The 71,419-nt window shown below is 46.5% G+C and overlaps 2 protein-coding genes across 3 annotated transcripts in view; one reads left to right on the forward strand and one right to left on the reverse strand.

The window, feature by feature from the left end:
- Window positions 1-31,435: 31,435 nt before the first annotated feature.
- Window positions 31,436-56,222, forward strand: CDK1 (cyclin dependent kinase 1). 2 transcript variants are annotated; one of them, XM_070752073.1, is made up of 8 exons: window positions 31,436-31,533; window positions 32,619-32,673; window positions 36,779-36,935; window positions 40,100-40,223; window positions 43,037-43,207; window positions 48,001-48,164; window positions 53,220-53,361; window positions 55,854-56,222. In XM_070752073.1, exons 2-8 carry the CDS (start codon window positions 32,637-32,639, stop codon window positions 55,968-55,970), a joined length of 912 nt encoding a protein of 303 aa, XP_070608174.1. In that variant the 5' UTR covers window positions 31,436-31,533; window positions 32,619-32,636; the 3' UTR covers window positions 55,971-56,222. The 2 variants fall into 2 exon arrangements, with proteins under 2 accessions (XP_070608174.1, XP_070608175.1); XM_070752074.1 differs by lacking the exon at window positions 31,436-31,533 and adding an exon at window positions 31,821-32,153.
- An 11,838-nt stretch (window positions 56,223-68,060) lies between these two features.
- Window positions 68,061-71,419, reverse strand: part of RHOBTB1 (Rho related BTB domain containing 1) — a 62,436-nt gene continuing 59,077 nt past the window's right edge. Inside the window, exon 11 of the mRNA XM_070752075.1 lies at window positions 68,061-71,419. This exon is cut by the window's right edge and continues 4,393 nt beyond it. The gene's annotated coding sequence lies outside the window, so the exon portion shown is untranslated.

Here is a 71,419-nt window from a genome sequence, read left to right on the forward strand (position 1 = left end):
ACACAACAGATACAAACCTAAAGTAAACCGCTCCAAACTCGACTGCAGGAAATACGACTTTAGTAACCGAGTAGTTAATGTGTGGAACGCACTACCGGACTCTGTAGTATCATCACCTAACCCCCAAAACTTTACTCTTAAGACTATCCACTGTTGACCACTCCTGATTCCTAAGAGGTCAGTAAGGGGCGTACATAAGCGCACCAGTGTGCCTTCCATCCCCTGTCCCAATGTTTCTCTCTTACTAGTGTCATGTATGTAAACATTGTTATATCTTTGTGTACTACCAATTCGTACTTGACAGAATAGAATAGAATAGAATAATAAAATAAAATAAATTGTTGTAAATGGACTTAGGATCAAATCAGCAAGGCTTAAATACAGTAGTCCCTCGCTATATCGCGCTTCACCTACTGCGGCTTCACTTCATCGCGGGTTTTCAAGAAATATTAATGAGAAAAATCATTCGCGGATCTTCGCTGGTTCGCGGGTTTCTGAGGAAGTCGATCGGCAGATTTAAACAGCCCGCCGAACTCGATCGGCAGGGTTTTTTTTAAAAAAATAATCTAAAATTGTAAATACTGTATTTAAATACTGTATCTAAAATAAATACTGTGTGGGAAGGGTTTATAAACACTTAAAACAATGAAAACTTACCAAACAATTACAATATAAATACTTAAATAAGTACTATCAGTCGATAAATTCCCCATCGCGGATTTCACCTATCGCGGCCGGGTCTGGAACGTAACACCAGCGATAGGTGAGGGACTACTGTAATAAGACAAGCACATTACAAAATATGCTGGCTATATAATTTGGGAGAGACAGAGTGGTCCAGCATAGTTGGACAAGGTGTAAGGAGATGGGTTCAAGGCCCCCTCAACCACACCGGTCAGTTTCCACCAGATAGGTTCCTTCACACCCAATCTACCTCATAGGTGAGTATGATGGGGAGGAGTGTGTAAGAGCACAACCTGCCTACCCCGCCTGTCGTTCCCGAAGGAAAGCAGGGGTTTCAATGAACCTGGGTGAGGTTTAATTACTCCAACCGCACAGCCACATTTGGGAAGATGCAACAAACATGCCGAGAAATACGTCCCACGTTTCTTAGGCTGCTTCTTCCAAAGGCCATTCCATTGCCTTCCAAGCCCTCCTCCTCAGCCCTGGGATGACTGGGGTCTTTTACCACCACCCTTCCTTGAGAGCTAATAACTCTTCTCGACCCTTCAACATTTTTCCAGGGTGACGCAGTGGTTAGAGTGCAGAATTGCAGGTGACTTCAGCTAACTGCCAGCTGTAGTTGTCTGGGATGTGTGACTGTTTTATATTAAGGGTTTTAACTGTTTTTTAATCATTAGATTTGTACTGAGTTTTGCTGTTGTGAGCCGCTCCTAGTCTCCAGAGAGGGGCGGCATACAAATCTAATAAATAATAATAATAAGAGTGAGTCACTTGTCCAAATTCAAAGTCTCCCAGCATAACTCCGGTGCCCTTTACTGCGGCACCAACCTGGTTTTCTATCCTATTACTTTCAAAGCATGTCACATTCTCCACATTCTCTTAATTCTGATGCAGTTTGCAAGCTTTTCAACAATGGAACACTATCGGGGGCCAATAAGGTCCCACAGAGTTGGCCTTCTCTGGGTCCCGTTGATCAAAATATGTCGTTTGGCGGGCCCCAGGGGATGAACCTTCTCTGTGGCGGCCCCGGCCCTCTGGAATCAACTCCCCCCGGAGATTAGAACGGCCCCCACCCTCCTTGTCTTTCGCAAGTTACTCAAGACCCACCTATATCGCCAGGCATGGGGGAACTAAGACATCTCCCCCAGGCTTTTTATATTTCATGTTTGGTATGTATGTGCTGTATGGTTTTTAATTATTGGGGGTTTTATATATTTTTATTATTAGATTTGCTCCATTGTTATACTGTTTTTATTACTGTTGTGAGCCGCCCCGAGTCTTCGGAGAGGGGCGGCATACAAATCTAATAAATAATAATAATAACAGGAGGAAATAATAATAATAATAATAATAATAATAATAATAATAATAATATCAAATCTCATCACTGGCTCAAGGTTGACTCAGCCTTCCATCCTTCCGAGGTGGCTAAAATGAGGACCCGGATTGTTGGCAGCAGTATGATGGCTCTGTTAAAAAGTGCTATTGCTGACATGTAAGTCGCCCTGAGTCTAAGGAGAAGGTCTAAGGCAGGGGTCCCCAACCACCGGGCCGCGGACCAGTACCGGGCCGCGGGGCATGTTGCACCGGTCCGTGGAGTCAGCAGCTGCCGGCCCTCATGCCGCCACCCCCCTACCTCCAGCGCTTCGCCTCCCGCCGGGCAAGAGGCCTCGGGAGGCAGGTTCTGCCGGCCACAGGACGATGGACGGGACAGAGGGGCGGGAAGGACCAGGAGGCTCAAGCCTCTTTTGGCTTCTGCCGCAGGGCGCTTTTGCGTTTTTGGCTGGGGGGAGGCAGGAGGGCCAGCCTGACCCCCTCTCTCCAGCGCTTAGCTCCCGCTGGGCAAGAGGGCTTGGGAGGCAGGTTCTGCCGGCCACAGGGCGATGGCAGTAAAGAGGGGTGGGGAGGACCAGCACCCCTGTGCTTAATCCCGCCCCCAACCACACCCCTTTCCGCCCCCACCGGGCCATAGAAAAATTGTCTTGCTGAAACTGGTCCCTGGTGGAAAAAATGTTGGGGACCACTGGTCTAAGGAGTTTAAGGAGAAGGGCGGTATAAAAAATTGAAGGAAGGAAGGAAGGAAGGAAGGAAGGAAGGAAGGAAGGAAGGAAGGAAGGAAGGAAGGAAGGAATACTTAAATAAATAAATGAGGACCCAGTTTGTTGAGGGTAACATGCTTACTCTCTGTAAACAGCTTAGAGAGGGCTGTAAAAGCACTATGAAGCGGTGTATAAGTCTAAATGCAATTGGTATTTCCTATTACACGGAGATGTGGAATGTCAAATATCAGATTTCAGCCCAGAGCAACTTTTCTGCCTCCAAGGCTGCTTCCTCAATCCCGCGGGGAAGGGAGGGGGGCGCGCGCTGGAGTTCCCTTAAAGGAAAAACTGGGTCTCCCCTCCAGGTATTTTCCAGCCCTGGGAACCAAGGTTACCTTGACGCACCGGGCGGAGCCGCTTTCCTCCCGGAGAGGCACGCTGAAACAGAAGTTCGCCCTCTTCCGCCCGTGCCAAGCCAGAGCCCGAGAGAGGCGCGGAGGAAGGTAGCTTGTGGAGCACCTGGGGGAAGAAGCGCAGAAGATCGGGGACGGGCGGGGATCCCCCGCTGGCTTGGCCCTGCGACTTCTTCACAGGGGGGGGGGGATCCCCAGAGGATCTCCTCCTTCTCCAGCGTGCCTTTCGCCCTCTGGCCGGCCGTCTGGCTGGGCTCCCGGCCGCCAGCCACGCCGAGTCGTGGCTGCCCGCCGGTTACCGGAGGGCTCTCCGGCTCAAGCTTTCGCCTCGTCCTGCAAGCTGGGCTGCGAGGAGGAAGGGACGATGGGCAGCCCCGGGAAAGCGCCTCCGCCCGGCTTTCCAGGGGCGCAGTGGGCACTGTCGGCCGGGGAGAGCCCAGGCTCGGCCAGCCCTCCTCCCCCCTCCGTAGTTCCCCGGGGCTTCGCCCGCTTAACCGCCGTCGGGACCCGCCGGAAAGACGCCCTCTCGGAGCAAGAGGGGCGCGCGAGGGGCTCCTTTTTCCCGGAGGATTGCGGGGCGCACGGCTCACCTGGTCTGCGCCCGAAGCCATGGCCGCGTGGGAAAGACCCCCGAGGATTGGAGCCGCTGCTACGGACCAACAGGTGGCAGCGGCGACTTCCGAGCGGCCGCGAAGAACCGGCAGAGCCCAGCCGGCTGCCCCGCCCGAAAGCGAGGGGTGTGGCGTGGCGTGGCGTGGCTGGCCCGGCCCGGAAAGTCCTGGCGAGGCCGGCAGCTGGGCGCACGTGGGCAGCCCCTCCGGCCTCGGAAGGAGGGCAGGCCGGGGGAGGGCAACCGGTTGGTCTGGACCAGAGGTGGGCTGCTAGGGTGGAACGGCGACGTGCGCTCGCCCCCCGTGGCTCGGAGTGCTAGCGGAGTCCAGCGCAATTGCGCTACTGCACCTGGGCAGGTAGCGAAATCGCGCGCGGACACGCAGGTGCGTGGGTGGGGTCTTCCAACTTGGCCACTTGAAGATTTGTGGGCTTCACCTTTCGGCGCTTGGTTGGAGAATTCTGAGAGTTGAAGTCCACAAGTCTTCAAGTGGCCGTGGGCGCACCTGCGTGTCCGCGCGCGATTTCGCTACCTGCCCAGGTGCAGTAGCAGAATTGCGCTGGATTCCGCTAGCACTCAGAGCCACGGGAGCGAACGCACGTCACCGTTCCACCTTAGCAGCCCACCTCTGTTGGCACCACGGGGTGTGTGTGTTCCCAATGGAGGCCCTCCTGATGAAAGGGGCGGCGAGGGAAGCCGGTGGACCCCTTGCCCTCCATCGCCCCCTCTCCTGACGGGTCTTAGGCGGACAAAGAACCTTCCTAGAGCTCCGGCCCGTTTTTTACAACCAGTCAGGATTTCCTCGGGTTCAGATGGACCTACCCCCTAAAGTGGGCGACGCGTTTTTGTGGCTCGGGTCTTCAAGGTGGAGCTCGGGTGGGGTCCTCCAACTTGGCCACTTGAAAGACTTGTGGACTTGGCTGGAGAATTCTGAGAGTTGAAGTCCACAAGTCTTCAAGTGGCCAAGTTTGGGGACCCCCTAACTCTACGGGGACGAGGGAGGGTCATGCTTGACTCCGGAGAGGGCGCGACGCCTTTAAAAACGCTGCACCTGCTTTGTTTACGGCACCAAACGCAGGTCGGGTTACCTGCCTAGCTACCAGCGGCAACAAAAGAGCCTCCATTGTGCTGGAGTCCCGCTGTGCCCAGCTGGGCAAATCTAGGCTCCAGAAGCCGAGAATTTGCACCTGGTCTTTCATCGGCCACCTGCACCTGGAATTGGCAATAAAAATGCTTCCCCCATGTATACACGTACTCTCCATTTCTCAGGGCGCCCTCTGATCTGCCCCTTTAAGCAAGAGGGAAGATGGAGCCCCACATCTGCCGGGTTCCCACGTGGGAGGGGCCGCTTTTGCAAAGCAGGGCTTCACTCGTGAAGTCTTGGCCAGCTTCCAAAAGGGAGCCCTTGTTCTTGCTGGTTTATTATTTATTTTATTATTTATTCTTTGTCCAATATACAATACATATGGAAGAGAATAGACATTAAGTTATATATGTGACGATAGAAAGTAAAAAGAGAAGTAGATGGGAGGGAGAGAATATATATGATATAAGAGATAAGGAGAGAATATATATGATATTGGTTGCGCCAATACCCTGTCTGGGAAATCGGGATAAAATTAAAAATCTGCTTCCTGGATGAGAAGAAGAGGCAAACTGGCTGCAGGTCCCACCCCCCACCCCCAGAGGAAAGGGTCACAGCAGCCAAGAAAGAGTGTGTGAGCTCTTCCTGTGCTTTCAGTGCCCAGGTATGCAACAGAGATTCTGGCTGTTTTTGTCTAATCCAGAGGTCTTCCAACTTGGCAACTTTAGGACTTGTGCTGGCTGGAGAATTCTGGGAGTTGGAAGCGCATAAGTCTTAAAAGTTGGTCTAAAATCCCAAAGCAAAGAAGCTGGGATGGAAGGCTTGATAATAATAATAATAATAATAATAATAATAATAATAATAATAATAATAATAATAACAACAACAACAACAACAACAACAACAACCACTACAATAATAATAATAATAATAATAATAATAATAATAATAATAATAATTTATTAGATTTTCATGCCACCCCTCTCCAAAGACTCGAGGCGGCTCACAACAGCAATAAAACAGTACAATGCAAATCTAATAGTTAAAACTATGACTGAAAACCCGCTATCTTAAAAAACAATCAACACTATACAATCACAACCACACATAACTCTTAATGGTCAGAGAAGAGGATACATTAATTGTCCCATGCCGGGGCCACCATAGAAAAGGCTCTTTCCCTAGGTCCCGCCAGACGACGTTGTTTAGTCGACGGGACCCAGAGAAGGCCAACTCTGTGGGACCTAATTGGCCACTGGGATTTTTGCAGCAGAAGGCGGTCCCGAAGGTATACTGGTCCGATGCCATGTAGGGCCTTATAGGTCATCACCAACACTAATAATAATAATAATAATAATAATAATAATAATAATAATAATAATAATAATAATAATAATACAGGGTTGGAAAGGACCTTGGAGGTCTTCTAGTCCAACTCAGGCAAGAAACCCTACACTACTTCAGACAGATGGTTATCCAACATCTTCTTAAAAACTTCCAGTGTTGGAGCATTCACAGCTTCTGGAGACAAGTTGTTCCACTGATTAATTGTTCTAACCGTCAGAAAATTAGTTCTAAGTCCTTGTTCAGCTTCCACCCATTGCTTCTTGTTCTACCCTCAGGTGCTTTGGAGAATAGGTTGACTCCTTCTTCTGAGATATTGGAAGACTGCTATCATGTCTCTCCTGGTCCTTCTATTCATTAAACTCGACATGCCCAGTTCCTGCAACCATTGTTCATGTGTTTTAGCCTCCAGTCCCTTAATCATCTTTGTCGCTCTTCTCTGCACTTTTTCTAGAGTCGCAACATCCTTTTTGCATCGTGGTGACCAAAACTGAATGCAGTATTCCAAGCATGGCCTTATAAAGTGGTATTAACACTTCACGTGATCTTGATTCTATCTCTCTGTTAATGCAGCCTTGAACTGTCTTGGCTTTTTTGGCAGCTGCTGCACACGGCTGGCTCCTATTTAAATGGTTGTCCACTAGGACTCCAAGATCCCTCTCACAGATACTACTGTTGAGCTATGTACCACATATACTATATCTCTGCGTTTCGTTTTTCTTGCCTAAACACAGAACCTGAAGTCCTTCCTTATCCTGCGATTAATCTTCAGCAGCCTCCAAAAGCCCCTTCGGTTTATTTACAAACAAATAAACAGGCCCGCCACAACACAACCCGCCGCTCGAAACAGAATACCCTGCAAGACTAGACTTTCAATCCTGGGCCTAGAAAGCCTAGAACTAAGACGCCTTAAACAAGATCTAAGTATTGCCTACAAGATCATATGCTGCAACGTCCTGCCTGTCGGCGACTACTTCAGCTTCAACCACAACAACACAAGAGCACACAACGGATTTAAACTTAATATTAACCGCTCCAAACTTGACTGTACAAAATATGACTTCAGTAACCGAGTTGTCGAAGCGTGGAACTCATTACCGGACTCCATAGTGTCATCCCCAAACCCCCAATACTTTACCCTTAGATTATCTACGGTTGACCTATCCAGATTCCTAAGAGGTCAGTAAGGGGCGAGTCCAAGTGCACTAGAGTGCCTTCCGTCTCCTGTGCCATTGCTCTCCTATATCTCCTATAGCTTTCTTCTGTTCCTATATCTCTTATTCTATTCTTTCATTGATATATTCTATTACTATATCTTCTTTTCTATTCTTTCATAGATATATTTTACTATGAGTATCTCCTCTATAACCTTCATCATGTATTTTACTATGTATATATACATAGATCTATCCTAGTCTCCCTTAATTTTCAAATTCAGCAAAAAACATGTGATGTATGTATGTATGTATGTATGTATGTATGTATGTATGTATGTATGTATGTATGTATCAAATGTTTTTAGCTGAAATTTTAAAATTAAGGGAGACTAGGATGGTACCATTTCGGCCTTGTTCTGGCCTCATCAGCTAGCCACACCCTTCCTTACTGGAATTCGATCCGGCAGCCTTTGCCTTGTAAGGCAGAGAGTTAGCAGTTGAGCCACCAGACCTTGATCCCTCCAGCTCTCTATTCTATATATATATAGAATATATATACTGTATATATATATATATATATTCGTAGATTTTCACGGGTACAGGTATGACGGTCTTAGTATATTCGGGTTTCTTACCGTGTAGGATTTAGAAATTTCTGGCGACGTTTCAATGAGGTCCCACTCGTCATCTTCAGGCTGGTGCTTCTGTCACCAGTATTTATAGAAGGAAGGCAGCTCAGGTCTCGCTGTGTTCGCCCTAGAACAAGGACAGAAGCACCAGCCTGAAGATGACGAGTGGGACCTCGTCAAAACGTCGCCAGAAATTTCTAAATCCTACAAGGGAAGAAACCCGAATATACCAAGACCGTCCTATATATATATATACCTACTAAAACTCTCATTGTGTATTGGACAAAATAAATAAATAAAATAAATAAATAAACACTATGCCAAGAACTGAGGATTCAGGCAAACGACTTGGAGACTCCTTGGAGCAGGACGCTGCCGGCTGAACCAGGCACGCACGACTTCCTCAGTGTGAGGCAGAATGGAAATGCAGGCCTGAGGGGAAAAGGCTGATGAAAGGCTTTGGCCCAGCCTGTAATTGGCAGCCCGGAAGGACAGATATTTGACTTTGAAAGTGTCCCGGGGGAATTCTCACAGCCTCGCTTGCTAAATGTCCCTCCCACTCACCTGGGGCAGACTGCTGTGGTCAGCAGCTGTCCCACGTCCCCAAGGAGAGATGCTACTGGGTGAAGCCAATGGTCCCCCCCAGCCAGGTACAAGGCCCAGTTCAAGACCCAGCGATGGCACCAGCATTTCTAATATTAGGCTAATCTGCAATTTCGTAAGCTCCTTAAAACCCACCTCTGTGGTCAGGCTTGGGGGAACTGAACTACCCTTTCCCCCTTAGGCCTATACAATTTATGCACGGTATGTTTGTGTGTATGTTTGGTTTTAATAAGGGTTTTTTAATTGTTTTAAACATTTTTTTTATATAACAAGGGTTTTTAGTTCTTTTATTAAATTGGATTGTTACATGTTGTTCTTTATCATTGTTGTTAGCCGCCCCGAGTCTGCGGAGAGGGGCGGCATACAAATCCAATAAATAAATAAATAAATTAGATTTGTTACATGCTGTCTATTACTGTTGTTAGCTGCCCCGAGTCTACGGAGAGGGGCGGCATACAAATCTAATAAATAAATAAATAAATAAATTTGCTTTACTACAGATTGTAGATGTGACGTCCTCACAAGCACACACAAACACACTGCCTGGCCACGAATCCCAGGGTCGTGGTCTCCTCATTACCGGACTCTGTAGTATCATCCCCTAACCCCCAACATTTTACCCTTAAACTATCCACGGTTGACCTATCCAGATTCCTAAGAGGTCAGTAAGGGGCGTACATAAGCGTGCTAGAGTGCCTTCCGTCCCCTGTCCTATAGACTCTCCTATATCTTGTATTTCTTCTCTGCTATATCCTCTAGAACCTTCATTGTGTATTATTGTGTACAGTGTTCCCTCGATTTTCGCGGGGGATGCGTTCCGAGACTGCCCGCGAAAGTCAAATTTCCGCGAAGTAGAGATGCGGAAGTAAAAACACCATTTTTGGCTATGGACAGTATCACAAGCCATCCCTTAACACTTTAAACCCCTAAATTACCATTTCCCATTCCCTTAACAACCATTTACTCACCATTATTACTGGTACTCACCATTGAATAAGACACTTAGCGATCCTGATATTTATAAACATAATTATTTATTAACAATAATTATTTTTTTGTTATTTATTTGCAAAAATTATTAGTTTGGCGATGACGAATGATGTCATCGGGTGGGAAAAACCGTGGTATAGGGGGGGGAAACTGCAAAGTATTTTTTAATTCATATTTTTTGAAAAACCGTGGTATAGGCTATCCGCGAAGTTCGAACCCGCGAAAATCGAGGGAAGACTGTATTGGACAAAACAAATAAATGAATGAGTACTTCTAATCTTGATCTGTTATGTGTTTGACAGATGAGCTTTACAGAACCGAAGTTTATTCCAACGGCACCTGAAGCCAAACCTGCTGGAAAGATACTCCAGCCACAGAGGCAGCTCTTTCCCAACTGCTCTCGGTTTGCGCAAGGGAGAAACCACCCATTGGGCTCTCCCTTCCAAGCCTATCTGCTGCGTCGCCTTTGTAGGTGCCTCTCCCTGTCCTGGGCATGCAAAAACACAGGAACAGGTGGAGGTGGAAGGGCTTCCCTCTTCAGAGAGGTGGATAAAAGGAGCGGGTGGAAGACACGTTGGTTTTTTTCCCCCTTCCGCCTTGTATCTCTCAGGCAGGGGTGTCAAACTTGATTTCATTGAGGGACGCATCAAAGTTGTGGTTGGCCTCGTGGGGCCTGGGAGCAGTGTTCCCTCTAATTTTTTTTTGGGGGGTGGTGGAAAAGTATAGTGTCTGAGCGGCAGTCCTTTCGGGACTGGGCGGCACATAAACAAACAAACAAACAAAAAACCCACCCTGTTTTGCCTCAGAGAATTTCAAAATAAAATACAGTGATCCCCCGATTATCGCGAGGGTTCCGTTCCAAGACCCCTCGCAATAATCGATAACTCGCGATGTAGCGGCACGGAAGTAAAAACACCATCTGCGCATGCGCGCCCCTTTTTCCATGGCCGCACATGCGCAGATGGTGGAGTTTGCGTGTGGGCGGCGGGGAAGACCCCTTCGGCCGCCCAACAGCTGATCTGCTCCACAGCGCGGCGGCAGCGAGGAGCCGAAGATGGGGTTTCCCCGTTGCCCAGGCAACGGGGAAACCCCATCTTCGGCTCCTTGCTGCTACTGCGCTGCCGAGCAGATCAGCTGGTGGGCAGCCGAAGGAACCTTCCCTGGGTGCCGCCCGCCGCTCGAGAGCAAGAGGGGGAGAGATAGAGAAAGAGAGAGAAGGAAAGAAAGAGATGAGAGAGGGAGGAAGAGAGTGTGAGAGAGGAAGAAGCAAGATAGAGAAAGAGAGAGAGAAAGAAAGATGAGAAAGGAAGGGAGTGACGTCATCGGGTGGAAAAATCGCGATATAGCGATTCGCAATGATCGGGATCGCGAAACTCGGGGGATCACTGTACTATACTGTGTGTCTATAACAGTGAGCTCATAATAGGGCAACTCTATCAATATCAAAATGCCACTTAAATAGTTAAGCTAGTTTCAAACTAGATTTTGATTTTCTTTCTCTCTTCCTTACTCCCATTCTTTTTCTTTCTCTTTTCCTTCCTCTCTTTTTTCTATCTGTTTCTCTCTCTTCCTCTCTCTCTCCTTCCCTCTCACTCTTTCCCTCTCGGCTTCTGGGCAGGTTTGGAAAACTCTGAGTTGATGATGATTTTTAAGTGAGCGATTGCTCACTGCTCAGCTTAGAGGGAACTATGGCCTGTGGTTGAAAGTAGCCAGGGCGGGTGTGGCCTGCTCAATGTCATTGTGGAGGCCTGAGCGCTCGGCCAGTGAAAACGGGTTCGCGAGTTCCTTTTTCGGCTGTGATGGCCTCCTGCAACCCCATGCCAGTGAAAATGAAGCAGAAATTAGCAAACTCACCTTAGAATTACGAAATGAGCAAAGGAGAGAAATCTATATTATACGGGAGAAACTGCACGTATGGCTTGAAAAGAGAAAAAGAAAATTATAAGCTTAAAAACTACAAAACTGTAATGAGAGATCTCCTAAAAAGATTGTAATGGAGATTGTATAATTACGATATTAAGAGAAAAGGAAATATATTTATTTAGATACAAGCAACGTGTATATGGATATAAATAACTACAATTATATACTGATGTCAAAGAAGCAAATATTAGTGATAAAAAATTAACAATAAGAAATTAAAGAAATTAAAGAAACAGTAAGAAATTAAAATTAACAATATTGTATTGTTACATAGAAACATAGAAACATAGAAGTCTTTCGGCAGAAAAAGATCTCATGGTCCATCTAGTCTGCCCTTATACTATTTTCTGTATTTTATCTTAGGATGGATACATGTTTATCCCAGGCATGTTTAAATTCAGTTGCTGTGGATTTATCTACCACGTCTGCTGGAAGTTTGTTCCAAGGATCTACTACTCTTTCAGTAAAATAATATTTTCTCACGTTGCTTTTGGTCTTTCCCTCAACTAACTTCAGATTGTGTCCCCTTGTTCTTGTGTTCACTTGCCTATTAAAAACACTTCCCTCCTGGACCTTATTTAACCCTTTAACATATTTAAATGTTTCGATCATGTCCCCCCTTTTCCTTCTGTCCTCCAGACTATACAGATTGAGTTCATGAAGTCTTTCCTGATACGTTTTATGCTTAAGACCTTCCACCATTCTTGTAGCCCGTCTTTGGACCCATTCAATTTTGTCAATATCTTTTTGTAGGTGAAGTCTCCAGAACTGAACACAGTACTCCAAATGTGGTCTCACCAGCGCTCTATATAAGGGGATCACAATCTCCCTCTTCCTGCTTGTTATACCTCTAGCTATGCAGCCAAGCATTCTACTTGCTTTTCCTACCATATACTGATGTCAAAGAAGCAAATACTAGTGATAAGAAATTAACAATGCTAGATATTGTACTGTTTGTTTGTTTGTTTTCCTTTCTCTTTATTATTTTATTTTTTTGCCTTTTGTTATATGTATTTATCTAATTGTTTATGGTTTCAAAACTCCAAATAAAAATTAAAAAAAGAAAAAAAGGAAAAGAGAATTAAGCTCTGCACGCAGCCCTCCCGAGCTCCATTTTCACTCACAGAGAATTGCAGGAGGCCGTGGCAGCTGAAAACAGAGCAGTAATGGGCCATAGCTGGTACAACTGGGATCGCCAATTAGTTAATAAAAATGGCGATGCGTGTGCAGCTGCACACCCCTGATGTGCCCCCGCACAAGAGTTGGCTGCTGCGCATGTGCAGCAAATGAAATATCATGCAAGGATACTGGCACACACAAGATTTTTGTAATTTTTGGACTTTTTTTTTGCTTCTGCGCATGCGCAGCAGCCAAATCTCACGGAGGGGGGGATGTTTGGGGCCCGCAGTTGCGCACATATTTCTGTTTTTACTAACTAATCGGCTATGCCAAAATCTCTTATTATAAAATGGTTTTTTTATTAAATATATACTTAAAAAAAACACAACAAAAACAAGACAATCATATGTATCATATTAAAACAGAGAGAGAAGAAAAGAAAGAAGATATAGTGAAAGTCGCAAGAAAGAAAGAATGAAAGAAAGAAAGAAAAAGGAAGGAAGGAAGGATGGAAAGAAAGAAAAAAATAAAGAAAGAAAGAAAGAAAGAAAGAAAGAAAAAAGGAAAGAAAGAAAGAAAAAAGGAAGGAAAGAAAAAAAGAAAGAAAGAAAAAAGGAAGGAAGGAAAGAAAGAAAGAAAGAAAGAAAAAAGGAAGGAAAGAAAAAAGAAAGAAAGAAAAAAGGAAGGAAGGAAGGAAGGAAAGAAAGAAAGAAAGAAAGAAAGAAAGAAAGAAAGAAAGAAAGAAAGAAAGGGGTTATAGAAAGGAGAGGGGGAGAAGGCAATTCAGCAATATACGACCTCTGATTTAAATGTGTAGTTGGAATAAGTTTCCCTTCGCTTTTATTTGCTCGTAGTGTAGTATTAATTACTGTATTTTTAATCAATATAAGTAATGCTTATCTAATGAGTATGTTCTTGTCTAATTGCCAAAATCTCATGCATGTGAGTGTCTTCACCCAAGATTTCACTTCTGTGTACATGTGCAGAAGCCAAATCTCACACCAGGGGCATGTGCCTGCACCAGACACCTGCCCCTCAGTGCTCAGGAGCCTGTTTTCCCCAGAAGAAGCACCGTGGGCTGGTCCTTCACTGTTTCCAGGGTGGCCCCACGGGCGAGATCTAAGTACCCCCGTGGTCCAAATCTGACTCCCGGGCCTTGAGGTGGCCTTTATTTTTATAGACAAACATACAATACATAATTAATCCATCAGTGCATCAGCTGTGTGCATCTTTTTTGTCTTCTCCACACACTCTAATTATTTCTTCGGAGAGGGGCGGCATACAAATCTAATAAAGTATTATTAATATTATTAGTGGGTCTTCTCCGGGTCCCGTCAACTAAACAATGCAGCTTGGCGGGACCCAGGGGAAGAGCCTTCTCTGTGGCGGCCCCGGCCCTCTGGAACCAACTCCCCCAAACGATTAGAATTGCCCCCACCCTCCTTGCCTTTCGTAAGCTCCTTAAAACCCACCTCTGCCACCAGGCATGGGGGAATTAAGACTTCTTCTCCCCCTAGGCCGTTACAATTGTATGCATGGTATGTTTGTATGTATGTTCGGTTTTATATATTAAGGGGTTTTAATTTGCTTTTAGTATTGGATTATTATTGTATATTGTCTATGATTGCTGTTAGCCACCCCGAGCCTTCGGAGAGGGGCGGCATATAAATCCAATAAACAAACAAATAAATAATAATAATAATAATAATAATAATTATTATTATTATTATTATTATTATTATTATTATTATTATTATCATCATCATTTTCATATCCTAATATTTATCATTTCATTTATTATAACATTTACCCCCTTTTCCCTACAATATTACTCCATACCCATGAAGGTGAACCTATGTCACGTGTACTACAGGTGGCACACAGAGACATATTTGAGGGCGCATGAGGCATTGTCCTATGTCAGCTCCAGCACACATGTGTACACTGGCCAGCTAATTTTCGGCCTTCCAGAGAGCAAGAGAGGCCATTTTTGCCCTCCCCAGGCTTCCTGAAGCCTGGGGAGGACGAAAATGGCACAACAGGCCTACCAGAAATCCGGAGGCTTCAGTGAGGCCTGCACACATGTGCAGGGGAGTGGCAGTGCTGGTGTGTGGGTGTTGTGCATGCATGCACAGGGAGCATTGCATCATGGGTGTGGAGATGCTTTCGTGTGCTACTGCGCGTGGCTTTTTGGTACTGGAGCGCACGGCCTTTTGGTTCCAGAGCAAAAAAAAGGTTCGCCATCACTGCTCTATACAAAGCTCTTCTCCAATTAATCATAAAATTGCCCCCATATCTGAAAATATTTGATTCCTCTTTCTCTTTAAGTATCAAGGTCAATCTATTCATTTCTTCACTATCCAATATTCTCTTAATTATTTCTTCCTCCGTGTTGTGGTTGGCTCTGGGACAGCTCCTGCTCCGAGGACTGTGGATGTTGGTTTGGGAGAATCCTCAAGTTCTCAGAGACTGGTTTTACTGCCAACAGCTTCCGACAGTGAAGATTATGTGTCAAGGGCTGACTCTGGGAGTGAAGCAGGATCGGACGGTGAGGTAGTTGCAGGCAGCCCATTAGCTAATGACCCCGTTAGTGAGTCATCATCATCAGACTCAAATGAAGATAGATTAATAGATGCTCGCAGGCGCAGGTGTATGATGAGAAGGGAACAACTGCACAAGTATTATAGACGATAAGGGAGAACACCTCTGGCTGGGGCAATTAGGCTAATGGGGCTGCTGAGAACGTGCAGCATCACTGAGAACGTGCGTGGGAGTTTATCTGTTTGGAGAAGGATGAGTGTTGTTTGATTTGGACTGTTGCAGGACTTACAAAGACTTTTTGGATATTTCACAGTTAAGTCCATTTTGTGGACTCTTGAAGCGGGTGGCTGTGATGCTTTCACAGCTGCCTTTATCTGCTCTGTGTTGTTTTTGCTTTTAGCAGGATTCCAGGCTTGTGGTTTGTGGGAGAGCACTTTGGCTTTTTAAAGTGTGTGAGTACACTACTTTTGTTTTGATAAACCAACTTTTTGTTTATGTTACAACAGCGTGTGTGTTTGCATTTACCTTTCTGACTTAATTGGGACTCGTAACGTGAAGCCCGGCATAACACTCCATATGGATTTTCTCTGCTTTCTATCTTTGTGCAAATACTATCCTTGCTGCTGTTATCATATGTATACAGGGCCGCTGATAGGGCGGTACTACTGGTAGTGGCATCAGGGGCCCGGCCAAATTGACAAATAAGGGGGGCCCGGATGGTTTTGCCGGCCCCCTGGCGCCTGCAGTAATTTGTGCCCAAAGGGAGCAGCGCCGACGCCAAGCTCCAGCTCCTCGCTCGTGCAGGCAAAGTACCGGCCCTCTCTTGGAGCACGCGGCAAAGGTAGGAGCCCCTTCGGGGTGGCGGCATTGGGGAACGAGGCTTGGGCGGCTAGGGCATTCCCTGTAGCTGTAGGCTGCGCACGTCTTAGCCAGCGCACCCCAAAACGCCCCCCCCAGCCCCGCACACCCTTTTCCAAGGGCGCGCACACTGCGGCCCCCCCCCAGCCCCCCCGCTCCTCTAGCCCCCTCGCGCCCCTGGCTACTCGCCGCTGCCCCCCGCATGCCCGCGGCCCGCCCACCCAGCCGATCCACCTCTCTTTCTCCTCCGCCGGCCAAGGTTTTTCTTGCAGAAAAAAAAAGAAAGAAAACCTTTGCCGGCTTTTTTTTTTCTTAATTTCAATGTTCCGGGCAGGCGGGCAGGGACATTGAAAATCACTTTCGCCAGCGTCCGGAGAACGAGAGAGAGTGAGAGCGACAGAGCAAGATAGAGAGAAAGTGAGAAAGAGAGAGAGAGAGAAAGAGGGGGGAGAGAAAGAGGTAGCAAGAGAGAGAGAACGAGAGAGAGAGAGAGTGAGAGAAAGAAAACAAGAGAGAGAAAGTGAGAAAAAGAGAGAGAGAGCAAGAGGGGGAGAGATAGAGAAAGAGGGGGAAGAGAGAGAAAGAGAAAGAAAGAAAGAAAAAGAGAGAGAAATGAGAGAGGAAGGAAGAGAGTGAGAGAGAGTAAGAAAGCAAGATAGAGAAAGAGGAAGGAAGAGAGAGAGAGTAAGAAAGCAAGATAGAGAAAGAGAAAGAGAGAAAGAAAGAAAGAAAGAGATGAGAGAGGAAGGAAGAGAGTGAGAGAGGGCTGTGTTTGACCTCAGAGGGCCGGGGGAGGGCTTGCCCAGGGTGTGTGGCCATGGTGGGCATGGCACGGGATTTGGGGGCAGTAGTTTTAAAATGGTGGGGGGGGCAGACACTTAGGCTGTATGTGGCCCCAAAATTCCTGATGGTGGCCCTGTATGTATAAACAAACATATATTTTCCTTACTAAATTTCTCTGGTAAGTTATCCAATAGGAACAGTTCCGGTTTTAAATCTATAGGTTGCTGTGTCATTTCTTTTAACCATGTTTTAATTTTCATCCAATAATTTCTTGCTTCTGGGCACCTCCACCACATATAATAATACCATCCAGGCAATGGATGACATTTCCAACATTTTTCAGATTTGTCTTTAAACGTTTTTGTGAGTTTTTCAGGTGACATGTGCCATCTATAAAACACTTTATATTGATTTTCCTTATATGCTGTGGACATGGTTAATTTGTACTTCCTTTCCCATAACTGCTGCCGTTTATCTAACTCAATTGAATGACCAAAATGTTTTGCCCTAGTTATCATTGTTTCTTTTACCCGTTCTTCTGTTAGTTCAAAACTGAGTAGATAATTATATGTTTTCTTAATTATGTGTTTGTCTGTTCCTGGGAGTATCTCATCCAGTTCTGTCATTTCTAAATAAAAAATATATAGCTTTAACATTTTTTTCATATCTTCTTGGTATTTGGGGAAAAGGAATCCTCAATCTGAGTATTGCATTGGCAGTTCTGTGTTAGCAAAAACTTCAGAAGAGAAGGATTTAGGAGTAGTGATTTCTGACAGTCTCAAAATGGGTGAGCAGTGCGGTCGGGCAGTAGGAAAAGCAAGTAGGATGCTTGGCTGCATAGCTAGAGGTATAACAAGCAGGAAGAAGGAGATTGTGATCCCCTTATATAGAGCGCTGGTGAGACCACATTTGGAATACTGTGGTTCAGTTCTGGAGACCTCACCTACAAAAAGATATTGACAAAATTGAACGGGTCCAAAGACGGGCTACAAGAATGGTGGAAGGTCTTGAGCATAAAACGTATCAGGAAAGACTTAATGAACTCAATCTGTATAGTCTGGAGGACAGAAGGAAAAGGGGGGACATGATCGGAACATTTAAATATGTTAAAGGGTTAAATAAGGTCCAGGAGGGAAGTGTTTTTAGTAGGGAAGTGAACACAAGAACAAGGGGACACAATCTGAAGTTAGTTGGGGGAAAGATCAAAAGCAACGTGAGAAAATATTATTTCACTGAAAGAGTAGTAGATCCTTGGAACAAACTTCCAGCAGACGTGGTTGGTAAATCCACAGTAACTGAATTTAAACATGCCTGGGATAAACATATATCCATGGTAAGATGAAATACAGTGGTACCTTGAGATACGAGTTTAATTCGTTCCGGACCTGGGCTCTTAAGTCGAGCAGCTCTTATCTCGAACGACTTTTCCCCATAGGAATTAATGTAAATAATTTTAATTGGTTCCAGCCCTCAAAAAACTCACAAAGTTAGTCTAAATTATGCAGAAAGACATGTTTTTAATGAAGAAATGTACATGTACATATAAATGAATAATGAAGTTTCTTTCACTTAACTTGTAAACTTTCTTAAACTTTTAAATTTACATATGTTCAACTTCTCTGCCACCCAATCCTGTAGGACAGAGGTCCCCAACCCTTTTTGCACCAGGGACCGGCTTTAAGCGATCAAGAGAGGAATGGGTGAATGAATGGACGGAGGGTGGGAAGGAAGGAAGGAAAGAGGGAAGGGACAGAAACAGAGGAAGGAAGCAAGGAAACTTATGAAAGGGGAGAGTAAAAGAGGAATGAGTGAAGGGAGGGAGGGAGGGAAGAAGGTGGGAAGGAGAAAGAAAAGAAGAAATAGAGGAAGGGAAGGTAAAAGAGAGAAAGAAAAAGAGCAAGAAAGAAAGCTGCAAGCACCCCCCCGAGCCCCCCAGGCTGGCTGCAACCTTTTAAAACATGCGCGCCGCTTCGCAGCTGTCTCCTGAAGCCGAACGCGGAAGTTAGCGTTTGGCTTCAGGAGACAGCTCCTTGGCGCTTGTATCTCGAATTTGGGCTTGTAAGTAGAACAAAAATATCTCTCCCCTCCCAGCTCTTATCTCGAGTTGCTCTTAAGTAGAGCAGCTCTTATGTCGGGGTTCCACTGTACAGGAAATAGTATAAGGGCAGACTAGATGGACCATGAGGTCTTTTTCTGTCGTCAGTCTTCTATGTTTCTATGTTTCTATTTGCATAAGAGTATACCAGTCTAAATCAATCCCCTGTTCTTTTATTTTTTGTTTCCCTTTCAGTCTCCCCTTGTCCCTGGGTCTTGGGTTTGACACCCATGCTCTAGGCACTCAAATGTGGAAATTTGCCACATAAGTTCTCTTGGCTCCTAGGTGCTCACTAAGAAAGGATTTTTCAAAATGATAATTGGAGCATTAGCTCCGATGTTAAGGAGTTCTACTCCCCACCTGGAAATAAATCTGTTCCAAATATGCAAAACGCAAGCTTACAAAAACATTTGTCAGACCAATCCTAGAATACAGCTCACCTGTATGGAACCCACATTGCATATCTGACAAAAACACAATTGAGAGAATCCAGAAATATTTCACAAGAAGAGTCCTCCGCTCCTCTTCTCACAACAAAATACCTGACTCCGCCAGACTTGAAATTCTTGGTTTAGACAACTTACAACTCCGTCGTCTCCGTTCCGACTTAATTATAGTTCATAAAATTATATACCAAAATGTCCTTCCTGTTAACGACTACTTCACCTTCAACTGCAACAACACACGAGCACGAAATCTATTTAAACTAAATGTCAACCGCTCCAAACTGGACTGCCAAAAATACAACTTCAGCAACAGAGTAATCAACGCCTGGAATGCACTACCTGATTCTGTGGTTTCTCCTCCTAACCCCAAAACCTTTAACCTTAGACGATCTACAATTGACCTCTCCCCTTTTCTAAGAGGTCTGTAAGGGGCGTGCATAAGCGCACCACTGTGCCTCCCATCCCTATTCTATTGTCTTCTTCTTTTGTTATTTTTTATCATTACTTATCTAATGTTTTATTACCACCCTATAATTGTTTGACTAAATAAATAAATAAATAAAATAAAAAGTAGAGGAGTTTCAGTTTTACTTTCACAGCTACAGAATAGTTGAGGGAGAGAGGGGGAGAGGAGAGGCTGATCGTAACTACTTGTTAATTTTCAAGCCGTTAAGTGTCGATTTATGATTTATGATTTTTCAAGCCGTTAAGTGTCGATTTTTGTAGTGGAGCATGAGTATCCAGGTAATATGTTATAAGTGAAGTCTCTCAAGACATCAGCACCCCAAGGGGAATTGGGAATCTAGGATGAGGGAATCTGCTTTCTTTCTTTCTTTCTTTCTTTCTTTCTTTCTTTCTTTCTTCCTTCCTTCCTTCCTTCCTTCCTTCCTTCTTTCTTTCCTTCCTTCCTTTCTCTTTCTCTTTCTTTCTTTATATATATATATGTAGGCCACCCCTCTCCGGAGACTCGAAGCGGCTCACAACAACAAAACAGTATAAATCCAATGGTTAAAACAATTTAAAACCCTTAATATAAAAAACAATCATACATCTCATACAAACCATACATAAAGCGGAAACGGCCCAGGGGAATCAATTCCCCCATGCCTGGCGACAGAGGTGGGTTTTAAGGAGTTTCCGAAAGGCAAGGAGGGTGAGGGCAATCTTAATCTCCGGGGGGAGTTGATTCCAGAGGGTCGGGGCCACCACAGAGAAGGCTCTTCCTCTGGGTCCCGCCAGCCGACATTGTTTCGTCGACGGGACCCGGAGAAGGCCAACTCTGTGGGACCCAACCGGTCGCTGGGATTCGTGCGGCAGAAGACAGTCCAGGAGATATTCTGGTCCGATGCCATGAAGGTCTTCATAGGTCATAACCAACACTTTGAATTGTGACCGGAAACTGATCAGCAACCAATGCAGACTGCGGAGTGTTGGTGTAACATGGGCATACCTGGGGAAGCCTATGACTGCTCTCTCAGCTGCATTCTGCACGATCTGAAGTTTCCGAACACTCTTCAAAGGTAGCCCCATGTAGAGAGCATCACAGTAGTTGAACCTCGAGGTGATGAGGGCATGAGTGACTGTGAGCAGTGACTCCCGGTCCAGGTAGGGCCGCAACTGATGCACCAGGCGAACCTGGGCAAACGCCCCCCCCCTCGCCACAGCTGAAAGATGGTTCGCTAATTTAAGCTGGCATAACCCCTTCCTTCGTTGGGGGTTATGCTCTCCCAAAACAGATGTTTGTCCATATCCAGGTGACAGCCCACACCCTCATCAACTGAACATGCTGGATTTCACAGCTTTTCTGGTTTCGCCACCCAGCACAAGGACTTTTCTAAGGAAAAAAGCAGGTTCTTTCACTATGTGGGTGGGAGAAAAGACTGAGTCAATAACTTCCTTTCTCATCGCCCTGAAACTTCTGAGAGCTCCTGTGAGCCTCTGTCTTCTGCTAAGCCAACAACATTTTATTTATTTATTTTATTTGTTTGTTTTGCCAAGTATGTATTGGTGGTATACAAAAATATAATACAGTGATACCTCGTCTTACAAACGGCTCGTCATACAAACTTTTCGAGATACAAACCCGGGGTTTAAGATTTTTTTTGCCTCTTCTTACAAACTATTTTCACCTTACAAACCCACCTCTGCCGCTGGGATGACCCGCCTCCGGACTTCTGTTCCCAGCGAAGCACCTGTTTTTGCGCTGCTGGGATTCCCCTGAGGTTCCTCTCCATGGGAAACCTCACCTCCAGACTTCCATGTTTTTGTGATGCTGCAGGGGAATCCCAGCAGGGGAATCCAGCAGTGCAAAGACGAGCGCTTTGCTGGTAATGGAAGTCTGGAGGTGGGGTTTCCCAGCGAAGGGAGCATCAGTGAAATCGCAGCATCGCAAAAAAACAGAGGTCCGGAGGTGGGGATTCGAGGACTTCGGTGTTTTTGCAATGCTGCGATTTCACTGATGCTCCCTTCACTGGGAAACCCCACCTCCAGATTTCTGTTAACAGCGAAGCGCTCGTTTTTGCGATGCTGGCATTCCACTGCTGGGATTCCCCTGCAGCATCGCAAAAACACAGAAGTCCAGAGGTGGGGTTTCCCATGGAGGGGAGCCTCAGGGAATCCCAGCAGTGCAAAAACGGGCACTTCGGCTGGCAAAAGGGGTGAATTTTGGGCTTGCACGCATTAATCACTTTTCCATTAATTCCTATGGGAAACATTGTTTCATCTTACAAACTTTTCACCTTAAGAACCTCGTCCCAGAACCAATTAAGTTTGTAAGACAAGGTATCACTGTATTTATATTATATACTTCCGGGACCATCTTCTGCCGCACGAATCCCAACAACCGATAAGCTCCCACAGAGTTGGCTTTCTCCGGGTCCCGTTGACTTATCAATGTCGTTTGGCGGGACCCAGGGGAAGAGCCTTCTCTGTGGCGGCCCCGACCCTCGACCCTCTGGAACCAACTCCCCCCAGATATCAGAGTTGCCTCCACCCTCCTTGCCTTTCGTAAGCTCCTTAAAACCCACCTCTGTCATCAGGCATGGGGGAATTGAGATATTCCCTTCCCCCTAGGCTTATAAAATTTATGCATGGTATGTCTGTATGTATGATTGGTTTCTTAAATTGGGGTATTTTACATTACTTTTAATATTAGATTTGTTCATATTGTCTTTTTTACTGTTGTTAGCCGCCCCGAATCTACAGAGAGGGGAGGCATACAAATAAAATAAATAAATAAATAAATAAATAAATATACAGGGGGTGGACAAAAAAATGGAAACACCTTGCAGCTCTTCTGTGGAATCCAGATTTGTGAAGCTCCCTTCGAACAGTTTTTGTGGAAACTGGGTTCTGTACGTGTCTATTGAGCTCTGCAGTGATTTTAGGAGCTGTGGTCTTGCGATCCGCTCTAACAGTTCGCTTTAGAGTCTGACAGTCTCTCTCAGACAACTTCAACTTTTGACCAGACCGTCATTACTTTTGAGACATTACCTCTTGAAAAGCCAAACATTCGGGCACTTTCTGTTACACTAGTGCCTGCCATTCGAGCACCAACAATTTGGCCTCTTTGAAAGTCTGGGACGTCTGCCATTTCTAGAAGGTTTATAACCAATTGTTTTCCTCCTCTAAATCTAGGTGCATCTTATTGTCTGAAAAATATGGTATATTTCTGTGATAATTGTGGTGCGTGGTGCGGAAACAATCTTAGCTGTGTGGTAAAGAGCCAGCTAATGTTCAGAAACTTCAGATCGTGCCGAATGCAGCTGCGAGAGCAATCATGGGCTTTCCCAAATATTTCACCAACACTCCGCAGTCTGCATTGGTTGCCGATCAGTTTCCGATCACAATTCAAAGTGTTGGTTATGACCTATAAAGCCCTTCATGGCACTGGACCAGATTATCTCAGGGACCGCCTTCTGCTGCACGAATCCCAGCGACCAGTTAGGTCCCACAGAGTGGGTCTTCTCCGGGTCCCATCAACTAAACAATGTCGCTTGGCGGGACCCAGGGGAAGAGGCTTCTCTGTGGTGGCCCCGGCCCTCTGGAACCAACTCCCCCCAGAGATTAGAATTGTCCCCACCCTCCTTGCCTTTCGTAAGCTCCTTAAAACCCACCTCTGCCATGTCAGGCATGGGGGAATTGAGATCCTCTTTCCCCCTAGGCCTTTAAAATTCCTTATGTCTGTCTGTGTAGTTTTTATATTAATGGGTTTTTAATTGTTTTTAGTATTAGATTACTATTGTACACTGTTTTATTGTTGCTGTTAGCCGCTCCGAGTCTCCGGAGAGGGACGGCATAAAAATCAAATAAATAAGTAAGTAAGTAAGTAAGTAAGTAAGTAAGTAAGTAAGTAAGTAAGTAAGTAAGTAAGTAAGTAAGTAAGTAAGTAAGTAAGTAAGTAAGTAAGTACGTACATACATACATACATACATACATAGATAGATAGATAGATAGATAGATAGATAGATAGATAGATAGATAGATAGATAGATAGATAAATAAATAAATAAATAAATAAATAAATAACCAACCAACACTTTGAATTGCAACCAATGCAGACTGCGGAGTGTTGGTGTAACATGGGCATACCTTGGAAAGCCCATGATTGCTCTCGCAGCTGCATTCTGCACGATCTGAAGTCTACGAACACTCTTCAAAGGTAGCCCCATGTAGAGAGCGTTACAGTAGTCGAACCTCGAGGTGATGAGGGCATGAGTGACTGTGAGCAGTGACACCCAGTCCAGGTAGGGCCGCAACTGGTGCACCAGGTGAACCTGGGCAAATGCCCCCCCTCGCCACAGCTGAAAGATGGTTCGCTAATTTAAGCTGGCATAACCCCTTCCTTCGTTGGGGGTTATGCTCTCCCAAAACAGATGTTTGTCCATATCCAGGTGACAGCCCACATAAATAAATAAATAAATAAATAAACAAACAAACAAACAAACAAACAAACAAATAAATAAATAAATAAAAAATAGAGATCGCACAGAAGTACGGTAATAAAAATGAAAACACATAAGTAGAAAAAGGAATATATAACACACCTTTTTTTTTTTGTACAGTATGTAGCTCACCCAGCCAATTAACTCAACCACAGAATTTCCTTTGGGGTGGGTAGAGCCTGCGTTGACAGAGGCAGGGAGGGGCTGTGTTTCCCAGGGAGGGGGAATCCCTGGGCTCTCCTGCTTTCCCTCCAACATGGCAGGATCCCAAGAAGCATCAGACTCTGGTGTAAATCTGTGCATGAGGTGGGGACCTTTCCAGAAACTAGATCCCAGTTGGGACCTTGAAGCAGGCTGAAAATCAGCCTTGCACGCCAGTGAAATAACAAGGAATGGTACTGGAATGCGCAGAAATGAGCAAACTCACCTTAGAATTACGAAATGAGCAAAGGAAAGAAATATAGTATATTATATGGGAGAAACTGTACACATTGCTCAAAAAGAGAAAAAAATTATAAACTTTAAAAAAAATAAAATTGTGATGACATATTTCATAAAATGATTGCAACGGAGAATGTATAATTGCGATGCTAAGAGAAAAGAAAACATATTTATCTATATATACGCAAACTGTATATTGATATAAAAATTCAAATTATATATTGATATCAAAGAAATGAATATTAGTGATAAGTAATTAATACTCTTGGACAGAGGTGGGCAATTAATTTTGCATGAGAAATTGGGATGGTTTTAGAGGGCTGGACTAATATAATTAACTCAGTTCTACCCAATACTGTATATTATTGGGTAGAACTGAGTTAATTATATTATAATTATAATTATATTATATATTATAAATATATATATATGTCACATGTTTTTGCTGAATTTGCTGAATATATAATATTTATAATATATAATTTATAATATATAATATAGTATATAATCTAGAAAATTTATATATTATATATTATATTATATATTATATATTATATATTATAATTATATTATAATTATAAATTACTTGCCTACCCCTGCTATATAGTATACATATGCTGGTAACATATGCTAAATGAAAAAAGCTGAAATCACTTGATCATTATCACTTCCCTATAATTCCAAATTATGAAATATTATGATCCTAGAAAGTTTTTTATCCAATTTTAAGTTAATAATTCATTCAACCCATATAATGCTACCTGATTATTTCATTTTTTAAAAAAACAACAACTAAAGTTTTCTAGTTTATTTCTACTTCTATTTTTATCTATCCAGGAACTTGTTTGCTTTCCATAAAAGGGGAGAGATTCATATTTAATAGTTTTATATTTCCAGAATAATACCATTTCTCCTTCCTTCCTTCCTTCCTCCATTCATTTCTCTTTCCTTCCTTCCTTCCTTCCCTTCCTCCTTCCTTCCTTCCCTCCATTCATTTCTCCTTCCTTCCTTCCTTCCTTCCTTCCTTCCCTTCCTCCTTCCTTCCTTCCCTCCATTCTCAGTCTTCCAATTCTCTCCCTGCTCCCCAACCTGATTTCCCCCCACTGGGGGTGAGAGAGGCTCCGCCGCGAATTCTCAAAGAAGGTTAAGTCAACTTACGCGAACGGTAGAGATGGCGAGAGCTCCAGTGTAGGCAGCGCCATCAGCCGAGCAACAGGTACAACGCGACTGCCGCTTTTTCGCTTTTTGCTTCTGAGGGCAGGTGGTGAGGCCATCTGACTCCACCACACAGCTTTTGGAAACGCCGCACGGCTTTTGTCTGCGCGTGCATGTGCGCGCACACAGGTTGGACTAACCTCCGCGGGCTGGTCACAGACAGCGAGTGGGCCGCATCTGGCCCCCGGGCCGCATCTTGCCCAGGTCTGCTCTTGGATGTATTTGTGTTGTATTGTATTGTTTTTGCTTTGGTTCTTTTTTTTCCCTTTATCTATTATTTTCTTTTTCCCTTTTGTTGCATGTATTTATCTTATTGTTTTTTTTGTTTTTATGTATGTAAAACTATTGAAATTCCCAAATAAAAATAATAATAAAAGAATTAAAAAATAAATAAATAACAAGGGGGGGGCAGCCAGTGGCAACATCCCAGAATTTGCTTTCAAAGAAGCCTCTTCCACTTTCCATCCCGTATTGTCCACTAAGGTGAAGACAGAGGGGACTAAAGAGGAGGTCCATATCATGGTGTCAGGGTTCCAAATAGCATCCGAAATTAAATCTGAAATCCGAGGCATAGCAGTCACAAAATTCCAATTTATTAGCAGAGCCATGTTGGCACATCTATGAGAAACCTGAAGCTGAAGTCCCAAGGGTTTCTCCACCTAGTTGAGAGTTCAAATCCCTTGTTCCCCCACCCACAAATTCACCACATGGACCAGTTCTCCTCCTGCCAACATGTCTGTTACTCCCATCAGCTTCCGGGCAGGTGACGAAAAAGGATGACCTTGAGAATGGAGAAGGAATTTGTTATGGCTACATCTCTACATTCAGTTACTGTGGATTTAGACTTGGTAGATAAATCCACAGTAACTGAATTTAAACATGCCTGGGATAAACATATATCCATCCTAAGATAAAATGGCATCGGACCAGAATATCTCCGAGACCGCCTTCTGCTGCACGAATCCCAGCGACCGATTAGGTCCCACAGAGTGGGCCTTCTCCGGGTCCCCGTCAACTAAACAAGGTCGGTTGGCGGGCCCCAGGGGAAGAGCCTTCTCTGTGGTAGCCCCGACTCTCTGGAACCAGCTCCCCCCAGAGATTAGAACTGCCCCTACCCTCCTCGCCTTTCGCAAACTGCTTAAAACCCACCTTTGTCGTCAGGCATGGGGGAACTGAGATATCTCCCCCGGGCCTATACAATTTATGTATGGTATGCTTGTGTGTATGTCTGTTTAATAATGGGCTTTTTTTAATATTTTAAATTGTAAATTATTAGATTTGTTATAAACTGTTTTTTATTGTGTTGTGAGCCGCCCTGAGTCTACGGAAAGGGGCGGCATACAAATCTAATAAATAAATAAAATTAAATAAATAAATAAAAATACAGAAAATAGTATAAGGGCAGACTAGATGGACCATGAGGTCTTTTTCTGCTGTCAGTCTTCTATGTTTCTATTTCCCTCATGCAGCAGCCCTTCCCAAATCGCCACAGCACTAATATATTCTACATTATAATATGTAGCAAGTCTCCAAATCTAGTGATATGTAGCAAGTCTCCCAAATCTAGTGATGGCTTCGGCCTAACGGAAGCCTGGAGCCGAGATACTGTATCACGGCCTGCTCTAAACAGTCACACAAGAATGGTGTTTTCGGAGAGAGACAAAAAAAATCATCCCGTTTAGGATTTTGTTTTTAAAAAACAAAAGTCCTCACTACTGTCTTTCTGGTGAAGAGACTTCCCTGCCTCTCACCCATTTTTCTGACGAGGGCCTTGAAAACAAAACCAATAATTCTCCCTCAGCCGAAACATCTTTCCCATAAATTGCCTCTGTGTCTTCTGCCACAGCAAGTGCAATGAGTCCATAATCTCTCCTTTAAAAAACAAAACACAACCTGATTCAGATTCTTCAACAGGCCAGCTTTGCTTAGGCATTGACGTTGTGTAAAAAAACGCCACAAAATATACTTTCTGTTTCCTTTACAGAGGCATCATTACTGGAAAGGAATGTAATATGTGCGTTGGAGACAAATCTACATTGAATCCTGCAGCAGCTGCTATTCAGAACAAAAGTCTCTTGTGAGGCCCATCCTAGCGCAGTGTTTCCCAACCTTGGCAACTTGGAGACATTTGGACTTAACCACCCAGAATTCGCTGGCTGGGGAATTCTGGGAGTTGAAGTCCAGATATCGTCAAGTTGCCAAGGTTGGGAAACACTGTCCTAGAGCAGTGTTTCCCAACCTTTTTTGAGCCGCGGCACATTATTCATGTTTTCAAAATTCTGGGGAACACTGAACGGGGGGGGGGGGCGGGGGGGCTAAAGAAAAGTTTGGACAAAAAAATATCTCTTCCTCCATTTCACTCTATTTCTCCCTCCCTCTTTCTCTCTCTTCCTTCCTTCCCTTCTTTCTCTCCATCCCTTTCTGCCTCTCTTTTTTGCTCTCTTTCTCTCTCCCTCCTTCCCTCCCTCTATGTCTTTCCCTCTCCCTCCTTCCCCCCTTTCTTTCTCTCTCTTGCTTTCTTTCCCTCTCTTTCTCTTGCTTTCTTTCTCTCTCATTCTCTCGCCCCTCCTTTTTCTCTCTCTCTTTCTCTCTCGTTCACCACGCCAGCAACAGAGAGAAAAAGAAAGAGTGAGAGAGAGCCGGAGAGAGAGTGGAGTGCGCAGCAGCCATCAGCCTCCTCGCCCTCCCAGACGTCCCCAGCGCCCGGCCTCGCGCCGCCTCCCGTTAGCCCGGCCGACTTTTCCCTGCTGCCGTTTTCTCTTCATGGCGCAAAGCCACACAGTCCCGGACTCCCGGATCGCTCGCTTTTCCGGCCAGCGCGGCGCTTTCCTGGGCAGATGGCTTTGCTGACCGGAGAAGCGAGCGATCCGGGAGTCCGGGACTGTGTGGCTTTGCGCCATGAAGAGACAACGGCAGCAGGGAAAAGTCGGCCGTTTTCTCTTCATGGCACAAAGCCACACAGTCCCGGACTCCTGGATTGCTCGCCCCAAGGCAGGAGGCGGCGGTGGAGGAGAGGGGGTGGATCGCGCCCCAAGGCTTGAGGCGGCGGCGGAGGAGAGTGGGCGGATCGGGCGGGCAATGGGGCAGGGCGGAGAAGCCAGGGGCGCGTTTGGCCAGAGGCACCGTGGGGAGGCAGGGGCAGCCGCGGCTTCCTTTACTCCTACTGACGCACCTCCCTGCCCCTGCCTCCTTTTTCCCGCCTTCCTTCTTTGGGGCCCAGCAGGAGAACGCCGGATACGGCGGTCCGGCACCGGCAGCGCCCCGCCCAGCTGGAGCTTCCTAGGGGCGCCGTGGCACACCTGACGGTGTCTTGCGGCACACTGGTGTGCCGCGGCACACCGGTTGGGAAACGCTGTCCTAGAGGATTCCTAACGACCAGTAGAAGAGCCATCCTATGTTGGGCTGGGGCCTAATAGGGGAACAAGGTCCAAAGTCTTTAGGCCTCTGAAGAGGAGTCACCACATGGAACATAACCAGTGAAGGGCTACAACATTTTTTGCTACCACACTGTGAGTGTGGCTTATTTTGTGGGTGTGGTTTGCCAGCCATGTGACCAGGTGGGAGTGGCTTGACGATCATGTGACCGGGGATGGTTTAAAGGTCATGTGACTGGCTTAAAGGTGGCCAACTTGACGTCACTCAAGGTTGGGAAACACTGGACTAGAGCATAATAGTGGGGCTCGCCCCCCACGAGTGGGGGAGGGCACAAAGCAATTTCCGGGGAGGGCGTGTGACCCCAGGGAACATGCATAGTCCCTCTTGATTTATTCCCCCGGACAATGAGTGTTTTCCACGTTGCAGACTGCTCTGAGCCCAGGTGAGAAGGCGGCCAGGTGGGGCAGCTGTATGGGCTCTTGTCATTCTCGGTGGGCACCGCGATAGCCATGAACAGCGTGGCGAATCTGTTGCTGGACAAGGAGGAGCATCCTCTGCAGCTGGGCAAAAGCTTCGAATGGCACCCTAAAGCCTCCATCCACACCATTCGCTATAAGTGCCCATCAGAGGCAGCGTTTATGGGCCAGGCCGGCGACCCCAAAACATCGGCTTGATTAAGCTGGCCTGGCCCCTTATCAAAAGAGGACCCTAACCACAGCATCTTATGCCTGCCTAACCTAAAACAGGCTCCACTGAGTTCAGTGTGACTTACTTCCAGGTAAGTGGGTAGAGCAGCCCTCCCCAGCCAATAGTTTCCTTGCAGCTGATAATAAATATTAACACAACTTTCCCCCCAGAGAATTGCACCACCCCCCATTCTAGCCTGGGACCGTTGAGTGACAATACTCTGCTTTGACCAGTAGCAATGAATGACAGGTGGATGAATGTTTCTAATGTTGGGGTTTGAAATTGATATATATATGTTTTTGTATATTTTCACGAGTACAGGTATGAAAGTCTTGGCATATTGAGGTTTCTTCCCGTGTAAGTTTCAGAGATTCCTGGAAGTCGTCACCATGAATCTCTCAAACTTACATGGAAAGAAACCCGAGTATGCCAAGACTTTCGTGTGGTGTGTGTATATATATTTGTTTCGTATGTATGTATCACATGTTTTTACTGAATTTTTAAAATTAAGGGAGATATACATCCATAAATACTGTAGATAGATAGATAGATAGATAGAGAGAGAGAGAGAGAGAGAGAGAGAGAGAGAGAGAGAGAGAGAGGAGAGAGAGAGAGAGGAAGAGAGAGAGAGAGAGAGAGACAGACAGACAGACAGACAGACAGAGAGACAGTGATGGGCTACCAAAATTTTTACTACCACACTGTGCGCATGGCTTATGCATTTTGTTTCAACATCTTTCAGTGCAAATTGGGTGCTTTGGGGTGGAGCTCCAAATTTTACTACCGGAACTGGGTTCCTGACCGTTCCCGTAGGAGCCCATCACTGTATCCATCCATGACCGTTCCTGACAGTTCCCGTAGGAGCCCATCACTGTATCCATCCATCCATCCATCCAGTACATACATACAGCTACTTACACACACACACACAAACAAACAAACAAACATTAAAATTCCATTGGGGTCCAGATCGAAGAGTTGGGGGGAGGGTGTGAAATGTTTACTTCTTGGGTGGGTGGGGGGGTGCGCATTAGAGAAAGGGCCAATTTTCAGCTATTTATTCCAAGCCACTGGATCGAGCTCCCCAAACCTGGCCACTTTTAAGACTTGTGGACTTTAATTCCCAGAATTCTCCAGCCACCATAGCATAACATAGCATAGCACAGAATTCTGGGAGTTGAAGTCCACAAGTCTTAAAAGTGGCCAAGTTTGAAGACCATTGCTCTGCCTATACCGAAACGCCTGGCAACCACAACAACAACTGGGCCCTTTTCCCCACCTCACAACTTCCTTGCAAAAGTTTTCCAACTTTCGCCAAACTTCTGTTTTGCAAGGCCGAGCCTCTGCAAAGCCTGGGCTGCCCGTGAGGAGGTTTCGCTTCCAAGCGCCCATCATCCGCAGCCCGGCTGGCCTGGAGTGGGGGGGGGGAGGAGGGCGGGAGTGAAAAGCGACCGCCGGGAGAGGCGGGAAGGAGCGCACCAAGCCGAAGAGCCGCCTTAGGATCAGCGTCTGCGCGGCTTCCTCCCTCGCGGTCCTTTCAGGGAAAGCGCGCAGGTGAGTTCGTCTCCTCACCCCGCCTGGCGAGAAAGGTCCGGGGGACCCGGGTGGTGGTGGGGAGGCTGGACCCAGGGCGCGCGAGGAGGCAACAGGGCACCTTGAGCCTAAGCCCCGCGGACTCTCCTTCCAAGGCGACCTCTGAGGGGAGCGAGGGTCTCCATGCTCGGCGCCTTTAAGACTTGTGGACTTCAACTCCCAGAATTCCTTAGCCAGCTTTGCAACAGCTTTACTCGCTGAGGAATTCTGGGAGTTGAAGTCTACAAGTCTTAAAAGGGGCCGAGTTTGGAGACTCTCGGCAGGGAGTACAACGGCGTCCCGGGCGCACTTTCCCACGGACAAGAAACTGCCCGGCCGCTACTCCCACCTGCCCACCCGGGCCGGACTTCTTTGGGGGACGCACGGAAACCAGGCCCAGCGCCCACTGGCCCCGCTCCAGGCCCCCGCTTTAGCGCCGCGCGCTCATTGGCCCGTTTGAAAGCAGCGGCGCGCCGTCATTGGCGGGCGGAGCGACGCGGTTAATTTGAATCTGCCGGCGTTCCTCGCACACCAGCGGCGGCGGCAGCGGCGCTTTCGGTCCAGGGAGGCTCTTGCGCCGCGGAGGCACCGGCGGAGGAGCGGTAAGGGCAAGACGCCCGTGGGCGCCCTGCTGCAAAGCCCGGGGGTCCAGCCACCCCCTGCCCCATATCCAGGCCCATCAAACCAAGCGCCGGGCTTTCCCGGTGGTCCCCTCTCCACGTGCCTGGCCAGTTTGTGTGGCCGGGATGCAGCTGCGAGAAAGGCGCCCCCCTCCCCCTCCCAGATTCGTTGATGCGTCCCGATTGGAAGGGACTCGGGACCCGGTAGGCCTTTCCCAGGCCCTGCAGAGCTGCGTTTAATGGAGGATGCCAAATTTGAGGTGGGGGGGGGGGAAGGGTGGGGGGCTTTGCTAGGCAGCTCTTGCAGAAAATCTGCTGAAGTAGAACGAATTCCCGCAGGAGGAGGAGGAGGAGCAGGAGGGCCCGTGGGGAAGGGGGGAGGGGAGAGAGAAAGTATCAAAAGGGGGAAAAAACTGCTACAAATGTTACCTTCCTTGGTTGTTTCAGGTCAAATCCTTTGGAGTGATGGACGACTACACCAAGATAGAAAAGATTGGTGAAGGTAGGTACCTCCTGATCTGCACCCCACCCCTGAGGGGCTTCCTACTTGCCTCTCCTGGAATTACGCTATGTGGGACGAAATAAATAAATGGGACAAAAATCGGACAGTGAAAGCAAACCTGTTTTGGTTCGTGCGCCAAAAGTTGGTGTGCTAGCATATGTGCATGTGCCCACGCCCCTTCCCTCCCTCCAGGCATGCGCACAAACACAAACATCCTGGGCTGCCCATGCGCATGTGCAGAATTCCCACGCATGCTCACAGGCCTTGCTGAAGCCTGGGACGGCGAAATAAACCAGCAATTGAGCACACCAGAAGTTTGGAAAAATGGACTGTTGGTTTGCCCATTTTGCTGTTTTTCTGTGCTCCGGAGGGTTCAAGGAAGCTTTAATTTTATTATTATTATTATTATTATTATTATTATTATTATTATTATTATTTATTAGACTTGTATGCCACCCCACTCTGAAGACTTGGGCTGGCTCACAACCGCAATAAAATAGTACAATACAAATCTAATGGTTAAAATTATAACTGAAAACCTGCTATCTTAAAAAGCAATTAATACTGTACTGTCATACACGTAACTCTTAACGGTTACTTTTAACGGTCAGAGAAGGGGATACATTAGTTGCCCCATGCCTGGCGACGTAGATAGGCCTTCAGGGTCTTGCGGAAGGCGAGGAGGGTGGGGGCAGTTCGAATATCCGGGGGGGAGTTGATTCCAGAAGGCCGGGGCCGCCACAGAGAAGGCTCTTCCGCTAGGCCCCGCCAGACGACATTGTTTAGTCGACGGGACTTGGAGAAGGTCAACTCAGGGATCTAATCAGTGCTGGGATTCGTGCAGCAGAAGGCAGTCCTGTAGGTATTCTAGTCCAATGCCATGTAGGGCTTTATAGGTCATTACCAACACTTTGAATTGTGTCCGGAAACTAATCGGCAACTAGTTTAGGCTGCGGAGTGTTGACGAAACGTGGGCGTATCTGGGAAAACCCATGACTGCTTGCGTGGCCGCATTCTGCACGATCTGAAGTTTCTAAACACTCTTCAGAGGGAGCCCCATGTAGAGAGCGTTGCAGTAGTGGGATGAAAGTTTTTGGAAATAAATAAATGGGACAAAATCAAGCCCCGGTGTAAAAAACAGCCCAACACACAAACCAGAAGTGCATTTTCCAAACTTCCGGTTTGTCCGTTGGGTGGTTTTTTTGCACTCAGGGGCTTCAGGGAAAATGTTCCCTGAAGCGTCTGGAGGGCTCAACTGCCTTTCCCAAGGGCAAAAATCAACTGGCGTGCGCTGGAGCTAACTCAGGGCAAAGTCTCACATGCCCTCCAATATGGCTCTGCGTGCTACCTGTAGTATAATAATAATAATTTATTACATTTGTATGCCGCCCCTCTCCGCAGACTCGGGGCGGCTCACAACAATAATAATAACAGTATACAATGTAACAAATCTTGCCTCTTCTTACATACTATTTTCACCTTACAAACCGACCGCCGCCGCTGGGATGCCCCGCCTCCAGACTTCCGTTGTCAGCGAAGCACCCGTTTTTGCGCTGCTGTGATTCCCCTGAGGCTCCCCTCCATGGGAAACCCCACCTCCAGATTTCTGTGTTTTTGCAATGCTGCAGGGGAATCCCAGCATCGCAAAAATGCGCTTCGCTGGCAACGGAAGTCTGGAGGTGGGGTTTCCCAGCGAGGGGAGCCGCAGTGAAATTGCAGCATTGCAAAAATACAGAGGTCCGGAGGTGGAGTTTCGAGGACTTCGGTGTTTTTGCGATGCTGCGATTTCACTGAGGCTCCCTTCGCTGGGAAACCCCACCTCCAGACTTCCGTTGCCAGCGAGGCACGTTTTTGCGATGCTGGGATTCCCCTGCAGCATTGCAAAAACACAGAAATCCGGAGGTGTGGTTTCCCATGGAGGGGAGCCTCAGGGGAATCCCAGCAGCGCAAAAACGGGCGCTTCGGCTGGCAAAAGGGGTGAATTTTGGGCTTGCACGCATTAATCGCTTTTCTATTGATTCCTATGGGAAACATTATTTCATCTTACAAACTTTTCACCTTAAGAACCTTGTCCCGGAACCAATTAAGTTTGTAAGACAAGGTATCACTGTAAATAAATGAAACAGCTAAGGGTCAGTTACGTCCCCCAAGCCTGGCGGCATAGGTGGGTTTTCAGTAATTTGCGAAAGGCAAGGAGGGTGGGGGCAGTCCTGATCTCGGGGGGGGGGGGAGTTGATCTCCAGGGGGAGGGTAGTCGCTTTGGGGAACAGAACGGTCCTCTTTGGGTTTGACATCTTTAGTTCCTTAGAGCAGTGATTTTCAACCTTTTTTGAGCCACGGCACATTTTTTACATTTACAAAATCCTGGGGCACACCACCAACCAAAATGACACAAAATGACACCCTAAGACACTCTCCTCTCTTTTTCCATCCCTGTCTCCTCCCCCCCCCTTGTGTGTGTGTGTGTGTGTGTGTGTGTGTGTGTGTGTGTGTACACATTCTGGAACCCTTTCCAAAAACAGGTGAGGGCTGGGGGGGGGGGGGGTTCTTATTCTTTGTGTGCTTTTTATCATATGCTTAAAATCAAGAGTCACTTCTCTCTCTCTTTCCTCTCATTCTTTGTCTCAATCATTTTCTCATTTCTCTTTTTTGCCTCCCCTTTTTGCTCATTTCTCTCTCTCTCTCTCTTCCTCTCCTTTTCTCTCTTTCTCTCTCTCTTGCTTTCTTTCTTTCTCTCTTTCTTTCTTTCTCTTTCTCTCTTGCTTTCTCTCTCTCTCTTGCTTTCTCTCTCTCTCTCACTTTCTCTCTCTCTTGCTTACTTTCTCTCTCTCTTTCTTTCTCTCTCAGCAAAAAGTTGCGAGACCAAAACCTGAGCTTTCTTCTTCGCGGCACACCTGACCATGTCTCGCGGCACACTAGTGTGCCACGGCACACTGGTTGAAAAACACTGCCTTAGAGACAATATTTTCGCCTTGGTCAATTTGTCTTGGACTCTTGCTGCACAAAACGACTCGCTGCAAACTGTCCCTTTTCATTTTATTATTATTATTATTATTATTATTATTATTAATAATTAGATTTGTATGCCTCCCCTCTCCGTAGACTCGAGGCGGCTCACAACAGTGATAAAAACAATACATGGTAACAAATCTAATAATTAAAATCTAAAATAACATTTTTACATTAAAAAGTCTAAAAAGAAAAAAAAACCAATATATAAAATACATACACACAGTCATATCATGCACAAAACTACATTGGCAAGGGGGGGATGTCTCAATTCCCCGAAGCCTGACGACAGAGGTGGGTTTTAAGGCAAGGAGCGTGGGGGCATTCCTAATCTCTGGGGGGAGTTGATTCCAGAGGGTCGGAGCCACCACAGAGAAGGCTCTTCCCCTGGGTCCCGCCAGATGACATTGTTTAGTCGACGAGACCCGGAGAAGACCAACCCTGTGGGACCTAACCGGCTGCTGGGATTCGTGCGGCAGAAGGCGGTCTCGCAGTTATCCTGGTCTGGTGCTATGAAGGGGTTTATAGGTCATAACCAACACTTTGAATTGTGACCGGAAACTGATCGGCAACCAATGCAGACTGCGGAGTGTTGGAGTCACTAGGGAAGCCCATGTTTGCTCTCGCAGCTGCATTTTGCACGATCTGAAGTTTCCGAACATTTTTCAAAGGTAGCCCCATGTAGAGAGCATTACAGTAGTCGAACCTCGAGGTGATGAGGGCATGAGTGACTGTGAGCAGTGACTCCTGGTCCAAATAGGGCCACAACTGGTGCACCAGGCGAACCTGGGCAAACGCCCCCCTCGCCACAGCTGAAAGAAGTTTCTCTAATGTGAGCTGTGGATCGAGGAGGACGCCTTATTTGGTAAATAAGATGCCTTTTCTCTTCCTGTGAGCTTCTGGAAGGGATCTGGGGCTTTTGTGTGTTCTCCAAGCATCCAAGCATCTCTCATGCGCCAAGTTGCTTTGTATGGTGTTCTTTCTTGGCTTCCCTCTCCCAAGTCTTGGCAACCCCTGCTGACGCTTCATTCCAGAATAAGTCAGCCAGCACAGACATATACACCCACACGTCTTTTGCCTTTTCCCTTTGTGCTAGGAACCTATGGCGTAGTGTACAAAGGCAAGCACAAGGCCACCGGCCAAGTGGTGGCCATGAAGAAAATCCGCCTGGAGAACGATGAAGAGGGAGTTCCCAGCACAGCCATCAGAGAGGTTTCCCTGCTGAAAGAGTTAAACCATCCCAACATTGTGCGGTGAGTGCAATCCTGTTTGCTCCATTTGGGCAAAGAGGACGCTTTGTGTATGTGGAAGGATGCGACACAACTCTTTTATTTTCCAGGGTGTGCAGCAAACCTGACAACAGGGAAATCGGCGGTTCAGGAAATTATTATTATTATTATTAGTTCTGTCGAGCTCTCTGATAGAATCCTCCCAAAAATGCACAGATACAATTTCAGACACACACACATTTGAAAATTCAAAACAATGTTCTTTATAATGAAAATTCACTTAAACCAAGCCCTCTTTTGGTATAGCCAAGAGCACTTGTCTCCAAACAAACTGGTAATGTATACAAGTCCCTTATCAGTTCTGTGATATTTAGCTTGCAGCTGTGAGGCAATTTACAGTCCTTCTTTTTTCACACTTTGCTCTGGTTTAGTTTCAAAGCAGGGAAAAATCAGCACACAAAAGGTCAAAGTCAGTAAAGCAGTCACGAAACACAACGATCAGATGATCCTCCACAATGGCCAAACCCACACGCTGCTCTTTATAGCAGCCTCACTAATGACCACAGCCCCACCCAACCACAGGTGGCCTCATTTTCTTTGATAATAATCTCTCAGTTGTTGCTGCCTATGCATCACTCTCCGCATGCGTGGCTGTATCATTAACTCTTGTTCTGAATCCAAGGAGGAGCTAGATAATTGATCTTCTGAGCTGTCTGCCCCACTCTCCTCCTCCCTGTCAATCATGTCTTCTTGGTCAGAGGAGCCTTCATCTGCAGATTCCACCGGGAGGAAAACAGGCCTGCAGCATATGGATGTCTCCCTCACATCCACAGTCCTTGGGGCAGGAGCTGGGCCAGAGCTAACCACAACAATTATTATTATTATTATTATTATTATTATTATTATTATTATTATATTTGTGTGCCGCCGCTCTCCGGAGAGCGGCGGCACAAGTCCAATAGTTAAAAACAAGTCCAATAGTTAAAAACAATTTAAAACCCTTAATATAAAAACAATCATACATCTCAAACAAACCATACATAAAAGGGAAAAGCCTTCAGGTCTCCAAATGCAGAAACTGTGGTTTAACTCAGGACTTGAGTTTCCGTGAGATGGCTTCTTAGGAACTTCACCGCCGTGCCCTTGAGCCAGGCTTCTATCCAAGGAGAGGGGCTTTATGCTGCCGGGGGTTGGTTTTATGGATCGGGAGGCGTGCTAATTGATCCCACCGCATCTATTTGCACCAGGTGGTTCTGCCTTATTGCCTCAAAACGTTGGTTTAGTTCAGAGGAAACGTTAACTGGGAATACAGTCTTCATGGACTAGTAAAATTTCTCGCTTTTGAATGTTTGTGTTCGCCTTCCCCGGGGAAAATGCAGAGAACATTAAGTGGGACAAATGTTTGCACGATGTGAAAAATAATTGGAAAATGTCTGCACTATTGCTGTAACAGTGTTTAGACATTGTGCTAAACACAGATTTGTGTTCAATCTCCTCCAGAGTCACTATTGTTAGAAATAACAAAAGAAACTTGGGTCGATTAAAAAAAGTATTTGTTGGAAAGAAATAATAATAATAATAATAATAATAATAATAGCAGTTTGCAAAGTGCAGGCTGACCCTAAAGAGGATGGAGCCAAAAGCCACACTTAAGATTTCAAAAACATTATATTTTATATTTTATATCTCGTCGCTGCCCCCACCACCAATCTTAACACCAATCACATCTATCCCGTCCTCAGCATCTCTTTCAACACCTCTCCCATAACATATTTTGCCTTAGTATTAAGGAATGTCCATTATTATTATTATTATTATTATTATTATTATTATTATTATTATTTATTAGATTTGTATGCCACCCCTCTCCATAGACTCGGGGCGGCTCAGAGCAATAATAAAAACAATGTACAACAAATCTAATATTTAAAAATATCTAAAAAACCCTTATTTAAAAAGCAAGACATACGCACACAAACTTACGATACATAAATTATAAAGGCCAGTGGGAGATATCTCAATTCCCCCATGCCTGACGGCAGAGGTTGGTTTTAAGGAGTTTATGAAAGGCAAGAAAAGTGGGGGCGATCCTAATCGCCGGGGGTAGCTAGTTCCAGATGGCTGGGGCCACCACAGAGAAGGCTCTTCCCCTGGGTCCCGCTAGACGACATTGTCTATTCAACGGGACCTGGAGAAGGCCAACTCTGTGGGACCTAACTGGTCACAGGGATTCGTGCGGCAGAAGGCGGTCCCGGCCCTTTAGTTGGACCACTTTCTTAATTAACAAAACGATATATATGTCAGTGTATTTTCTCCATCTTAAAGCAACTAACATTTAACAACTTTGAGCTGGAAGGGGACCCTGAAGGTCATCCAATCCAACTCCCTGCCCAATCTACATTGATATAAATTTCTATATACTATTTTATTTTTGAATTTTCTTACACCAACACTGTTGCTTCTCCCTGGCCCTTCCCAGCAGTGGGAAGCATCCGAACAAACTAGAGAAGAATATTATTAGCTAATGAGACTATTTATCTATCTATCTATCTATCTATCTATCTATCTATCTATCTATCTATCTATCTATCTATTAGATTTGTATGCTGCCCCTCTCTGCAGACTCGGGGCGGCTCACAGCAATACCGTAATAAACAATATATAACAAATCTAATAATTTAAGAGAAAAGCTAAAAAAAACCCATTATTGAAAGCAAACATACACACAAACATACCATACATAAACTGTATAGGCCCGGGGGAGATATCTCAGTTCCCCCATGCCTGACGGCAGAGGTGGGTTTTAAGGAGTTTATGAAAGGCGAGGAGGGTGGGGGCAATTCTAATCTCTGGGGGGAGCTGGTTCTAGAGGGTCGGGGCCGCCACAGAGAAGGCTCTTCCCCTGGGTCCCTCCAAACGGCATTGTTTAGTTGACGGGACCCGGAGAAGGCCAACTTTGTGGGACCCAACCGGTCGCTGGGATTAGTGCGGCAGAAGGCGGTCCCGGAGATATTCTGGCCCGATGCCATGAAGGGCTTTATAGGTCATAACCCGCACTTTGAATTGTGAATTGTTAATTTGGCACTTGGTGTGGAATTCGAGCTTCCAGGGTAGTTTAAGAGGGAACTGTTATGCTCACTGTAGAGTGAAAGGAGTTTTTCTTCATTTGTTCAAATGCCTCTCTTTAGTCTTCAGGATGTTCTTATGCAAGACTCGAGGCTTTACCTTATCTTTGAATTTCTTTCCATGGATCTCAAGAAATACTTGGATACTATCCCTTCGGGACAATATTTAGATCGTTCGCTCGTTAAGGTAAGAAAACGAAGCCCCGAGCCTCTTAAAGGTTGAGTTTGGTGGAAGCAGCATAAAAAGAGCCGGGGTGGCGCAGCAGGTAGAGTGCTGTACTGCAGGCCACTGAAGCTGACTGTAGGTCTGAAGGTCAGCGGTTCAAATCTCATCACCGGCTCAAGGTTGACTCAGCCTTCCATCCTTCCGAGGTGGGTAAAATGAGGACCCGGATTGTGGGGGCAATAGGCTGGCTCTGTTTTAAAAAAAAAAGTGCTGTTGCTGACATGTTGTAAGCCGCCCTGAGTCTAAGGAGAAGGGCGGCGTAAAAATTGAATGAATAAATGAATGAATGAATGAATGAATAAATAAATAAATAAATAAATAAAAAGCATACGAGTGCTTATGAAAAGTCATTGTCTGTTTTGGCCAAGGAATCCCTGCTTCTGAGCTGCAAAGCGCACCATCGGTTAAAAGCAGCTGTTGTGAAATCCAACATGTGCCAAATAAGCTTGGATCAGAGGTCTTCCGTAATGGCCTGTGCAGCTGACAGCGGGCTCCCGTCCAAGAGGAGACTGACTTGGTGATACTCCAGTGGCCTGTGCAGCTGGCGCCCGAGTCGGACAGTGGGGAGGAAGGCGAGGGCTCGGTGTCAGAGGCAGAGGTTCACCCAGGGCCTTTGGAACCTGCAGCACCTCATGGCAACGATGAAGGAGTAGTGGCTTCTCTTCTTGATGCACGAGTCTGCAGAGCTGCCAAGAGACAGGAGTGGTTACTCCAGAGGAGGTCTCCTCAGGAGTAAGACTGGGGACTAATTGGCCACACCCCTAGTCTACTTAAGGACATCAGAGGCAGCTAACAAGCTGCAGAAAGAACGTTTAAGAAACCCGTCTGATCATAGTGTCTGAAAAAAAATCAGGATTGTTTTCTCTGCTGCCGTTTCGGTTAAGTGTGCAATAGGGTTGATATCCCTGGAGGGGTCTGTAATATGGTAAATGATTTAGCTTTACTAGATAAATGGTCAAAGCAATGGAAACTGCAGTTTAATGTTTCCAAATGTAAAATAATGCACTTGGGGAAAAGGAATCCTCAATCTGAGTATTGAATTGGCAGTTCTGTGTTAGCAAAAACTTCAGAAGAGAAGGATTTAGGGGTAGTGATTTCTGACAGTCTCAAAATGGGTGAGCAGTGTGGTCGGGCGGTAGGAAAAGCAAGTAGGATGCTTGGCTGCATAGCTAGAGGTATAACAAGCAGGAAGAGGGAGATTGTGATCCCCTTATATAGAGCGCTGGTGAGACCACATTTGGAGTACTGTGTTCAGTTCTAGAGACCTCACCTACAAAAAGATATTGACAAAATTGAACGGGTCCAAAGACGGGCTACAAGAATGGTGGAAGGGTTAAAGGGTTAAATAAGGTTCAGGAGGGAAGTGTTTTTAATAGGAAAGTGAACACAGGAACAAGGGGACACAATCTGAAGTTAGTTGGGGGAATGATCAAAGGCAACATGAGAAAATATTATTTTACTGAAAGAGTAGTAGATCCTTGGCACAAACTTCCAGCAGACGTGGTTGGTAAATCCACAGTAACTGAATTTAAACATGCATGGGATAAACATATATCCATTGTAAGATGAAATACAGGAAATAGTATAAGGGCAGACTAGTTGGACCATGAGGTCTTTTTCTGCCGTCAGTCTTCTATGTTTCTATGTTATGCATTTTGCCAACTCTGAAGCTACATAAGATACTAAGATCCATTTGCTCTTCTTGGCTTTAAGAACTGATACCAGCTATTAATGAACATTAATGAGTGGCTGGTTGCTTGCCAAAAAAAGACTGCTTGTAGATTGGCGTGCGCATATTCATTGCTAAGACATTTTATTAGTGTTGCTTGAAGTGCATAAGTGCCTACAAACTGGGTGTTACGTTACGTTCTTGGTGGGGACAGAACATCTTCAAACCTGGCAACTTTAAGACTTGTGGACTTCAACTGTTGAAATCCACAAGTCTTAAATTGCAAGTTTGAGGACCCCTGGCTTAGATTTCCCTATTGCTTTTGCAAAGTATCTGTCATCCATAGTGACTTCTTGCTGACCAAGTCCCCACACCATTCTAGGACAGTGATGGTAAACCTTATTTTCCTTGGCTGCTGAAAGAGCGTAGGCATGCACGAGTGCCCACACCCATAATTCAATGCCTGGGGAGGGCGAGAACAGCTTTCCCCCGCCTCCCAGAGGCCCTCTGAAGGCTAGAAATGGCTTGTTTCCCAACTTCTGGTGGGCCCAGGAGGCTTGTGTTTCACCCACCCCAGGCTCCAAAGCAGAGGTCTTCAAACTTGGGAACTTTAAGTCCTGTGGACTTCAACTCCCAGAATTCTCCGGACACCTGTGCTGGCTGGAGAATTCTGGGAGTTGAAGTCCACAGGTCTTAAAGTGTCCAGGTTTGGGGACCCCTGCTCCAAAGGCTTCCCTGGAGCTGAGAGAGGATAAAAACGCCCTCCCACATCCCCCCGGAGGCTCTCTCGAAGCTAAAAATGCCCTTCCAGAGCCTCTCGGCTCGCCAAAAATCAGCTGGCCGGCAAAAACATGCCTGTTGGAGCTGAGCTAGGGCAATGGTTTGCGTGCCAGCCGGTATGGCTCCGCTTGCCACCTGTGGCACCTATGCCATAGGTTCGCCATCACTGTTCTAGGACTTCCAGGCTCGCTTTGGGAATGCAGGTATGCAACATGATGCATGACCATGCATCATTTAATTATGCCGATTGACTATGGGTGCTATGGACAGTTCTCTTGGGGGGAAGATGTACCCACTTTTTTTTTTCCTCTTGTGATTCTTTCAGAGTTACTTGTACCAAATCTTGCAAGGCATCGTCTTCTGCCATTCAAGAAGGGTTCTGCACAGGGACCTGAAACCTCAGAACTTGTTAATCGACGACAATGGTGTTATTAAACTGGCAGACTTTGGCCTGGCACGCGCTTTCGGCATCCCCGTGCGTGCCTATACACACGAGGTAAGGTGTGTGTGTGTAGCTCCGCCTTCTGGCAGAATCAGATCTCTGAAGAAGAGTATCAGACGTAACCCAAAGATGTTTTTATTGGGCATCTTGCCAGAGACATTTAACAAAGAAGAAACATATTTGATTGTACACTTAGTAACAGCCATTAGAATAGCATATGCTCAAAACTGGAAATTCAATAGAATACCGACAGAGAGAAGTACAGTGGTACCTCTACTTACGAACTTAATTTGTTCCATGAGCAGGTTCTTAAGTAGCAAAGTTTGTAAGAAGAAACAATTTTTCCCATAGGAATCAATGTAAAAGCAAATAATGTGTGCGATTGGGGAAACCACAGGGAGGGTGGAGGCCCTGTTTCCTCCCAGGAGATTCCTAGAGAGGCCTCCCAGAAGCTTCTCCCTGCCTTTTTCGGCCCTGTTTCCTCCCAGGAGATTCCTAGAGAGGCCCCACAGAGGCTGCTCCCTGCCTTTTCCCGTTACAGTTTTGGAGGCTCGGGTTTGTAAGTGGAAAATGATTCTTGAGAAGAGGCAAAAAAAATCTTGAACACCCGGTTCTTATCTAAAAATGTTCGTAAGTAGAGGAGTTCTTAGGTAGAGGTACCACTGTACTTAAGAAGATAATTGTGCAGAAATGAATAGATTGACAATGAAAATCAAAGGCAAGGAGGTTTGAATGGTTTGAAAAAGTATAGATAAAAGTTTTTAATATTAACTTAATGTAAATGGGATAAAAGGGAATGAGAAATATGATTGGTTTAACCCAGATGACAAAAATAGAGAAGGAGGCAGCATTAGATAAATAAATGACATATACCGATTGTTAAATTATAATAGAAAGGAAATAAAAATAAAGATTTAGGATTGTAATAATAACAAGTAAAAATTGAGAGAAGTTTTTCCAGTCTGTCACTTAATATAATCAAAATTAGCCATCTGAAATAAATACTTGGACCGACTGAATTATTGGGAAATTGAAATGTAGTTCAGGTTATTTTATTAGTCTGTGTAAGAGATAATATAAACATATGGATCAGCATTAGAGGTATATGTGTTGTTATGTATGTTTTTCAATGTGGAGAAAAATAAAACTTTTTTAAAAAGAAAAACCTCTGAAGAGGTTGAAGATAGGGATGCCCTGCAGATGGGGCCGCTGGGAGTAGAACTCACTTCCCAATACAGTGGTACCTCATCTTAAGAACGCCTCTTCTAACGAACTTTTCAAGATACGAACCCGGTGCTTAAGATTTTTTTGCCTCTTCTTCCGAACTATTTTCACCTTACGAACCCAAGCAGCTGCTGCTGGGATGAAGGGGTTTCTTTTTTTCCCCTTTTTTGAAGAAAGAAAAGGGAGGGGCTGCTTGGAGTAGGAAAGATTTTGCAGAGAACAACGTGCTTGCAAAGGCACTGAAATGGTGTCTTTTTAAGAAAGAAAAGGGAGGGGCAGCTTGGAGGAGTAAAGATTTTGCAGAGAACAACGTGCTTGCAAAGGCACTGAAACTGTGTCTTTTGAAGAAAGAAAAGGGAGGGGCAGCTTGGAGGAGTAAAGATTTTGCATGCTTGCAAAGGCACTGAAACTGTGTCTTTTGAAGAAAGAAAAGGGAGGGGCGCCCCCCTTGCCTTTCTTCCTTCCCACTCACCCTTTAGCCTAGCCTTGCTTCTTCCACCCGCCCCCTTTAGCTGCTCCTCCCTGCCCTCTGTTCGCCTCCCTTCTAAAGTTTGGGATTTTCCTGAAGGATTTGCACCCATTATTTGCTTTTACATTGATTCCTATGGGAAACATTGTTTCATCTTACGAACTTTTCACCTTACGAACCTCCTCCTGGAACCAATTTATTATTTATTCATTTATTTATTATTTAGATTTGTATGCCGCCCCTCTCCGCGAACTCGGGGCGGCTCACAACAAAAATATAAACAATCGTACAAATCCAAATAGATTCAATAAATTTAAGTATTTAAAATAGTTTTAAAAAGAACCCCACTATATTAACAAGCACACACACAAACATACCATACATAAATTGTACGTGGCCGGGGGAGGTGTTTCAGTTCCCCCATGCCTGACGACAAAGGTGGGTTTTAAGAACTTTACGGAAGGCAGGGAGAGTAGGGGCAGTTCTAATCTCCGGGGGGAGTTGGTTCCAGAGAGTCGGGGCCGCCACAGAGAAGGCTCTTCCCCTGGGGCCCGCCAACCGACATTGTTTAGTTGACGGGACCCGAGAAGGCCCACTCTGTGGGACCTAATCGGTCGCTGGGATTCGTGCGGCAGAAGACGGTCTCGGAGATATTCTGGTCCGATGCCATGAAGGGCTTTATAGGTCATGAATTGTGACCGGAAATTGATCGGCAGCCAATGCAGACTGCGGAGTGATGGTGAAACATGGGCATACCTAGGTAAGCCCATGACTGCTCTCGCAGCTGCATTCTGCACGATCTGAAGTTTCCGAACACTTTTCAAAGGTAGCCCCATGTAGAGAGCGTTACAGTAGTCGAATCTCAAGGTGATGAGGGCGTGAGTGACTGTGAGCAATGAATCCCGGTCCAGATAGGGCCGCAACTGGTGCACCAGGCGAACCTGGGCAAACGCCCCCCTCGCCACAGCTGAGAGATGGTTTTCTAATGTGAGCTGTGGATCGAGGAGGACGCCCAAGTTGCGGATCCTCTCTGAGGGGGTCAATAATTCCCCCCCCAGGGTAATGGACGGACAGATGGAATTGTCCTTGGGAGGCAAAACCCACAGCCACTCCGTCTTATCCGGGTTGAGCTTGAGTCTGTTGACACCCATCCAGGTCCCAACAGCCTCCAGGCACCGGCACATCACTTCCACCGCTTCGTTGCCTGGGCATGAGGTGGATATGTAAAGCTGGGTATCATCGGCATATTGATGATACCTCACCCCATGTCCTTGGATGATCTCACCCAGCGGTTTCATGTAGATGTTAAATAGCAAGGGGGAGAGGACCGACCCCTGAGGCACCCCACAAGGGAGAGACCTCGGAGCCGACCTCTGACCCCCCACTAACACCGACTGCGACCGGCCAGAGAGGTAGGAGGAGAACCACTGAAGAACAGTGCCTCCCACCCCCAGCCCCTCCAACCGGTGCAGAAGGATACCATGGTCGATGGTATCGAAAGCCGCTGAGAGATCGAGGAGCACCAGGACAGAGGATAAACCCCGGGCCCGCCAGAGATCATCCATCAACGCGACCAAAGCGGTTTCCGTGCTGTAACCGGGCCTGAAACCCGACTGCTGGGGACCTAGATAATCAGCTTCTTCCAAGGACCGCTGGAGCTGGAGTGCCACCACCTTCTCGACAACCTTCCCCATAAAGGGAAGGTTGGAGACTGGACGATAGCTGTTAAGTACGGCTGGGTCCAGGGAGGGCTTCTTGAGGAGGGGGCGCACAAGCGCTTCTTTATAGAGTGATGGAAAAACTCCCCTCCCCAAGGAAGCGTTGGTAATCTCCTGGGCCCAGCTCCGTGTCACCTCCCTGCTGGCCGAGACCAACCAGGAGGGACATGGATCCAGTAGACAGGTGGCGGAACTCACAGCTCCAATGGCCTTGTCCACTTCATTCAATTAAGTTCGTATGATGAGGTACCACTGTATGTGAACAGAGGTTTGGCAACAGCTAATCTCAGTTGCGTTCAACTTGAAACGGCTTCCTATTTTTTTCCTTTTGGAGACAACGGTGCTAACATTAGCTCGTTGAAGGGGGAAAATGGGTCTTAATGATTCACCATGAACAGTTTCTATCCAAACCTGCTTCTTAAATTTATGAGGTTCCAGCAGAAAGATGCTACCAGTAATATTTTTGGGAGATGGAATCCTACCTAGCACTTCCAATCGGTGGGTTTTAGATAGCAGCAGGGTGTCCAGCAAACCTGGAAAATCAGGGAATTATCAGGGAAATCAGCGGTTCAGGAATTATCAGGGAAATCGTGAAAAAAAAATGGAATAAATCGGGGGGAAACAAACTATTAAAATTTATTTAATTTATTTAATTTATTTATTTATTAGATTTATATGCCGCCCCTCTCCGTAGACTCGGGGTGGCTCACAACACAATAAAAACAGTTCCTGACAAATCTAATAATTTACAATTTAAAATTTAAAATAGTTTTTAAAAAAACCCATTTTTAAGCAGACATACCTACAAACATACCATACATAAATTATATAGGCCCGGGGGAGATATCTCAGTTCCCCCATGCCTGACGACGAAGGTGGGTTTTAAGGAGTTTGCGAAAGGCAAGGAGGGTAGGGGCAGTTCTAATCTCTGGGGGGAGCTGGTTCCAGAGGATCGGGGCCGCCACAGAGAAGGCTCTTCCCCTGGGGCCCACCAACCGACATTGTTTAGTTGACGGGACCCGGAGAAGACCCACTCTGTGGGACCTAATCGGTCGCTGGGATTCGTGCAGCAGAAGGCGGTCCCGGAGATATTCTGATCCGATGCCATGAAGGGCTTTATAGGTCATAACCAGCACTTTGAATTGTGACCGGAAATAGATCGGCAACCAATGAAAAATGTTTAACAGTCAGGGGAAAATGTAGAAAAATCGTGCTGCTTGGCAGAGTGAAGCAAAAATGAGCATAACTGCGGCAACAACTTGCTTCCCCAGCTACTGATGTTTCTCCATGGCTTGGCCGTTTGGTATGACGTCATCTACGACCACGCCTTAACTAGATTGCAAGTTACAGGGAAATGTCAGGGAATTTTGAAATGCTTTCCCCCCGGGACACCCTGTAGCAGGTAAAATCTTCTTCTTCCTGATTTCCCTTTCTAGGTTGTAACCTTGTGGTACAGATCCCCAGAGGTCTTGCTTGGCTCTGCCCGCTACTCTACCCCCGTAGATATGTGGAGCATCGGGACCATCTTTGCAGAAATTGCCAACAAGAAGCCGCTGTTCCACGGGGATTCGGAAATCGACCAGCTCTTCCGGATCTTCAGGTATTGAAAGCAGACAATCAGCTTGTTCTGTCGGGCTCTCTGGTAGACTCCTCCCAAAAATTCACAGGTACAAATTTCAGACACACACACGTTTGAAAAGTCAAAACAATGTTCTTTATAATGAAAATTCACTGAAACTAAGCCCTCTTTTGGTATAGCAAAGAGCACTGGTCTCCAAACAAACTGGTAATTTGTACAAGTCCCTTATCAGTTCTGTGATACTTATCTTGCAGCTGTGAGGCAATTCACAGTCCTTCTTCTTTCACAAAGTGAAACACACTTTGCTCTGGTTTAGTTTCAAAGCGGGGAAAAATCAGCACACAAAAGGTCAAAGTCAGTAAAGCAGTCACGAAACACAACGATCAGATAATCCTCCACAATGGCCAAACTCACAGCCTGCTCTTTATAGCAGCCTCACTAATGACCACAGCCCCACCCAACCACAGGTGGCCTCATTTTCTTTGATAATAATCTCTCAGTGGTTGCTGCCTATGCATCGCTCTCCGCATGCGTGGCTGTATCATTAACTCTTGTTCTGAACCCAAGGAGGAGCTAGATAATTGATCTCCTTCTGAGCTGTCTGCCCCACTCTCCTCCTCCCTGTCACTCATGTCTTCTTGGTCAGAGGAGCCTTCATCAGCAGATTCCACCGGGGGGCAAAACAGGCCTGCAGCATGTGGATGTCTCCCCCACATCCACAGTCCTTGGGGCAGGAGCTGGACCAGAGCTAACCACAACACAGCTGGAGTAAGAAGAATCAGCTGGCTCGCATGGGGGGGTGGTCCCTTTTGCATGCTTCTCATTTGAGAGAGACAACTGTGGTAGTTCCCTGATGAATTGGGGTTGGTCTGCTTATGACAGCTATGCAGGTGGGTGTATCCTGGACCACCTGTAACACCTATTGTGTTACTGCATCTCTCCTGCTGGACCCATGGAAGCAGAATTGTATTTTTCCAGCCTGATGATGATTGCTCGTTTCTTCTTAGATCCGTGATGGCGAACCTATGGCACGGCTGGCACGCGAGCCGTTGCTGTAGCTCAGCTCCAGCGCGCATGTGCATGCCGGCCAGCTGTTTGTTTGTTTTTTCTGCCCCGCCCACACCTCCCCTCCCCTTCCAGGAGTTTTCCCACGTAGCCCGAAATAATTTAATTTAATTGATTTGTGAGCCGGCCAACTCCTTTCGGACCCTGGGCGGTGTACAATCAATAGAAATAATAATAATAATAATAATAATAATAATTTATTAGATTTGTATGCCGCCCCTCTCTGAAGACTCGGAGCGGCTCAACAATGTACAGCAAAGCTAATAATTAAAACTAGGGCTAAAAACCCCCTATCATTTAAAAAAACAGACTCCGGGCGGCTCACAGCAGTGATAAAACAATATACAATAGCAAATCTAATATTAAAGTCTAAAATACTGCTCAGTCATAATTATACATAGAAACATAGAAGATTGGCGGCATAATTATACATAGAAACATAGAAGATTGACGGCAGAAAAAGACCTCATGGTCCATCTAGTCTGCCCTTATACTATTTCTTGTATTTTATCTTAGGATGGATATATGTTTATCCCAGGCATGTTTAAATTCAGTTACTGTGGATTTACCAACCACGTCTGCTGGAAGTTTGTTCCAAGCATCTACTACTCTTTCAGTAAAATATTTTCCCACGTTGCTTCTGATCTTTCCCCCAACTAACCTCAGATTGTGCCCCCATGTTCTTGTGTTCACTTTCCTATTGAAAACACTTCCCTCCTGAATCTTATTTAACCCTTTAACATATTTAAATCTTTCGATCATGTCCCCCCTACATTCATAAATCTTACTAGCCAAGGGATGGATCAATTACCCCATGCCTGGCGACATAGATGAGTTTTCAGAGTCTTGCGGAAGGCGAGGAGGGTGGGGGAAGTTCGAATCTCCGTGGGGAGTTGATTCCAGAAGGCCGGGACCATCACAAAGAAGGCTCTTCTCCTAGACGATATTGTTTAATCAACAGGGCCTGGAGAAGGCCGACGGGACCCAGAGAAGGGTCCTTTCTATCATCATAGAAATGATATAAAAACAGTATAAAATCCTCTTAATAAAAACATTTGTATTTCTGAGCTGGAGCTAGATGTTATTGCTCACAGCCCCCAGTTCTCCCTGCAGAGCCAGGTTTTTTTTATTATTATTATTAATTATTAATATTATTAATTAGATTTGTATGCCGCCCCTATCCGTAGACTCGGGGCGGCTCACAGCAGTGATAAAACAATATACAATAGCAAATCTAATATTAAAGTCTAAAATAACAATTTTACATTAAAAAACCTAAAAAAAACCTTATATAAAAAACATACAAACATTACATAGACAAGGGGAGATGTCTCAGTTCCCCCATGCCTGACGGTAGAGGTGGGTTTTAAGAAGTTTACGAAAGGCTAGGAGGATGGGGACAGTCCTAATCTCCGGGGGGAGCTGGTTCCAGAGGGTCGGGGCCGCCACAGAGAAGGCTCTTCCCCTGGGTCCCGCCAGCCCGCATTGTTTAGTCCAGTGTTTCCCAACCTTTTTTGAGCCGCGGCACATTATTCATGTTTTCAAAATTCTGGGGAACACTGAAGGGGGGGGGGCGGGGGGGCTAAAGAAAAGTTTGGACAAAAAAAATATCTCTTCCTCCATTTCACTCTATTTCTCCCTCCCTCTTTCTCTCCGTTCCTTCCCTTCTTTCTCTCCATCCCTCTTTCTTTCTTTCTTCCTCTCTTTTTTGCTCTCTTTCTCTCTCCCTCCTTCCCCCCTTTCTTTCTCTCTCTCTTGCTTTCTTTCCCTCTCTTTCTCTTGCTTTCTTTCTCTCATTCTCTCTCCCCTCCTTTTTCTCTCTCTCTCTTTCTCTCTCGTTCACCACGCCAGCAACAGAGAGAAAAAGAAAGAGCGAGAGAGAGCCGGAGAGAGAGTGGAGTGCGCAGCAGCCATCAGCCTCCTCGCCCTCCCAGACGTCCCCAGCGCCCGGCCTCGCGCCGCCTCCCGTTAGCCCGGCCGAAAGCCACACAGTCCCGGACTCCCGGATTGCTCGCTTCTCCGGCCAGTGCGGCGCTTTCCTGGGCAGATGGCTTTGCTGACCGGAGAAATGAGCGATCCGGGAGTCCGGGACTGTGTGGCTTTGCGCCATGAAGAGAAAACGGCAGCAGGGAAAAGTCGGCCGTTTTCTCTTCATGGCGCAAAGCCACACAGTCCCGGACTCCCGGATTCCTCGCCCCAAGGCAGGAGGCGGTGGCGGAGAAGAGTGGGCGGATCGGGCGGGCAATGGGGCAGGACGGAGAAGCCAGGGGCACGTTTGGCCGGAGGCACCGTGGGGAGCAGGGGCAGGGTGGTGCGGCAGTAGGAGTAAAGGGAGCCGCAGCTGCCCCTGCCTCCCCACGGTGCCTCCGGCCAAACGCGCCCCTGGCTTCTCCGCCCTGCCCCATTGCCCGCCCGATCTGCCCACTCTCCTCCGCCGCCTCTCGCCGTGGCACACCTGACGGTGTCTCGCGGCACACCAGTGTGCCGCGGCACACCGGTTGGGAAACGCTGGTTTAGTCAATGGGGCCCAGAGAAGGCCAACTCTCTGGGACCTATCCGGCCACTGGGATTCGTGCGGCAGAAGGTGGTCTTGCAGATATTTGATCCGATGCCATGAAGGGCTTTTAAGGCTTTCCGGAAGGCCAGGAGGGTAGGGGCGGTACGGATTTCCAGAGGTAGTTGGTTCCAGAGAGCCGGAACCGTCACAGAGTGGGCTCTCCCCTGCGGTCCCGCCTAGCGGCACGATTTGGCCAACAGGACCCAGAGAAGGCCAACTCTGAGGGATCTAACTGGTCTCTGGGAAATGTGAGGGAGAAGACCGTCCTGTTTTGGATGCTGTTAAGTATGGGGCTCATGTGTAGGCTCTGAGATGGTGTTTTTGGCCTCCAGGGGGCAGGGGCAGGCTGTTTTTGCCTTCCCCAGGATCCTATGGAGCTTGGGGAGAGCGAAAAACTGGCCCAACGGAAGTTTCCAGCCTCCGGAGACTTTCAGGGAGGCCTAGTAGGCCCAAAATTGGGTGCGGGAGTGGGGGGCAGGCACATGAGTGAGCTACCCTGCATGCACTTTCAGCACCCTAGGAAAGGTTCGCCATCACTGACCAAGATGATATCTGTGTTCAGTTCTGGAGACCTCACCTACAAAAAGATATTGACAAAATCGAATGGGTCCAAAGACGGGCTACAAGAATGGTGGAAGGTCTTAAGCATAAAACGTATCAGGAAAGACTTCATGAACTCAATCTGTATAGTCTGGAGGACAGAAGGAAAAGGGGGGACAGGATCGAAACATTTAAATATGTGAAAGGGTTAAATAAGGTCCAGGAGGGAAGTGTTTTTAATAGGAAAGTGAACACAAGAACAAGGGGACACAATCTGAAGTTAGTTGGGGGAAAGATCAAAAGCAACATGAGAAAATATTATTTCACTGAAAGAGTTGTAGATCCTTGGAACAAACTTCCAGTAGACGTGGTAGATAAATCCACAGTAACTGAATTTAAACATGCCTGGGATAAACATATATCCATCCTAAGATAAAATACAGAAAATAGTATAAGGGCAGACTAGATGGATCGTGAGGTCTTTTTCTGCCGTCAGTCTTCTATGTTTCTAAGATCCTTGAAATGTTGTGACATAAAATAAACATGTTGCTGAGCTTTGCGCAAATATTGCTGGCTAGCTTGCCAAGTTCCCCACCCATCTTTCTCAATGGGCCTCCATGACATGCAAGAGGTAGGAAAAGGGCAGACTAGATGGACCATGAGGTCTTTTTCTGCCGTCAGTCTTCTATGTTTCTATATGGAAAGACAGACCCGCGCAGCCAAACAACCCTCTCTCTCTCCTTTTTTCTGATGTTGCCAAAGCCACAACATTTTTCTCAGTTTGTGACCTGGTAGAGGGCATGGGAGCCTTAGCCAGGCGGTCTACATCCTCCAAGGCTGGGAGCCTACGCCATTTCTGACAGATGGACATTGCAGACAGATTCAACCCTCCTTTTTCTCCTCTTCCTTGGCAGAGCATTGGGGACCCCCAACAATGATGTTTGGCCGGAAGTAGAATCTCTGCAGGATTACAAGAACACTTTCCCCAAATGGAAAGCGAGCAGTCTGGCGTCTCATGTGAAGAATTTGGATGAGGAAGGCCTCGATCTGCTCTCCGTAAGTGACGGCATCACTCTTCTTCTGCGGCAGTGAATTTCAACTTTTTTTGAGCCGCGGCACATTTTTTACATTTATGAAACCCTGGGGCACATTGAGCGGGGCGGCGGGCTAAAAAAAGTTTGGACAAAAAAAATTCTTTCTCTTCCTCCCTTTCGCTCTATTTCTCTCTCCCTCCTCTCCCTTCCTTCCTCTTTCTTTCTCTCCATCCCTCTTTCTTTCTCTTCCTTCCTCTTTTTTGCTCTCTTTCTCTCTCCCTCCCTACCTCCCTCTATGTCTTTCTCTCTCCTTCCCTCCCTCTCTTTCTCTCTCGCTCTCATGCTTTCTTTCTCTTGTTCTCTTTCTTGCTTTCTTCCTCTCTCTCTTGCTCTCTTGCTTTCTTTCTCTTGTTCTCTTTCTCTCTCTCTTGTTCTCTTTCTCTCGCTCGCTTTCTCTCTCTCTCTTGCTTTCTTTCTCTCTGAGCTTTGCGGCACACCTGACCATGTCTCGCGGCACACTAGTGTGCCGCAGCACACTGGTTGAAAAACACTGTTCTGCGGGATTTGAAAGTGGAGTTCTTTTTCGCTTGGGTTCGAAACCTTTCACTGCTTATCCAAGTACAGTGGTACCTCTATGTACGAACTTAATTCATTCCGTGACCAGGTTCTTAAGTAGAAAAGTTTGTAAGTAGAAGGAATTTTTCCCATAGGAATCAATGCAAAAGCAAATAATAAAGCATGCAAACCCCCAGCTCAGGTGCCAGGTGTTGTACATACTTCTGGTCAGTTGGAGGATGATGAAGAACTTGAGGACTCTGATACAGATAGTGTTTATGAATTAGTGGTGGGCCCGGGGTTACAGGTAGTAGAACAGGTGGGAGGCCAGCCACAGGATGTGGCTATGAGTCCAGAATCTAGCGAGGAAGAATCAGACGTTCGCTGGGTCAATCCTAAATTCAGAAGGGTCCAAAAACGTAAAGAACAGGTGTTTGGAAGAAGATATTAAGGGGAGGAATGGGTTAAATGCTGTAGTGGTGTATTTGGTACGTCAGTGGGGAAGAAGGGTAGAATTTCAATGTTGTAGGGCTAAAATGAAAGTTTTTTCCATTCAGCTTCCCAGCAAGCAAATGCATTCTGTGCTATTTTACAGTCATTTCTGCTGTTCGTGAATCATGTTGTGAGTAAATAAATCTTGTTAAACGGAGTAGACTGGGAGGAATGTATGAGGAATGCAATTAAAAAAGATAAGGGGGAGGAAGAGGAATGTGGCAGAATGAACTGTAGTGAATACGGAAGGGGAGAAAAATAAAAATGGAGTTTTTTGGTTTATGAATTACTGCATTTAGTAAGAGTTATTTGTAATAGATAAAGTTCTACCAGAACACCAGCTGCACAGGCTGCTGGTGCAGCACCAAGTTGGTCTTCTTGAGTGGGAGCCGCTCTCAACAAACTCAAACTCAACCCAGACAAGACGGAGTGGCTGTGGGTCTTGCCTCCCAAGGACAATTCCATGTGTCCGTCCATTACCCTGGGGGGGGGGACTACTGACCCCCTCAGAGAGGGTCCGCAACGTGGGCGTCCTCCTCGATCCACAGCTGACATTGGAACATCATCTTTCGGCTGTGGCGAGGAGGGCATTTGCCCAGGTTCGCCTGGTGCACCAGTTGCGGCCCTATTTGGACAGGGAGTCATTGCTCACAGTCACTCATGCCCTCATCACCTCGAGGTTCGATTACTGCAATGCTCTCTACATGGGGCTACCTTTGAAAAGTGTTCAGAAACTTCAGATCGTGCAGAACGCAGCCGCGAGAGCTATCGTAGGGCTTCCAAGATTCGCCCACGTTTCTACAACACTCCGTGGCTTGCATTGGCTGCCGATCAGTTTCCGGTCACAATTCAAAGTGTTGGTTATGACCTTTAAAGCCCTACATGGCATTGGACCAGAGTACCTCCGGAACCGCCTGCTACCGCACAAATCCCAGCGACCGATATGGTCCCACAGAGTTGGCCTTCTCCGGGTCCCGTCGACTAAACAATGTCATCTGGTGGGCCCCAGGGGAAGAGCCTTCTCTGTGGCGGCCCCGGCCCTCTGGAATCAACTCCCCCCCGGAGATTAGAACTGCCCCCACCCTACCTCCCTGTCTTTCGTAAACTACTCAAGACTTACTTATACCGCCAGGCATGGGGGAGTTGAGACACCTTTCCCCCAGGCTTTTTTATACTTTGTTTTATGTTTGGTATGAATATACTGTTTGGTTTTTTAAATAATGATAGGGTTTTATATGTTTTTTAATATTAGATTTGTTCTACTACTATATTGTTTTTATTACTCTTGTGAGCCGCCCCGAGTCTTCGGAGAGGGGCGGCATTCAAATCTAAATAATAATAATAATAATAATAATAATAATAATAATAATAATAATAATAATAATAATATCAGCTTCACAGGCTGATGGTGGGCAAAAACACTGTGGATGATCAGTGAGTGATGTGTCCCTTTGTTCTGACTTGCAGAAAATGTTGATCTACGATCCCGCAAAAAGGATTTCTGGACGTGTGGCTCTAAATCACCCCTACTTTGATGACCTGGACAAATCGAAACTCCCAACCCACCGGCTCAAGAAATGCTAACTGTTGGCTTGTGGAGAAGCTGCTGCGGCTACTACTGCTACAGATGTTTGTTGCAAGAGTATGCAGAAATTGTTCCTCTTGGTTTTTTATATATATGTCTGTCTTGATCTGTTCTAAAATTATATAAGCCCTGTTTAGGGTTCCCCCGATGTAAAATCCTCCTGAAATGTAAATATTAAGCAATTCAATCCTCAATAAAGTTGTGCACTGTTAATTATTCCCACCGTTATATAAATAAATCCTGTAAAATTAGCCTGGAATGTTTATTGCTTGCAGATGCTTAGCCCTGACTACCAGAAAGGGGCTAAAGGCTTTTTGGCCTTTAGGGCAGTGATGGCAAACCTATGGCACAGGTGGCATGCGGAGCCATATCTGCTAGCACGCGAGCCGTTTGCCCTAGCTCAGCTCCAACATGCATGTGTGTGCCAGCCAGCTGATTTTTTGCGTACACATGTTGTGGTTAGCTCTGGCCCAGCTCCTGCCCCAAAGACTGTGGATGTGGGGGAGACATCCACATGCTGCAGGCCTGTGTTGCCCCCGGTGGAATCTGATGATGAAGGCTCCTCTGACCAAGAAGACATGAGTGACAGGGAGGAGGAGAGTGTGGCAGACAGCTCAGAAGGAGATCAATTATCTCTCCTCCTTGGATTCAGAACAAGAGTTAATGAAAGGAGGAGCTAGATAATTGATCTCCTGAGCTGTCTGCCACACTCTCCTCCCTGTCACTCATGTCTTCTTGGTCAGAGGAGCCTTCATCAGCAGATTCCACCTGGAGAAAAACAGGTCTGCAGCATGTGGATGTCTCTCCCACATCCACAGTCATTGGGGCAGGAGCTGGGCCAGAGCTAACCCCAACACTTTCCAGGTTGAATCTCTACTTGTTCAGTTTCCATCCATAGTTCCTTGTCTGGCCTTTGGGTGCTTTGGAGAATAGCTTGACCCCCCCGCTCCCCTGTGACAGCCCCATAAATATTGGCAGATGCTATCATGTCTCCCCTGGTCCTTCTCTTCATTAGACTAGCCATGCCCAGTTCCTGTAACCGTTCACCGTATGTTTCATCCTGGTTGCTTTCCCTTCTCCTCCCTGCCTGGAGGACATAGCCCCTGCTGTGACCTGCAACTCCCTCCGTAGTAGTAGGCATCACCCTCTAGACCAGGGGTAGGCAAAGTTGCCTCTTCTATGACATGTGGACTTCAACTCCCAAAATTCCTGAACTAGGGTGATTGGCTCAGGAATTCTGGGAGTTGAAGTCCATAAGTCATAGAAGAGCCAACTTTGCCAATCCCTGGTCTAGACCAGAGATCTCCAATCTTGGCAACTTTTAAGACTTGTGGACTTCAACTCCCAGAATTCCAAGTTGCCAAGTTTGGAGACCTGCTCCAGATCACAAGCAGGCTGGGCAGTGGTCATCTACCTCCTCTTGCAGCAAGAGAAGTTTTTTAATTTTAATTTTATTTTTATTTATTCATTTGTCCAATACACAAATACATAGGACGAAAAATAGACATGTAGTAATATATATAAGGGTAAAGTTAACTTAGAGGAGAGGATATATGAAAGAAAGAAAATATATATGATAAGTGAGAGAAAGGAGAGACAATTGGACAGGAGACGAAAGGCACACCGGTACACCTATGTACGCCCCTTACTGGCCTCTTAGGAATCTGTAGAGGTCAATCGTGGAGAGTCTAAGGGAGAAATGTTGGGGGTTAGGGGTTGACACAATTGAGTCTGGTAATGAGTTCCACGCTTCGATAACTCGATTGTTGAAATCATATTTTTTACAGTCAAGTTTGGAGCAGTTCGTATTAAGTTTGAATCTGTTGCGTGCTCTTGTGTTGTTGCGGTTGAAGCTGAAGTAGTCATTGACCGGTAGGATGTTGCAGCATATGATCTTGTGGGCAAGTTGCAGCAGACCATTGTTAAACCTTCTATTGAACATTTGCTTCTCCTGTGAAACTTCCCGAAGATTGTCAAGCCACTGAAACTCAGCTTGCATCACTGCTGACCGACAACCATTCAACTGAAGGATGTTCTGTAGCAGGGGGAAAAATGAGGTCATTGTAAACTTAACAAATTCAAGTGAGAAACGGTGGTTGCTGTATCCATGACTCAACAAACTGACTTGTTGATGTGGTCATTTCCTCTTGGACCACAAGATGTCAGCACAATCTCTGTAATTGTTTATTTATTTATTTTGTCCAATACACAATGAGGGATTTAGTGGGTATATATATATATGTTTTTTAGTGGGTATATATATGTGTGTGTTTTTAATAGGAAAGTGAACACAAGAACAAGGGGACACAATCTGAAGTTAGTTGGGGGAAAGATCAAAAGAAACGTGAGGAAATATTATTTCACTGAAAGAGTAATAGATCCTTGGAACAAACTTCCAGCAGACGTGGTTGGTAAATCCACAGTAACTGAATTTAAACATGCCTGGGATAAACATATATCCATCATAAGATAAAATACAGGAAATAGTATAAGGGCAGACTAGATGGACCATGAGGTCTTTTTCTGCTGTCAGTCTTCTATGTTTCTATGTTTCCATATACACACACATAGTAAAATACATGATGAAGGTTATAGAGGAGATACTCATAGTAAAATATATCTAAGAAAGAATAGAAGAGATGATATAGAAATAGAACCTATCAATGAAAGAATAGAAGAAGAGATATAGGAATAGAAGAAAGGAATAGGAGATATAGGAGAGCAATAAGACAGGGGACGGAAGGCACTCTAGTGCACTTGTACTCGCCCCTTACTGACCTCTTAGGAATCTGGATAGGTCAAACGTACATAATCTAAGGGTAAAGTATTGGGGGTTTGGGGATGACACTATGGAGTCGGGTAATGAGTTCCACGGTTACTGAAGTCATATTTTTTACAGTCACGTTTGGAGCGGTTAATATTAAGTTTAAATCTGTTGTGTGCTCTTGTGTTGTTGTGGTTGAAGCTGAAGTAGTCGCCGACAGGCTGGACGTTGCAGCATATGATCTTGTGGGCAATACTTAGATCATGTTTAAGGCGTCTTAGTTCTAGTCTTTCTAGGCCCAGGATTGAAAGTCTAGTCTCATAGGGTATTCTGTTTCGAGTGGAGGAGTGAAGGGCTCTTCTGGTGAAGTATCTTTGGACATTTTCAAGGGTGTTAATGTCTGAGATGCGATATGGGTTCTAAACAGATGAGCTGTATTTGAGGATGGGTCCACAAGACATACAGACCACAAGATGTCAGCACAAACTCTGTAATTGTCTTCTTAAACAAGGCGTGGTTGGAGATCGGCTGGAGGGTGGCGCTGAATAGCCCTGGAATAATTTGCAGGATTATTAAAGGGGGAGTGTGTACTTTGATGTGAGTTTATGGGGCAGAATTACTACACTTAAAATGATTGTTTAAAAGACTGCAAACATTTTAAAAACTCTTAATTCATGCTGGGTTTTGCTTCTGGGAGTAGCTGGTGAATTAGAACAGTGATTCCCAACCTTGGCAACTGGAAGATATTTGGACTTCAACTCCCAGAATTCCCCAGCCAGCATTTGCTTGGCATTCGCTGGCTGGGGAATTCTGGGAGTTGAAGTCCAAATATCTTTGTTGCCTAGGTTGGGAAACACTGGGTTTAGAAGATGAGCTTGTCTTTGTGGAAAAAGGAGCGTTCGTCAAACTTGCCAAGTTTGTCGATGTCGCATTTACTTCATATAAATCTATTTTTAAAAATATATATATATTTATTGATTTTTTTCCCCAGTTTCAGTACTTCATTTAAATCTAATACAGTGGTACCTCCACTTACAAACTTAATTTGTTCCGTGACCAGGTTCTTCAGTAGAAATGTTGGTAAGAAAAAGCTGTTTTTCCCATGGGGATCAATGTAAAAGCAAATAATGTGCGCGATTGGGGAAACCACAGGGAGGGTAGAAGCCCTGTTTCCTCCCAGGAGATTCCCAGGGGGGCGCCATGGAGGTTTCTCCCCGCCTTTTCTGGCCCTGTTTCCTTCCAGGATATTCCTAGAGAGGCCCCACGGAGGCTTCTCCCAGCCTTTTCTGGTTACAGTTTCAGAGGCTCGGGTTTGTAAGTGGAAAATGGTTCTTGGGAAGAGGCAAAAAAATCTTGAACACCCGGTTCTTATCTAGAAAAGTTCGTAAGTAGAGGCGTTTGTAGGTAGAGGTACCACTGTATTTTCAAATAGAAAACCCAGAGTAAAATTTATTTATGAATGACACAAAATGCTAGACTGCCGTAACTCAAAATGGACCTGCTTAGTCTACAGAAAAGATGATCAAAATGTTTGATATTGAAGCATTCCAAAAGCAGAATAGGAAGGATTTTTTTTTTTCGGGGAGCGGGTGTGTGTGTGTGTGTTTGTCCATTATTTATTTATTTATTTAATTCTACTTCTATGCCGCCCAATTTATTTAATTATTTATTTATTTATTTATTTATTGGATTTGTATGCCGCCCCTCTCCAGAGACTCGGGGCGGCTAACAGCGACAATAAAACAGTGTACAATAGTAATTTGGTATTGATGATTAAAAATCAATTAATATAAAAACCAAACATACATACATACATACATACATACCATGCATAGAATTGTAAAGGCCTAGGGGGAAAGAGGATCTCAATTCCCCCATGCCTGGTGGCAGAGGTGGGTTTTAAGTTGTTTACGAAAGGCAAGGAGGGTGGGGGCCGTTCTAATCTCTGGGGGGAGTTGGTTCCAGAGGGCTGGGGCCGCCACAGAGAAGGCTCTTCCCCTGGGTCCCGCCAGGCGACATTGCTTAGTTGACAGGACCCGGAGAAGGCCAATTCTGTGGGACCTAACTGGTCGCTGGGATTCATGCAGCAGAAGGCGGTCCCTGAGGTAATCTGGTCCGAAGGACTCCCGAAGGACTCATAAGTAGAGGCATTCTTAGGTAGAGGTACCACTGTACAGTGATGGCAAACCTGTGGCACTCAGAGTCATATCTGCTGGCACGCGAGCCGTTGCCCTAGCTCAGCTCCAACATGCATGTGTGTGCCTGCCAGCTGGAGTTTGCTTGCAAAGAGGTTCTGGGAGGGCGTTTTTGGCTTCCAGAGAGCCTCCGGAGGTGGGAGGAGTTTTTACCCTACCCTGCTCCAGGGAAGACTTTGGAGCCTGGGGAAGGTGAAACACAAGCCTACTGGGTCCACCAGAAGTTGGGAAACAGGCCTCCATAGGACCTCCAGGGGACAGGAGAAGTTGTTTTTGCCCTCCCCAGACATTGAATTAGGCGTGTGGGCACTCATGCATGCGCGATAGCGCACATGCACGGTCTTTCGGGACACAAGGGAAAAAAGGTTCGCCATCACTGATCTAATATTTAAAGTTTTGCACTGTTAGAGTGAAAAGGGCTTCGTGTTTCATGCATCTTCATGAGGCTCCGTGTCCTCGTAGAGGGGCGGCATACAAATCTATTTTTTTTAAATTATTATTATTATTATTATTATTATTATTATTATTATTATTAATTTATTAGATTTGTATGCCGCCCCTCTCTGCAGACTCGGGACGGCTAACAGCAGTAAAAAAGACAAATATAACAAAGTAATTTTAAAAACCCCAATTTAAGAGACCAATCATACAAACACACATACCATGCATACATTTTATAAGCCTAGGGGGAAGGGAATATCTCAATTCCCCCATGCCTGACCACAGAGGTGGGTTTTAAGGAGCTTACGAAAGGCAAGGAGGGCGGGGGCAATCCTGATATCCAGGGGGAGTTGGTTCCAGAGGGTCGGGGCCACCACAGAGAAGGCTCTTCCCCTGGGTCCCGCCAAACGACATTGTTTAGTCGACGGGACCCGGAGAAGGCCAACTCTGCGGGACCTAACCGGTTGCTGAGGTTCGTGCAACAGAAGACGGTCCCAGATAATAATAATAATAATAATAATAATAATAATAATAATAATAATAATAATAATAATCTACTTTCTCCTTCAACAACACAAGCAGATTTCTGCCTTGACCTGCGAAGGAACCAGTAGCCCATAGCTGGCTGGAGAATTCTGGGAGTTGAATTTCATAAGTCTTACAGTTGCCAAGTTTGGGGACCTCTGCTGTAGCCTTTTTCCCAACGGCAGAGCATCTTAAACTCAAGAAACAAGAATACGAAAAGTATGTTTTCCACTCCTGCTCACAGCTTCCCATCTTTGGCCGAGTGCGAAACCCAAACACTTTTCAACATATGTGGATACTATTCACTTGCACTTAAGGCAGGTGGGAAAACTCTGCTGGTGCGTCTCTGCTCTTCCCTTCAGCTAGAAGTGTGATACGGAAAATATTGTGCCTCCAGCTGGCCATCGATTGCCACAAAACGCTCAGAATTTCTGAACAAAGTTAAATGGAGGAATTTCAACCTGGTGTAGGTAAGTATAGGCCTCGATTTCAGGCTTTTTGGTTTTGCTTGGAAGGAAGGTCTATGGCAGTGATGGCGAACCTATGGCACAGGTGCCACAGGTGGCACGTGGAGCCATATTTATTTATTTATTTATTAAATTTGTATGCCGCCCCTCTCCACAGACTCGGGGTGGCACACAGCAACAGAAAAGAATATATAATACAAATTCAATAATTAGAAAGCTAAAAAACCCATAATTTAAAAAACATGCACACAACATACCATACATAAACAGTATAGGCCTGGGAAAGTTATCTCAGTTCCCCCATGTCTGACAGCAGAGGTGGGTTTTAATGAGTTTACGAAAGGCAAGGAGGATGGGGGCAGTTCAAATCTCGGGGGAGTTGGTTCCAAAGGGTCGGGGCCGCCACAGAGAAGGCTCTTCCCCTGGGACCCGCCAAACGACATTGTTTAGTCGACAGGACCCGGAAAAGACCAACTCTGTGGGACCTAACCGGTCGCTGGGATTCGTGCGACAGAAGTCGGTCCCAGAGATATTCTGATCTGATGCCATGAAGGGCTTTATAGGTCAAAACCAACACTTTGAATTGTGACCGGAAATTGATTGGCAACCAATGCAGACTGCGGAGTGTTGGTGTAACATGGGCATACTTTGGGAAGCCCATGATTGCTCTCGCAGCTGCATTCTGCACGATCTGAAGTTTCCAAACACTTTTCAAAGGTAGCCCCATGTAGAGAGTATTACAGTAGTCAAACCTCGAGGTGATGAGGGCATGAGTGACTGTGAGCAGTGAGTCCCGGTCCAAATAGGGCCGCAACTGGTGCACCAGGCGAACCTGGGCAAACGCCCCCCTCGCCACAGCTGAAAGATGGTTCTCTAATGTGAGCTGTGGATCGAGGAGGACGCCCAAGTTGCGCACCCTCTCTGAGGGGGTCAATAATTCCCCCCCCCCCAGGGTGATGGATGGACAGATGGAATTGTCCTTGGGAGGCAGAACCCACGGCCAATCCGTCTTATCAGGGTTGAGTTTGAGTCTGTCGACACCCATATCTGCTGGCACGCGAGCCATTGCCCTAGCTCAGCTCCAACGTGCATGTGTGTGCCAGCCAGCTGATTTTTGGCTCACAGAGAGGCTCTGGGAGGGCGTTTTTGGCTTCCAGAGAGCCTCCAGAGGGATGTGGGAGGACGATTTCACCTTCCCCCCCCCCCCCGCTCCAGAGAAGCCTTGGAGCCTGTGGAGGGCAAAACACGTGCCTATTGGGCCCACCAGAAGTTAAGAAACAGACCATTTCCGGCCTCCAGAGGGCCTCCAAGGGGTGGAGGAAGCTGTTTTTGCCCTCCCCAGGCACTGAATTATGGGAGTGGGCACTCGCGCATGCACGATAATACACACCCACGCTCTTTCGGCACCCGAGGAAAAATTGGTTCGCCATCACTGGTCTATAGTCATGATGGTGAACCTATGGCACCCAACGCGTTGCCCTATGTTGTGGTTAGCTCTGGCCCAGCTCCTGCCCCAAGGACTGTGGATGTGGAGGAGACATCCACATGCTGCAGGCCTGTTTTGCCCCCCCCCCCCGATGGAATCTGCTGATGAAGGCTCCTCTGACCAAGAAGACATGAGTGACAGGGAGGAGGAGAGTGTGGCAGACAGCTCAGAAGGAGATCAATTCTCTAGCTCCTCCTTGGATTCAGAACAAGAGTTAATGATACAGTCAGGCATGCGGAGAGCGATGCATAGGCAGCAACAACTGAGATATTATTATCAAAGAAAATGAGGCCACCTGTGGTTGGGTGGGGCTGTGGTAATTAGTGAGGCTGCTATAAAGAGCAGCCTGTGGGTTTGGCCATTGTGGAGGATTATCTGATCCTTGTGTTTCGTGACTGCTTTGCTGACTTTGACCTTTTGTGTGCTGATTTTTCCCCGCTTTGAAACTAAACCAGAGCAAAGTGTGTTTCACTTTGTGAAAGAAGAAGGACTGTGAATTGCCTCACAGCTGCAAGCTAAGTATCTCAGAACTGGTAAGGGACTTGTACAAATTACCAGTTTGTTTGGAGACGAGTGCTCTTTGCTATACCAAAAGAGGGCTTGGGCCGCGGAGTTAGCCGTTCCAGGGGAACGAGGGACCGTTGCTTAATAACGATCCCTTGTTCTGGCTCCGTGAGCCCAATCTTGGGTACTGGTGATGAGTGTAACACTGGCCCTGGACTCAGGTTGCTGCTGCTTAATGCCAGGTCGGTGGTAAACAAAGCTCTCCTCATCCGGGATCTGATCCTGGATGAGGAGGCCGACCTGGCATGTATTACTGAAACCTGGCTGGGCCCGGAGGGAGGTGTTCCTCTCTCTGAAATTTGCCCAGCTGGGTTTCAGATATGGCATCAACCTCGACCCCAGGGAAGGGGGGGAGGAGTGGCTATTATAGCCAGGGAGAGCCTTTGCCTACGTGGACTCATTGCTCCGGAAATTGCGGGTTGCGAGTCACTCTTGATGAAGTTGGACCTAGGGGTTCAGGTGGGCTTATTTCTCACGTACCTGCCTCCCAGCTGCGTGTCAAAAGCCCTGCCTGTGCTACTCGAGGAGGTAGCCGGGTTGGCGGTGGAGTTCCCCAGACTTATTGTCTTGGGGGACTTCAACCTGCCGTCACTCGGCGAAACCTCTGGGTTGGCACAGGAGTTCATGGCCACCATGACAGCCATGGACCTGACTCAAGTAGTACGGGGTCCGACTCATGAGGGGGGGCACGCACCCGACATGGTATTCCTTTCCGAGCAACTGAGTAATGGTCTGAGACTAAGGGGCTTAGAAGCAGTGCCTTTGTCATGGTCAGACCATTTTCTACTACGGCTTGACTTCCTGGCTCCAATCCTTCCCCGCAGGGAGGCGGAACCAATTAAGATGTTCCGCCCCAGACGCCTGATGGACCCAGAGGGCTTTCAGACGGCGCTTGGGGTTATACCAGAGGCACTTGTCCACAGTTCGGCAGAGTCTCTTGCGAAAGCCTGGAACGAGGCTGCAGCAGAGGCCCTTGACCGGATTGCGCCTTTGCGACCTCTCCGTGGCGCTAGACCCCGTAGAGCTCCATGGTTCAACGAGGAGCTCCGGGAGTTGAAACGCCAGAAGAGACGTCTAGAGAAGCGATGGAGGAAGAGTAGGTCTGAATCTGATCGAACACTTGTAAGAGCTTTTATTAAGACTTACAAAGTGGCGCTCAAGGCAGCAAGATGCGCGTACCATGCCGCCTTGATTGCATCAGCGGAATCCCGCCCGGCCGCTCTGTTTAGGGTGACCCGCTCCCTTCTTAATCAGGGGGGAGTTGGGGAACCCTTGCAGAGTAGTGCCGAGGACTTTAACTCGTTTTTCGCTGATAAAGTCGCTCGGATTCGGGCCGACCTCGACTCCAATTGTATAGCAGAGTCGACTGACAACGAGTCAGTCGAGGTGACTGGGGCACGTACTTGTCCACCTGTCTGGGAAGAGTTTGATCTGGTGACACCTGATGAAGTGGACAAGGCCATTGGAGCTGTGAGTTCCGCCACCTGTTTACTGGATCCGTGTCCCTCCTGGTTGGTCTCGGCCAGCAGGGAGGTGACACGGAGCTGGGCCCAGGAGATTACCAACGCTTCCTTGGGGAGGGGAGTTTTTCCATCACTCTATAAAGAAGCGCTTGTGCGCCCCCTCCTCAAGAAGCCCTCCCTGGACCCAGCTGTGCTTAATAACTACCGTCCAGTCTCCAACCTTCCCTTTATGGGGAAGGTTGTTGAGAAGGTGGTGGCACTCCAGCTCCAGCGGTCCTTGGAAGAAGCCGATTATCTAGGTCCCCAGCAGTCGGGTTTCAGGCCCGGTTACAGCACGGAAACCGCTTTGGTCGCGTTGATGGATGATCTCTGGCGGGCCCGGGACAGGGGTTTATCCTCTGTCCTGGTGCTCCTTGACCTCTCAGCGGCTTTCGATACCATCGACCATGGTATCCTTCTGCGCCGGCTGGAGGGGTTGGGAGTGGGAGGCACTGTTCTTCAGTGGTTCTCCTCCTACCTCTCTGGCCGGTTGCAGTCGGTGTTAGTGGGGGGACAGAGGTCGACTCCTAGGTCTCTCCCTTGTGGGGTGCCTCAGGGGTCGGTCCTCTCCCCCCTGCTATTTAACATCTACATGAAACCGCTGGGTGAGATCATCCAAGGACATGGGGTGAGGTATCATCAATATGCTGATGATACCCAGCTTTACATCTCCACCCCATGCCCAGTCAACGAAGCGGTGGAAGTGATGTGCCGGTGCCTGGAGGCTGTTGGGGCCTGGATGGGTGTCAACAGACTCAAACTCAACCCGGATAAGACGGAGTGGCTGTGGGTTTTGCCTCCCAAGGACAACTCCATCTGTCCGTCCATTACCCTGGGGGGGGAATTATTGACCCCCTCAGAGAGGGTCCGCAACTTGGGCGTCCTCCTCGATCCACAGCTCACATTAGAACAACATCTCGCAGCTGTGGCGAGGGGGGCGTTTGCCCAGGTTCGCCTGGTGCACCAGTTGCGGCCCTATCTGGACCGGGACTCACTGCTCACAGTCACTCATGCCCTCATCACCTCGAGGTTCGACTACTGTAATGCTCTCTACATGGGGCTACCTTTGAAAAGTGTTCGGAAACTCCAGATCGTGCAGAATGCAGCTGCGAGAGCAGTCATGGGCTTACCCAGGTATGCCCATGTTTCACCATCACTCCGCAGTCTGCACTGGCTGCCGATCAGTTTCCGGTCACAATTCAAAGTGTTGGTTATGACCTTTAAAGCCCTTCATGGCACTGGACCAGAATATCTCCGAGACCGCCTCCTGCCGCACGAATCCCAGCGACCAATTAGGTCCCACAGAGTGGGCCTTCTCCGGGTCCCGTCAACTAAGCAATGTCGGTTGGCGGGCCCCAGGGGAAGAGCCTTCTCTGTGGCGGCACCGGCCCTCTGGAACCAACTCCCCCCGGAGATTAGAACTGCCCCTACTCTTCCTGCCTTCCGCAAACTTCTTAAAACCCACCTTTGCCGTCAGGCATGGGGGAATTGAAACATCCCCCCCCCCTGGGCACGTTGAATTTATATATGGTATGCTTGTGTGTGAGTCTGTTAGTTTGTGGGGTTTTTTTTTTTTTTAAATCTTTAAAATTTTAAATTGTTGATTACTTATGATTTGTCTTTTACATGTTGTGAGCCGCCCCGAGTCTTCGGAGAGGGGCGGCATACAAATCCAAGTAATAAATAAATAAATAAATAAATAAAGAACATTGTTTTGAATTTTCAAAGGTGTGTTTGTGTCTGAAATTTGTACCTGTGAATTTTGGGAGGAGTCTACCAGAGAGCCCGACAGAACACCCTATGTCAGCTCCAGTGCACATTTATGTGCTAGCCAGCTCATTTTCGGCCTTGGGGAAGATCGTTTTGCCCACCCAATGGGCAAATCGCTCAATGCGCAAACTGGAAGTTCAGAAGAAACGGACTTCCGTATTGCCTGTTGTGCTGTTTTGCCTGTTGTACTGCATGCTGGGACACGCATACAGGAGAACATAAGATGCATGTGCAGCGCACCATTAGCGGCGGTAATGGGAATCCATCGCTGCATGTGACCCAGCTGGGAAAACAGTTCGAGAAATATTCTGAAAAAGAAGCATGGATTTGGTTTGAACACATTCTTTCAAATGAGGAGAGGCCAACGATTAGGAAAAGGTTGTATAGCTAAACCATTTTATTGAGATGCTTTTTTTTCCCAAAATAGAAACACAAGAAAGTCTCCCACCAAGCTTAAAAGGCCACAGGCAGAATTAAACCAAATGAACCAGCCACTTGGTCCCAGGAGCTCTTAAGTAGTTCAACCCTGGTGATTGCAAACAGCCCCTAGTTCGTCGACTCCTTTCCCTGTGTCGAGAGTACCGTTGATCGTGCCAGGCACGGCAGCGATGTTTATACGACACACACGTTTTGCAATGAGCTGCCTCGATTTGGGACAGGTGAGGAGCTGAGCCCATAGCTCCCCTTGTCTAGAGGTGGTTGCTAAACTGGACTCCAGAAGGGTGTCATAAGCAGCCTTTGGCTCTCCTCCACATGAATAAATCTCCCTTTGCACCCATCGCTCTTGTTTAGAGGGTCAGCTTGCTCCGCCTTTTCTCTTGTGATCCTTGACCAAACATGACAGGTATATGCAAATACGCTTTGCCTTCCCAGCCCTTTGTAACAAACAGTACAATGAGGTTTTGGATGGATTAATGTATACAGTGGAGATATTTCTTGAGTCTCTCCTGGTGCTTGAAGCAGAGTTGGGGGTCTCCGCTTCTGGGTCCTGAGCAGTGGTGGGCTATGAGCCGGAACACTAAATTGCACTCGTAAGTTCTTGCGGGACCAGCGCGATTTTCATTTCATTTCATTTCATTTCATTTCATTGGATTTGTATGCCGCCCCTCTCCGTAGACTCGGGGCGGCTAACAACAGTGGTAAAAACAACATGCAACAATCCAATACTAAAGTAGCTAAAAACCCTTATTTTAAAACCAATCAGACATACAAACGTACCATACATAAATTGTAGAAGCCTAGGGGGAAAGTGTATCTCAATTCCCCCATGCCTGACGACAGAGGTGGGTCTTAAGAAGTTTACGAAAAGCAAGGGGGGTGGGGGCTATTCTAATCTCTGGGGGGAGTTGGTTCCAGAGGGCCGGGGCCGCCACAGAGAAGGCTCTTCCCCTGGGTCCCGCCAAACGACATTGTTTAGTTGATGGGACCCAGAGAAGGCCCACTCTGTGGGACCTAACTGGTCGCTGGGATTCGTGCGGCAGAAGGCGGTCCCGGAGGTAACCTGGCCCGGTGCCATGAAGGGCTTTATAGGTCATAACCAACACTTTGAATTGTGACCGGAAACTGATCGGCAACCAATGCGGAGGTAGCAAAATCGCAGGTAAAACCTCGCCAAAACACGGGCGCAATTTTGCTACCTCCACAGGTGCAGTGGGCAAAATTGCGCTGGTCCCACAAGAACTTACGAGCTGCGGTGACGGCGAGCACAATTTAGCGTTCCAGCTCATAACCCACCGCTGACCCTGACGGAGGAGAAGGTTTCCTAGGCTCACAAGTTGAGAAGTCTGCCCCCCTGATGGGGAATTGCCTAGGCATTTACCTGCTTTTACGAGTAAATATTATGGAGGAAAATGGAGCAGGCTTTGAAACAAGGACTTTATTTAGATCCCTCTAAGGCAGTGTTTTTCAACCAGTGTGCCACGAGACATGGTCAGGTGTGCCGCGAAGCTCAGAGAGAAAGAAAGCAAGAGAGAAAGAAAGCTAGAGAGAGAGAGAAAGAAAGCAAGAGAGAGAAAGAGAGAGAGAGAGAGAAAGAGACCAAGAGAGAAAGAAAGCAAGAGAGAAAGAGAACAAGAGAGAAAGAAAGCAAGAGAGAAAGAGAACAAGAGAAAGAGAGAGAGAGCAAGAGAGAGAAAGAAAGAGAGAAAGAGAACAAGAGAAAGAAAGAGAGAGAGAAAGAGAGAGAGAGCAAGAGAGAAATAAAGCAAGAGAGAGAGAGAGAAAGACAGAGGTAGGGAGGGAGAGAGAAAGAGGGCAAAAAAGAGAGGAAGGAAGAGAAAGAACGGGATGGAGAGAGAGAGAAAGGAAGAGGAAGGAAGGAAGGGAGAGAAAGAGGGAGGGAGAAAGAAATAGAGCGAAGGGCAGGAAGAGAGACAGAGAGAATTTTTTTGTCCAAACTTTTTTTAGCCCCCCCCCCCCCCCTCGCTCCATGTGCCCCAGGGTTTTGGAAATGTAAACAATGTGCCGCAGCTCAAAAAAGGTTGAAAATCACTGCTCTAAGGCAGTGTTTCCCCACCTTGGCAACTTGAAGATATCTGGACTTCAATTCCCAGAATTCCCCAGCCGGGAGTTGAAGTCCAAATATCTACAAGTTGCCAAGGTTGGGAAACACTGCTATATAGGACCCGGGTCAAACAAAACCATGTCAAATAGAGCAAATTGTAGTAAGAGAAATGTGTCGCTCAAATTTGGCCACAAAATTACCCCTGGTGCACAGGACAGATTTTCAATGAAGGGATTCGTATGACAAAGGGTTTGTAGAAGCAATGCCCCATAACAATTAAATGAAACACCAGACCAAAATCTCATGCGTGTGTCCCCATGAGATTTTGCTTCCTGAGCATGCGCAGAAGCAAAATCTTGCTGGGACACACCCGCGCCCGCAAGCATAGTTCCCTCTAAGCTGAGCAGTGAGCAATCGCTCACTTAAAAATCATCATCAACTCAGAGTTTTTCAAACCTGCCCAGAAGCCGAGAGGGAAAGAGTGAGAGGGAAGGAGAGAGAGAGGAAGAGAGAGAAACAGATAGAAAAAAGAAAGGAAGGCAAAGAGAAAGAAAAAGAATGGGAGTAAGGAAGAGAGAAAGAAAATTGAAATCTAGTTTGAAACTAGCTGAACTATTTAAGTGGCATTTTGATATTGATAGAGTTGCCCTATTATGAGCTCACTGTTATAGACACACAGTACAGTATTTTATTTTGAAATTCTCTGAGGCAAAACAGGGTGGTTTTTTTGTTTGTTTGTTTGTTTGTTTGTTTGTTTAATATTTCTGTGCCGCCCAGTCCCGAAGGGACTGCCGCTCAGACACTATACTTTTCCGCCCACCCCCAAAAAATATTAGAGGGAACACTGCCCGCAAGACACCCGAAGCTGCGCATGTAGCTCAACTTTTGCTACCAATGCGGCGACTTTTAGTGTTCCGGTAGCAACTCACTACTGGTCTGGTTAGGAGGTGAGCAGCCCAGGTTTACCTCTGCCTGAAGGGGAGATAGGTAGCCTTCGATTTATGAACCATAATTGAGCCTGACAATTACAGTTCTAAATGACAGTCGTAAGGCGGATGGCCATGAGACTGGGCCAGTTTTTCTTTTCTTTTCATTTTGCAGTGATTGTTAAGTGAATGCCGCAGTTGCAAAGTTGAACCTCAAGTGAACACCGCCAGTTGCTAAGCCAGCCCCGTGGTCATTAAGCAATCTCATTTCACTGGAAGCAAACCCTGGCTTCTGGCAAACATCG

This window comes from Erythrolamprus reginae, chromosome 5 (assembly GCF_031021105.1).
Source record: "Erythrolamprus reginae isolate rEryReg1 chromosome 5, rEryReg1.hap1, whole genome shotgun sequence".
Classification (NCBI taxonomy): domain Eukaryota; kingdom Metazoa; phylum Chordata; class Lepidosauria; order Squamata; family Dipsadidae; genus Erythrolamprus; species Erythrolamprus reginae.

Excerpts from the sequence above, each read along its gene's own strand:
- CDK1 (XM_070752073.1), top strand. The coding sequence starts at position 32,637 with ATGGACGACTACACCAAGATAGAAAAGATTGGTGAAG. Across the intron at positions 32,674-36,778 it reads GATAGAAAAGATTGGTGAAG|GAACCTATGGCGTAGTGTAC; the intron begins GTAGGTACCTCC and ends CCTTTGTGCTAG. Across the intron at positions 36,936-40,099 it reads AACCATCCCAACATTGTGCG|TCTTCAGGATGTTCTTATGC; the intron begins GTGAGTGCAATC and ends GCCTCTCTTTAG.